Source organism: Microcebus murinus, chromosome X, assembly GCF_040939455.1.
Source record: "Microcebus murinus isolate Inina chromosome X, M.murinus_Inina_mat1.0, whole genome shotgun sequence".
NCBI classification, from domain to species: domain Eukaryota; kingdom Metazoa; phylum Chordata; class Mammalia; order Primates; family Cheirogaleidae; genus Microcebus; species Microcebus murinus.
In genome coordinates, this window is record NC_134136.1 from 79,887,516 (window position 1) to 79,958,539 (window position 71,024).

Consider the following 71,024-nt stretch of genomic DNA (forward strand, 5'->3'; position numbering starts at 1 on the left):
TCTCTGATCTCAGGGGTCTCCTGAGGCCAGCGCCTCCTCCGGGCTCCTACTGACCTGGGCCTTGCGTGTCCACATTCCTGTTCGGGCCACATTCCGCTCCGCTGGGACTTCTGAATGGGCCTTTTGTCCCAGAGGAGGGCTTTCCCCACAGAGACCCCATTATCTGGGAAAATCGAAGGGATGTCCATGACCGGCCCCTGAATGGCCCAGAGCCTGGTGCCTGGGTGAGCACGGAGACCGCTGTGAGCGTCCAGCGTCTGCAGAGGGAGGGACGCAGATTTGGGGCCAGTGGGGTCCAACGGGGAGGGCAGAGGTTGGGGTTATCTTTGAGGTCCGTTCAGTGAGAAATCTGGCAATTCTTGTACGTGATCTAACGCAGCAAATTTCAACAACGCTGAAACACAACTTATTCTCTCTACTGTTTTTTTTGTTTTGTTTTGTTTTTTTGTGGGTTTTTTTTTTTTTGCCCCTAAAGCGGCTCTGGGCTTAATAGCTTGTAGGGCTTCTTGCTTGGAGCTGGATTAAAAAAAAAAACAGGAGAAAGGGAAAAAAAGAGAGGCCTTAGGAACAGGCCGCCCCACCAAAGAAAGCCAGGTCTTCGGAGCTGATGCTGCAGGCTGAGCCCTTTCTGTTTGAGGAAGCCTGTTCTCCCGGCCACGGGCAAAACCCCAAAAGAGAAAACAGCTGGGCAGAGAAGCCAGGAAAGAGGGGGCGTCCCACAAGGCCAAAACACGGGGTGTTTTGAGACCCTCGGTTCTCCAGGACAACTCACGCACCTGGGTGTTGGACCAGGTTCTGCCAGTCTCAGATGCCCGGATGTTTTGTCAGCTCTTGGTGAGAACTGAAATAAAGTCCTAAGCTCCCGCTCCGCCCCAGCAGAATGAGTGGACTCCATTCCTGGCCAAAGGGACGCCCTAAAACCGAGTTGCTGGCCAGGAGGAGGGAGGTCAGACCTATCCCATCACGCCCCTCCCTTCTTGGGGACGTCCTTGGTGACTCACTGGCAGGCTGAGGCCGTGCGAGTCACTCCTGCAGGGCCTCAGTTTACACAGCAAATGCGTGTCCGGTGGTGGCTTGTCTCTGATGAGCAGACTTCCTTATCTTAAAACATCCCAAGCCTTTAGACAAAGCTTCATGTCCTTAACCAATTGCAAGTCAAAGAGTCTTTGAACCCACCTGTAACCTGTAATCTGCCCCCACTTCAAGATGTGCCACCTTGTCAGGCCAAATCGACGTCCACCTTCCCCGTATTGAATTATGATTTCACCTGTAACCCCTGTCTCTCCCTGAACTGTGTGAAACCAAACTGTGACCCAGCCACGGCCAGTCCACCTGCTCAAGGCTTCCCCGGGCATGGCTCCAGGCCTCGGTCCTCAAATTTGTCTCAGAGTAAACCTCTTTAAAAATCATTTTACAGAGTTTGGCTTCTTCTTTGTTGTCATTAGCAAACTGTAAAACTCCCCCGGAGATCTCTAAGGCATTCTGTTCCTCTCTCCCTGTTGAGATTTTTTTTTTTTTCTTTTTGAGACAGAGTCTCACTCTGTCGCCCGGGCTAGAGTGAGTGCCGTGGCGTCAACCTCGCTCACAGCAACCTCAAACTCCTGGCCTCAAGCGATCCTCCTGTCTCAGCCTCCCGAGTAGCTGGGACTACAGGCATGTGCCACTATACCCGGATAATTTCTTCTATATATTTTTAGTTGGCCAATTAATTTCTTTCTGTTTTTGGTACAAATGGGATCTCACTCTTGCTCAGGCTGGTCTCGAACTCCTCCTCACCTTGAGATTTTTCAAGAAAGTCTTGGAGATAAGCAGGGAGTTTTCATGGCACCAACAGCTGAAATAACTCCAGGAGATAAAATAAAAACTGACTGCAATTACCAGGCAGGGGGAAAAAAGCCCAATATGCGTGTATTTCTACACCTGTCTTAGACGCCACAGGGGCCAGCTATGGGGACCTCCAGGGCCCTGTTTGAGGGGAACAAGGACACCTGTGCTGGGCTCTAAACTCAGGCTGAATTCTGGGCTCCCTGGGGCTGTCACAAGCAGGTGGCCTCTCCCCAGCTGGCTCTGGCTCATTTTGACACCACGAACCCCCACGATGGCCAGACAGCTTGTCCCCTGGGCTTGAGCCAGGCTTTGTCCCTGTCCCAGCAGGGCCACCGGGCCCGGGTCACAGAGAGACCTTCCTGCTGCCTCCTGGAGGTCCCTGTCCCAGGCCAGCTCTGGCTGGACCAGGTCTGAGGTCCAGCGCCCGGGGCGTCCCCGTCCCAAACTCCTTCCCCGGCTCACGGCGCCCACGGTGTGCAAAACGTCACCCCTGAGGGCCACGTTGAGGCTCGTGGGACAGGCTGACTCTTGAGTGCTTTGCTGCCTGTGGGTCCCCCAGTCCCGGCCCTCCCCACTCGACCCTGGGAAGGCAGGCAGGAGGCCTCCCCTGCCCCTCTGTGTGGCCACCGCGTGGGGCGGGGCCGGGAGGGCCGCGTTTGCAGAGTGAGCTGCTGACCCCTAGCGGCCACAGGTTCTCCATGGAAGGCTTCTCCCGCACCGGGCTTGGCGGGCTCAGGGGCCCAGGGCTGCAGGGCGGGGAGCTCTGGGCACAGACGGGACCTCCCGGGACGCCCAGAGATGCCTTGAGGGGTCAGAGGGCCTGTCTGCATTTTAGGACAGGCAGGGCCAGAGGAGGGAGATGCACCAGGAGCCTTTGGTGGCCAGGCGGGTGCAGAGACTTTGCAGCCCTGGCCGGCACCCTGGGATGGGGTCATCATTGTGTCACTCCCCCCCCCAAATATACCTTCAATTCCAAACTTCCGACCTCTGGGAATGGGACCTGCTTTGGAAATAGGGTCGTTGCAGATGGAATTGGTTAAGCTGAGGTGGGTCTGCCGTAAGTCCAATGACAAGTGTCTTGCTAAGGGACAAAAGAGGAGACGCAGATGCGGAGGGGAAGCCACGTGGAGGCAGACAGAGGAGGCAGAGACAACGGGAGTGAGGCTGTGGCCACAAGCCCAGGGACGCCCAGAGCCCCCGGGAGCCGGGAGAGGCGGGAAGGAGCCTCCCCTGGAGCCCGTGGAGGGAGCGCGGCCCCGAGACTCCTGTGTCCCACACTCCCGGGCTCTGGGACTGGGAAGGGGGACACATCCCTGAGGTTTTAAGCCCCCAGCTCTGTGGTCATTTGTGACAGGAGCTCGAGGGAGCTATCAGCCCCTCAAGTGAGAAGTCAAAGCCTCATCTTGGCCCTGCCCTGTGCCTGCACATACAAGAAATGACCAGCAGGTGCCAGTAGCGTCCCCCCTCCTGAGAGAAGCAACCAACTTGTGCACTTTGCTTTAAATTCCAGCTATTTTGGTAAATTAGATGGTAGACAAAGAAAGACCACGGACCCCTCTGGACACTCGGCCACTCACCAGGGCTTCAAACAGAGCCTCTTGCTCAAGTTTTCTGAGTAAGCTGAATGAGAGACACCCCAGCCCCAAAACTTTTGGGGTGCACTAGAGTTGTCCCCAATTTCTCCCCATCACCCCCTAAAGGTCTGGAATTCTTCCATATCACCCTTCTTCTTCTTTTTTTTTTTTTGAGACAGAGTCTCACTTTGTTGCCCAGGCTAGAGTGAGTGCCATGGCGTCAGCCTAGCTCACAGCAGCCTCAATCTCCTGGGCTCAAGCGATCCTCCTGCCTCAGCCTCCACCCGAGTGGCTGGGACTACAGGTGTACGCCACCATGCCCGGCTAATTTTTTTTTCTATATGTATTAGTTGGCCAATTAATTTCTTTCTATTTATAGTAGAGACGGGGTCTCGCTCTTGCTCAGGCTGGTCTCGAACTCCTGACCTCGAGCGATCCTCCCGCCTCGGCCTCCCAGAGTGCTAGGATGACAGGCCATATCAACCTTCTTGAGTTCTGCCTTTTTTCCCTCCAAATTTTACTGCCTCTCGAGGAGGCTGAGAGCACCCTCAGTATGAAACCCACCCACGCCCTGTTTTCACAGACACCCCCCATTCCTGGGAGAACATGACTCCAAGTCCGTGTGGCTTTTAAGAGGATGAGAGTCTTTAGGATTCCGCCAGCAGAGAAAAACCCCTTCCTCACCCTCCCCAGGGAAGAGGTTAAGAAGAGAGAAATATATGAATTTTAAAAGCCACGTTTTTTTTTTGCTCCTGCCCCGCCCCTGCCCCCGCCCCCACAAACTGGAGAGACCATTCCAACTTGGGGGGCAGGACGGGGTGCTGAGGTGGTGAAGAGAGTTTGGAGAGAAAGTCAGAATTCCAGAGAGGCTGCCCTGGGTCTGGGTCCTCCATCTTTTCCGTTGCGGGGTGCAGAGAAACCCCGGAGTTCCCTACAGGTCCGGAGATGAAAGGGTTAAGGGAGTCCTGCTCCCCCCGCCCCCCGGAATTCCAAAGACCGAGCCCGGGGCAGCGGACTCCCTGCTGCTGCCTGCCCTGGCTCAAATTTCCTTCTTGCAAAGACGCCAGAGATATGGGATTCAGGCCCCACAGTAGGGACCTCATTTTAAGCGATTCCATCTGCAACGACCCTATTTCCAAAGCAGGTCCCATTGCCAGAGGTCGGAAGTTTGGAATTGAAGGTATATTTGGGGGGGAGTGACACAATGATGACCCCATCCCAGGGGGCCGGCTAGGGAAGCAAAGTCTCTGCACCCGCCCGGCCACCAAAGGCTCCTGGTGCATCTCCCTCCTCTGGCCCTGCTTGTCCTAAAATGCAGACAGGCCCTCTGACCCCTCAAGGCATCTCTGGGCGTCCTGGGAGGTCCCGTCTGTGCCCAGAGCTCCCTGCCCTGCAGCCCTGGGCCCCTGAGCCCGCCAAGCCCGGTGCGGGAGGAGCCTTCCCTGGAGAAGCTGTGGCCGCTAGGGGTCAGCAGCTCACTCTGCAAACGCAGCCCTCCCAGCCCCGCCCCATGCGGTGGCCACACAGAGGGGCAGGGGAGGCCTCCTGCCGGCCTTCCCAGGGTCGAGTGGGGAGGGCCGGGACTGGGGGACCCACAGGCAGCAAAGCGCTTGAGAGCCAGCCTGTCCCATGAGCCTCAGCGTGGCCCTCAAGTTTACGTTTTGTACGCCGTGGGCGCCGTGAGCCGAGGAAGGAGTTTGGGACGGGGACGCCCCGGGTGCCGGACCTCAGACCTGGTCCAGCCAGAGCTGGCCTGGGACAGGGACCTCCAGGAGGCAGCAGGAAGGTCTCTCTGTGACCCGGGCCCGGTGGCCCTGCTGGGACAGGGACAGGGCTTGGCTCAAGCCCAAGGGAGAAGCTGTCTGGCCGTGGTGGGGGTGCGTGGTGTCAATGTGAGCCAGAGCCAGCTATGGAGAGGCCACCTGCTTGTGACCGCCTCAGGGAGCCCAGAACTCAGCCTGAATTTAGAGCCCAGCACAGGTGTCCTTGTTCCCCTCAAACAGGGCCCTGGAGGTCCCCATAGCTGGCCCCTGGGGCGTCTAAGACAGGAGTAGAAATACATGCATATTGGGTTTTTTTTTTTGAGCCAGTCTCACTGTGCCGCCTGGGCTAGAGTGCCGTGGCATCAGCCTCGCTCACAGCAACCTCAAACTCCTGGGCTCAAGTGATCCTCCTGCCTCAGCCTCCCGAGTAGCTGGGACTACAGGCATGAGCCACCATGCCCGGGTAACTTTTTTTTCTATTTTTAGTTGTTCTACTAAATTTCTTTCTATTTTTAGTAGAGACGGGGTCTCGCTCTTGCTCAGGCTGGTCGTGAACTCCTGACCTTAAGCGATCCTCCTGCCTCAGCCTCCCGAATCCCTGGGACTACAGGCATGCGCCACCTTGCCCGGACAATTTTTTCTACTTATCTTTTTAAGTTGGCCAATTAATTTCTTTCTATTTATAGTAGAGACGGGGTCTTGCTCTGGCTCAGGCTGCTTTCAAACTCCTGACCTTGAGCGATCCACCCGCCTCGGCCTCCCAGAGTGCTAGGATGACAGGCGTGAGCCGCTGCGCCCGGCCCGGCCTGTCTCCATGCAGAAGGGGAGAAATCGCGTGCCCATCCTGGCTGGCCACTCCACCGATGGCTGCTGCAAAGTGCTCAGGTCCAAGCAAGGCCAACACACCCGGAATCCTCATGGGCAATCTCGGAACACCACCAAGGCTTTCCGGAGTGTTCTCAGACACCCAATGGTTGCAGCTGCTCGGTGTCTCTGGGTGGCAACTGCGTTGGCCTTGGTAGCTCCAGGCATCGGGGAGCTCAGTCTCATGTGGGGTGCCTGGACCTGGGGCAGCGCCCACCTGCCAGGCTCCACCCCAACACCTGAGACATCACTGTAGCAGCGTAAGGACGTGGTCACCTGCCGCTCTGGTCTGATGGCTGAGGCAGAAATGTCCCACCTGCCTGGGGGCCGCCCGTGCACCTGGGTGTCAGAGAGCAAGGCGGTTCACCATTACCAACTCACAGGTGTGGGGCCAGGTGTGCGCTAAGGATGCACACAAAAGCCCTCACCTGCGGCCCTTAGGGCTTCAATGCACTCCTCCCCTCGTGCCGGAAGTCACTGTGAGTCACCAAATCCACTTGCTGGGTTCTGTGGACACAAAAGCACTTAAAGCTTGGCCCCCAGCCGGGCGCAGAGGCTCACGTCTGTCATCCCAGCACTCTGGGAGGCCGAGGCAGGAGGATCACTCGAGGTCAGGAGTTCAAAACCAGCCTGAGCAAAAGCGAGACCCTGTCTCTACTATAAATAGAAAGAAATTAGCCGTACCACTAAAACTACGCAGAAAAAATAGTTGAGGAGGGAGGACTGCTCGAGATTAGGAGTTCAAGAGCAGCCCGAGCAAGAGCGAGACCCCGTCTCTATGACAAAGAGAAAGACATTAATTGGCCAACTAAAAAAATATATATATAGAAAAAATTAGCCGGGCGTGGTGGTGTATGCCTGTAGTCCCAGCTACTCGGGAGGAGGCTGAGGCAGGAGGATCTGTTGAGCCCAGGAGTCTGAGGTTGCTGTGAGCGAGGCTGATGCCACGGCACTCACTCTAGCCTGGGCAACACAGTGAGACTCTGTCTCAAAAACAAAACAAAACAAAACAAAACAAAACAAAAAGCTTGGCCGTTGTGCATCCCGAACCCCCAGGCTTGTGAGAAAAGAGGTGATGGAGGAGCAAGGAGTGGGGGGTTTCTCTGTATGATGGGGTCAGACCCATGGCTGTCTCCGGGGACCAGAAAACACTTTGCAGGAAGGACCCTGCCAGTTGGGCCGACAGGCTGGCTCGAGAGAGAGAACCGGAGGGTGGAGCCGGGGCGGGGCGTGGAATTTGGGGAGCGAGGATGGCAGGGATTCACCCCAGGATGGGGCAGGACGTGGGGGCGGACCGGTGTGGGAGTCCGTGCAGCCTGAGAGTCAGCGTGGGGGGCCAGGAGCAGCCATCCCTCTTGCAGAAGGTCCCCCTCCCCACAGCCTGTCCAGGTCTGGAAGCCACAGGAGCCGCTGGGCAGGGGCTTCACGTGGCTCCTCACGGCCAGTGGGGTCCAGGATGGGGCCCCCCAAAACACCATGCCTTTAGCATGTGAGGAAACAGCAGAGGCAGGAGACCTTCTCCCCCGAAGCCGTCGTTAAGTCCCAGGAAATACGCCCGGACCCTCCCCGGAAGCTGCCATGAGAGCCTCCCGCCAGAGGGGCCTCCCTGCTGGCACCCAGAGGGAAACCGAGTCCCCGTCTCTGGGGACCCGGGACATGGAGAGTCTGCACACACAGGTGTCCCTCTGTCCCCGGCCATCCCATGAGCTCAGACGCCCCGTGTCCAATCATGCAATCTGCACGGCTGTCCGAGTCTGTGTCAAACTAAGCATAGAAATGCACGGTTTCCCTGGTTTTTTGGGGGGGTTTTTTGGAGGGTGTATTTTTGGGCGGGGGAGGTCTGCAATGCTGAGGGCTTCGCAGGTTCACGGAAAACTTGCGTTAAGTAAAGCCACGTGCTTTTTCTCCTGTTCATCATCTGCCTCTCGTTCTACCATGTTTCCCCGAAAACAAGACAGGGTCCTATATTTATTTTCCCTCAAGAAGACACTCTAGTAGGGCTTATTTTCAGGGGACGTGTCATTTTTTTTTTTTTTTTAAGTACGGTACAACCATCTACATTGATTCAAACAGAGTGAAGTCATCTTCTTCTGGAACATCATCCTCACTCTCCAGACCCCGAATCCCATCCTGAATGTCTCGCGACTCTGTTTCCTTTAGAGCCACTGGCCCCGATCTCTCCTGTGGAGCACTAGAGCTCTCACGGGGCGGATGAGAAGGGCTGCTCATGTTCTTTCCCGCTCCGAGACGACACGCACGGGTTGTGCAGATGCGCTGCGCAGCCACGCCCGTCACTAGGGCTGATTTTCATAGCCATGCCCATCACTAGGGCTGATTTTCATAGCCACGCCCATCACCAGGGCTGATTTTCATGACCACGCCCACCACTAGGGCCGATTTTCATAGCCACACCCATCACTAGGGCTGATTTTCATAGCCACGCCCATCACTAGGGCTGATTTTCATGACCACGCCCATCACCAGGGCTGATTTTCATAGCCACGCCCATCACTAGGGCTGATTTTCGGGGTGGGGCTTCTATTGCGCACATGCTTAGACGTCCTGCCGGGGCTTATGTTATGGGCAGGTCTTATTTTCGGGGAACCACAGTTGCTCCCTGGCGTCTTCTCCCCCGAGGAGCAGCCCTGGGACCCTCCTCACCCCCCGGAGCTCCCCGAGTTGGGGAGAACTGTCCGGTTATAAACGCCGTCCTTGGAGGAGACGTCATAAAACGGAAGGGAATGGCCAGTCGGGCGCACCTTCCCTGGGGGAAACGAAGTTGGTTGTGCAAGGAGCTCAAGTCTGTGACTTCTCTGGTGCTGGAGGGACAGATGCCCCCGTGCCTGTCTGCCTGCCTGCCTGCAGGGGGCTGGGACCATCATCGGCCCAGGAGCGAACGGAAACTCAACCCCCAGGAAGACCAAGGTGCCACTCCCTGGGCCCTAGAGGCCGGGTGACGCCCAAGAACTGTCACCAAGAAAGGACAGGCCGCCCCCGAGGGACGCCCTCCCCGGGAGGTGCCCGGGCCCCGTCAGGAAGTTGAGAAACGTCGACAGACAGCGACGATTTGGAAACGTGTCTCACAGCCTGTGGTTCCATTTCTGGGAAACTGGGGGTGTCAGGGCTCGCTGGGGCGCAGGAAGCCGGGCCGTGCTGAGCCGAGCCCACCTCTGCCTCCCCTCGCTGGGAGACCAGAGTCTCTTCTTTGCACGCAGGCAGGGCCCGTCTGTGCACAGAGCCCGGCGTGACCATGCACACGGCAAAGCGGTGGCGTCCCCAAGCGTCCCTGTGGGGCCCGGCGGCTCTCTGCCGCCGGGCGTGCTGTGCACCGCAGGGTCTGCAGCGGCCTCTCTGGGCTCCACCCGCCACCAGACGCCGCCCGAGTGCCCCACACCTGCCCGTGGCGACAGACTGAAATGCCCCCAGACCTTGCCGGGGGTCCCTCAGGGCTCCCAGGGGCCCCTGCATCGAGAACCCGCGGCCCGGAGCTCTGCGGCCACGCCGGGTACCCTGGGCGTTCTCTGGAGGTCCCCCCGGGCCGAGATGGCCGAGTTCAGACACCGTGTGTGCGTTTGTTGCTCGCTCCTGCGACTGTTTTATTTATTTATTTATTTTTGAGCCACAGTCTCACTGTGTTGCCCGGGCTACAGAGAGTGCCGTGGTGTCAGCCTCACTCACAGCAACCTCCAACTCCTGGGCTGAAGCGATCCTCCTGCCTCAGCCTCCTCCCGAGTAGCTGGGACTACAGGCATGGCCACCACGCCCGGCTAATTTTTTCTACACATATATCAGTTGGCCAATTAATTTCTTTCTGTTTATAGTAGAGACGGGGTCTCGCTCTTGCTCAGGCTGGTCTCGAACGCCTGACCTCGAGCAATCCTCCCGCCTCGGCCTCCCAGAGTGCTGGGATTATAGGCGTGAGCCAGCGCGCCCGGCAACTGTCTTTGATGGACACGTTCTGGCTGGGCACACGCGTGGGGCGGGATGAGACGCTTCGAGGTCTGCACGCAATGTGGCACCAGTGAATGCAACCAAGTGGCACATCCGTCCCCGGCTCACCTGTCCTTTCTGGTGAGACATTTGAAATTTACTCTTATTATTTTGGAAATAGGTGACACATTAGTATTGGTGGGTCGGTGTCAGAAAAACTCTACCGTGGGCTCTTTTGGTAAAAGCTACTGCCCCGTGGAAGCCTATCTCCTTCCTATTTTTATTTTTTATTTATTTGCTTGTTTCTTGAGACAGAGTCTCTCTCTGTTGCCCGGGCTAGAGTGCCATGGCATCATCACAGCTCACTGCAGCCTCCAACTCCTGGGCTCAAGCGATCCTCCTGCCTCGGCCTCCCGAGTAGCTGGGACTACAGGCATGCGCCACCATGCCCGGCTAATTTTTTCTACATATCTTTTTAAGTTGGCCAATTAATTTCTTTCTATTTTTAGTAGACATGGGGTCTCACTCTTGCTCAGGCTGGTCTCGAACTCCCGACCTTGAGCGATCCTCCCGCCTCGGCCTCCCAGAGTGCTGGGATGACAGGCATGCGCCACCGGGCCCAGCATCTTCCTATTTTTATTAACGTTATTATTATCAGGGATGTAGCTGCCGGATGTATAAGGTGCAGCACCAAAGGAGCAGAAGAAATCGTCTTTTTTTTTTGCAAAAAGTTCAACCGACCCAAAAGCGTATTCACATCTGCCCAGCTTTGCCACGACTGACATTTAGGAAATTTCTACGGTGAAAAGCAGGGGCGTTTATTAATAATATCCTTTCTTTAATATCCTATAGTACCCTTCCTGCTTTCCTCTCAGAGAGGGAAGTGCTGTGTCTCTTGTTTCCCTTTCAAATTGGCCCCTCACCAAGAGGTGACTTTTTTTTCTCCAGCGGGAAAAAAGAAAAATCAGGAAGATGCATGTCTTGTTCTTTTTTTTTTCTTTTTGAAACAGAGTCCGACTCTGTCGCCCAGGCTAGAGTGAGTGCCCTGGCGTCAGCCTCGCTCACAGCAACCTCAGACTCCTGGGCTCAAGCGATCCTCCTGCCTCAGCCTCCTCCCGAGTAGCTGGGACTACAGGCATGCGCCACCATGCCCGGCTAATTTTTTCTACACATCTTTTTAAGTTGGTCAATTAATTTCTTTCTATTTATAGTGGACACGGGGTCTCACTCTTGCTCAGGCTGGTTTCGAACTCCTGACCTTGAGTGATCTGCCTGCCTCGGCCTCCCAAATAGCTGGGACTACAGGCATGCACCACCACGCCCCGCTAATTTTTCTACATATCTTTTTAAGTTGGCCAATTAATTTCTTTCTATTTTTATAGTAGAGACGGGGGTCTCACTTTTGCTCAGGCTGGTCTCAAACTCCTGACCTTGAGCAAGCCTTCCGCCTCGGCCTCCCAGAGTGCTGGGATGACAGGCGTGAGCCACCGCGCCCGGCCGTCTCGTTCTTTTCTTAATCGACAGCTTGGATGTTTCAGAGATGCAAAAGTTTGCAGAGCAGGGCCGAGCCGGGCTTGGAAAGGACGCAGGGTTGCCGGCGTCGGCCTGGCTGCACAGACAGCCCCAGCGAAGGCTCCAGGGGCGCCCAGGAAGGGTGGTCGGGACGGGGAACAGCCCACGCCAACCGGGCAGCGTTCAAGACTAGGACAGCCGACAAAGCGGAACAGAAGAGAGCTTCCTCACCTGCCCGGGGTGGGTCCCCAACCTCTGCCGAGCCGAGCCACCGTTTCACCGTTTCATTATACTCGATGACGTAACGATGCAATGGAAACGATGAACGTGATGCCCTGGAGGAACCCCGAAACCTTCCCCCGAACGTGGAAAACTTGTCTTCCACGAAAACGGTCCCTGCTGCCCAGAAGCCTGGGGTCGGCCGTCAGCTAGGGGGCCTCACGAGAGAGCACCCACGGCGAGCAGCCCGCTCGATGCTGAAAGGAGAGAGATTCTCCCTCTGAGAGCAGGAACAGGACAGGTGTCTACTATAAATAGAAAGAAATTAAATGGAAGATTTAAAAAAATGGAACAAAACGGCATGCAGATTCGACAGGAGGGCGTTAAGCTGTGTGTATTTTGCCCGGGCGGGGGCTGGGCAGCGTCTCGGCTATCTCAAGGTGTCCAGAGATCTGCACCTGGCGGCTCCAGGTTTGCCCACGGCCTACGTGGCTGACAGACGGCCGGGCGGGGCAAGGAGGGAGCTTTTAGGTAAAGACCGAACAGAAGGTCGGGGCGCCGTGGTGGCTGGCGCCTCCGATCCCAGCACTTTGGGAGGCTGAAGACGGAGGATGGCTTGAGGCCGGGAGTTTGAGGCCAGGCTGGACAACATAGCAAGACCCTACCCCTACTTAAAAAAAAATAAATAAATAGCGTGGATGCGGAGAGAGAGGAACACTCCTACACTGCTGGTGGGACTGCAAACTGGTTCAACCTCTGTGGAAAGCAATATGGAGATACCTTAAAGCAATACAAGTGGATCTACCATTTGATCCAGCAATCCCACTGCTGGGCATCTACCCAAATGATCCAGTGACACTCTACAAAAAAGACACCTGCACTCGAATGTTTATAGCAGCACAATTCATAATCGCAAGGCTGTGGAAACAGCCCAAGTGCCCATCAATCCAAGAATGGATTAATAAAATGTGGTATATGTATACCATGGAGTACTATTCAGCTCTAAGAAACAATGGTGATATAGCACATCTTGTATTTTCCTGGTGAGAGCTGGAACCCATACTACTAAGTGAAGTATCCCAAGAATGGAAAAACAAGCACCAGATATATTCTCCAGCAAACTGGTATTAACTGAGCAGCACCTAAGTGGACACATAGGTACTACAGTAATAGGGTATTGGGCAGGTGGGAGGGAAGGGGGGCGGGTATATACATACATAGTGAGTGAGATGTGCACCACCTGGGGGATGGTCATGATGGAGACTCAGACTTGTGGGGGGAGGGGGGGAAATGGGCATTTATTGAAACCTTAAAATCTGTACCCCCATAATATGCCGAAATAAAAAATAAGTGAATAAATAAAAGACAGGCAAGCAAGGAAGAGGGACTTTGACGCCCCTGGGGGCCGGTCGGACGTCAAGTCAGGAGAGACGGCAGATTCCCGCCCCAGAGGCCGTGAATTAGAAGCACAAACGTGCCTCTCGTGGAGGCTGCTCTCGAAAGCAACTTCTGTCCAAAGGAGAGGAAGAGGTTCTCCCCACCGGCTGGGCACGGAGGGAGGCGTGAGGTCCGGAGGCAGAAGAAGGGAAGTCGTGGGTATTAAGGAGCCGTAGGAAGTGGCCGGCGGGCGGCAAAGACAGACACGGCCGGACAGGGGACACCGAGCCTCTGGGGACAGCTCTCATGACGTTGTGGAGAACAGTGTGGACGTTTCCCCAAAAAAGGTGGGGCACAAGTTTTACCAGGTGGCCCTGCAGTTCTGCTCCTAGATACGTCTGGAAAATCGAGGTTGGACACAGGTGTGCACAAATGTTTCCGGCAGCCAAGAGGGGGGGGAAACAGGAGCGTCTACCGATGGGTGGATGGATGGATAGATAAACGAAGTGGGGTCCTTCCACACAGCGGAATATTACACAGCCGTGAAAAGGAAGGGAGCTCGGACATCCGCAGCGATGTGGGTGTATCTTGAAGACGGCACGCAGAGCGAAAGGCGCTGGATGCAAGAGGCCACGCATTGTAGGATTCCGTTTGCGCAAAATGTGTGCAGAACAGGTGAGTGAATCCGTAGAGACAGAAGGTGGGTGAGCAATTGCTTAGGGCTGGGGTGGGGGGTGATGGGCGTACTGGGGCCCGGGGATTCTTTCCGAGGTGACGGGGATATTCTGAAATTCATCGTCTTGCCGGCGGCGGCGGCGGCATCGAGGGGGTGCAGCTCCCAGCTGCGCACGGCTGACGCTGGGGGCCAACACCTGCGGAGGGGAGGAAGGTGCGTGCAAATTTGCAGGAAGGTGTCCTCACCTGGGCAGGTGTCCGGAAGCAAGGCCGGGAGTGCAGAGGTTGCACGCAAGAGGTAGAAAAGTCTGCTTTGCTTTTTCACTGCAGAGAGGAGGCACCAAGTCGGCCGGACGCGCCCACACACGCTCGGGCATCTCCGTAAAGCACGATGCCACCCACGCCGAGGAATGAGGCGCTCCAGCACCTGCTAGCACCAGAGCCAGAGCCCCACGGGGGCCGGCTGTCCCAGGCGACGGGGAGGGCCGTCAGTCAGAACACGGCCCCCACACGGGGCCACACGGGGCCTCCCGGGCTACGTAGGGGTGATGTTAGCCGTGGAGAACCGGCAGGCAGAGCTCAAAAAAAAAAAGCACGCGTTTGGCTTTCGTGAGCGGACCGTGCATGTATAAAGGCAGCGTGCGCCCTGCAGGTGTCTCTCTGCCCGGGAAGACTTGCCGGGAGGCAAGCCCAAGTCAGGACCGCCCGTGGGGGTCACTCCAGGCGCCCATGCGAGGGACACGTGTACGGTTTCCTCTGGTTGGTCCACTGAGCTCGGCCTGGCTGCAGGACCTGAGGCCAGCGTGCAGGGCGGGGTTTTCAGAATTTCCCTCTCCACGTTTAGCCGGAGAGAAATGGAAACACGCCAACAGGCACATGGAGGAGGGGCCGCTCCAAGAAAATATTTATAAATAAAGATGCATGTCTGTTTCTCCACTTGTCTATTGATATCTACATATAAAAGTATATGTATGGAAAAACAAGCACCACATCTACTCACCAGCAAACTGGTATTAACTGAGCAGCACCTAAGTGGACACATAGGTGCTACAGTAATAGGGTATTGGGCAGGTGGGCGGGGGGCGGGTATATACATACATGATGAGTGAGATGTGCACCGTCTAGGGGATGGTCATGCTGGAGACTCAGACTTGTGGGGGGAGGGGGGAAATGGGCATTTATTCAAACCTTAAAATCTGTACCCCCGGCCGGGCGCTGTGGCTCACGCCTGTAATCCTAGCTCTTGGGAGGCCGAGGCGGGCGGATTGCTCAAGGTCAGGAGTTCAAAACCAGCCTGAGCAAGAGTGAGACCCCGTCTCTACTATAAATACAAAGAAATTAATTGGCCAACTGATATATATATAAAAAATTAGCCGGGCATGGTGGCGCATGCCTGTAGTCCCAGCTACCCGGGAGGCTGAGGCAGTAGGATCGCTCGAGCCCAGGAGTTTGAGGTTGCTGTGAGCTAGGCTGACGCCACGGCACTCACTCTAGCCTGGGCAACAAAGTGAGACTCTGTCTCAAAAAAAAAAAAATCTGTACCCCCGTAATATGCTGAAGTAAAAAATAAATAAATAAAAAAAAGAAAAAAAAAGTATATGTAGATATGTTTCCAGTTATAGTACTCATAATATATAAATAGCTTTGCATAGTGTGTAATAGCTATATGTTTATGTGTTACGTGTAATATATAAATAGCTATGTACAGTATATGATAGCTATATATTTATATGTCACACATAATATGTATTACACATAATATATATCATGTATTTATTATATATAAATAGCTATGTATTAGTGTATTATATACAATGCATAAATAAGTATATTATAAAGTATTACCCATAATATATGAATAGTTATATATAATATATAAATAGCTACATATTTATATATTACATATATTATACATTTATTATATATACAAATAGTTTTATATTCACATATTATATATAATATGTATTAACAGCTATATAGTCATATATTATATAATATATAATATATAAATAGCTATATATTTATATACACATATAATATATTAATAGCTGTATATAATATATAGCTATATATTTGTATATTACATATAATACATAAATAGCTATGTATGATATATAATAGCTATATATTTATATATTACACATAGTATGTATTACATATAACATGCATTTATTATATATAAATAGCCAAATAGTAGTGTTACATATAACTTATAAATAAGTATATGTTACTATATTCCATGTAACATCTTAATAGCTGTATATAATGTATAAATAGCTATATATGTATATATTACATATAATATACATTTATTATATATACAAATAGTTATATGTTCATGTCATACATCATATATAATATATAAACGGCTATATATTTATGCATCACATATAATACATTAATGGGCATATATAATATATAAATAGCTGTATATTTACATATCACATATATTACACATTTATCACATACACAAATATTTATACATTCACATATCACACATCACATGTAACACATTATATATGACATATATAAACGGCTATGTATGCATGCACTACACATAACACATGAACAGCCACATGCCGTGCACGAACAGGCACGCATTAGCATGCCGCACATGCACGGCCGTGTATGACGTGTATGAACAGCCGCACACGCGTCACGTGCTGTGCAGAGCGCACAGCTAGCCGCAGCTACACACCGGAACACACAGACGGGCACAGACGCCCACAGACAGACTCCCCCGCGCCCACAGACGCGCGCAGCCGCACCTGCAGACGGACACACGCCACGGACAGACAGGGGAGCCGTCCCCAGTGGACGCCGGGCCCTGGGCACTTCCGACAGACAGACAGACAGACAGACAGCGCCGGCCATGCAGAGTCTACGTGTCCGGGTGGGCGCCCTTCCCAGAGGAGAGCCCTGCTGCTTGCTGGGCCCCAGCTATCGTCTGGGCTGCAGCGTCACGTCCCTCCCACGTTGTTCCCAAAGACCCGAGACCCCCACAGGTGGCGTCCCTCCTCACGCACCTGCCCCGCGGGGAGAGAGACCCCGGCCCACACGGGACAGCTCCTTGGGGCTCCTGTGCCCGACAGCACCCCCAGCCTCTGCCCGCGGGGGCCTGCTCCCCAAAACACCCTGCTAGCTGCTTGGGGGGGGCAGAGCAAGTTCCCCGACACCCCGTAGACTTCCCTCCTTCCCCGGGGAGTCGATGTTTCCCGAGAGAACCGCCACGTGTGTGGCTGCCGTGCGTGGCTCTGCCGGGCAGGACCCTGTCCCCTCTCCCGGGGCTTCCTCTAGCTCAAGGCTGTGAGCCTGCACGTCCCGGAATGAGCTTCCCCTCAAGACGGGAAGACGGGTAATCATAAAACCACAAAAGGCGTTGGAAGCCCCCAAACACGCCTCCGGGGAGATGAGACTGGGATCCGGGTCACGCAGCACGCGATAGTGCCTTTCGCTTCTTAGATTCCGGCTTAACTCTCTTCCTCATGTTCTCGTTCTGCAAGTGACTCGTGGAGACCACGGGCCAGACCTCCGCCCTCCTGGTGTTTGTTATAAGTTAACTGCAGCCTCTGCTGTTCCGCGTTGGGCTCAGCCCGGCTGGCGCCCACGGTCCCACGACAGGTACAGGTACAGCGTCATCCGTGTGAAATGCTAGACACGCTCTTCCCAGAAGGGAAACACCACCCCGGCCAATCGGATCGTTGCAACTAGGCGTTGACCCGGCACTGAAAGATGTTGCAATTCTGTTCCGCTTCCCTAAACCTTGTCTGTGTAAATATAAACAACGCCAGGCCGGGCGCGGCGGCTCACACCTGTCATGCCAGCACTCTGGGAGGCCGAGGCGGGAGGATGGTGCTAGAGGTCAGGAGGTGGAGACCAGCCTGAGCAAGAGCGAGACCCCGTCTCTACTATAAATAGAAAAATAAGCCGGGTGCAGTGGTGTGCACACCTGCAGTCCCAGCTACTCGGGAGGCTGAGGTAGGAGGATCACTTCAGCTCAGGAGTTGGAGGCTGCAGTGAGCTACGATAACACCACAGCACTCTAGCCCAGGTGACAGAGCGAGACTCTGTCTCAAAAATGACGAAATAAATAAATACCAAACTTCTGCACTTTGGAGCGCTCACTTCCATTTTTCGGAATCTCTGTTTTCTGAGGGGGCTGAACTCGAACTTTGGGCTTGAGTGAAGTTTTTCGGTTTTTGGTTTTGTTTTTTTTTTTTTTTTAGAACTACATGCTGACACTGCTGATGACTTATCGCTGACAGGTGTCTGCAGGTGGCTTTCTCGCTTTGTCGTCACAGAGCAGCGTCTGACCTTATCAGCCTCTCTCCTGGCGCCCCTCTCTGCCCCAGAAAGAAAAACACAGCTCAGAGGGAACTTCGGGGAAGAGGGAACGAAAACCCCCCGCCCAGCCCACGACCCTGTTGCTAAGGGGAACTTAGAATTTCTGGCAAAAGCCGCAGAGACTCCGGCCACGGGACTAATTCCACCGAGCATTGACTCCCTCTGGGCCCGTGTTCTATTTTTTATTTATTTATTATTATTTTTTTGAGACAGAGTCTCACTCTGTCGCCCGGGCTAGAGTGAGTGCCGTGGCGTCAGCCTAGCTCACAGCAACCTCAGACTCCTGGGCTCAAGCAATCCTCCCGCCTCGGCCTCCTGAGTAGCTGGGACTACAGGCATGCGCCACCATGCCCAGCTAATTTTTTCTATATATTTTTAGTTGTCCAGCTAATTTCTTTCTATTTTATAGTAGAGACTGGGTCTCGCTCTTGCTCAGGCTGGTCTCGAACTCCTAACCTTCAGCGATCTTCCATCCTCGGCCTCCCAGAGTGCCTGGATGACAGGCGTGAGCCACCTCGCCCGGCCTTGGGCTCGTGTTTTAAATCAAGCAAGAGGGGCCACTCTCCCCATGTTGGCCACAGACCAGGATGGACACCACGAAGGCAGCCTACGGGGACCGGGTTTGGTCTCAGAGCTCGATCCTTGCAATACGTCTCTGCGGGGCACACGCCGGGCTTAGGGCTGGCGGGGGGGTGTGTGCAGAGTCCTGGTGCCGTGGTGTCTGTCAATGCAGAGAGACCCCCGAGTTACTGAACACTCCAGTCTCTGCCTCCATCTGTCTCCACGTGGCTTCTCCTCTGCGTCTCAAAAAAAAAAAACAATAACAACAACAACAACAAACATGTGTTTAGATGATCTACATGTGGAATCTAAAAACATCAAACTCATAAGAGCAAAGAGTTGAACGGTGATTTGTTTCTAAGTTTCAACTGACAGGAGGCGAGAACGTCATTTAACCCCCGTGCAACTCAACCCTGTGCAACTCAGAACAAGGACTTGAAGTCATCAATACTCAAAAAGCAAGACGAGACAGGGACCCCAAGCCTTGGAAAACGGGCCATTAACTGCCCCAGCTCACGGCCCGGGCTGGGGGTTCCCGGGAGGCAGGGCACTCGGGAACGGAGCCGGGGGGGCGAGGGTTTGAACACGCGGAGAGGGAACTGAGAGTGCAGGCGGGGGCCAAGAGCAGGGTGGGGGTGGGGGAGCCCCAGTAGTCACCTAATGACCCACTCACTAACCACCAACCAGCCTACCACTTGGTCACTAACTAACCACCCAACGCCAACCAACCTACCACTTGGTCACTAACTAACCACCCAACACCAACCAACCTACCACTTGGTCACTAACTAACTACCCAACACCAACCAACCTACCACTTGGTCACTAACTAACCACCCAACACCAACCAACCTACCATTTGGTCACTAACTAACCACCCAACACCAACCAACCTACCACTTGGTCACTAACTAACCACCCAATGCCAACCAACCTACCACTTGGTCACTAACTAACCACCCAACACCAACCAACCTACCACTTGGTCACTAACTAACCACCCAACACCAACCAACCTACCACTTGGTCACTAACTAACCACCCAACACCAACCAACCTACCACTTGGTCACTAACTAACCACCACCAACAACCAACTTACCACTCAGTCACTAACTAACCACCCAACACCAATCAACCTACCACTAGGTCACTAACTAACCACCCAACACCAACCAACCTACTATTTGATCACTAACTAGCCACCCAACACCAACCAACCTACCACTTGGTCATTAACTAACCACTCAACACCTGCCCCTGAGGCACTAACCACCACACTGCCACTCTCCAGTAGTCACCTAGTGACATTCCCACCCACTCACTAACCACCAACCAACCTACCACTTGCTAACTAACCACCCACCACCAACCAACCTACAACTCAGTCACTCACTGAACACCCGCCACCTGCTACTCCATGGGTGGGTGGGTAGTGACTGGTAGGTGGTGGGTGGATAGTGACTGGGTGGGTGGATAGTAGGTCACTAACTACCACCCAGCACCTTAGCACTCAGTCACTAACTGACCACCACTTAGTACCGTCACTAATCACCCACCACCTAGCACTCACTCACTAACCACTCACCAACCTAGTCCTCAGTAACTAAACACTCACTATCTACTACTCACTATGTAAACACCCACCACCTACCCCAGTCGCTGACTACCCACCCACCAGCTACCAGGCAGGCACTAATCACCTACCAGTTACCACTGTCACTAATTACCCACCAACCAGGACTCACTACCTACCACCTTAGCGCTCAGTAACTAATCATATACTACCTACCACTCAATTACTACCCACACACCAACCATCAATTAGTCACTAACCACCCATGACCTGCCAGTTAGCTGCTAACTAACCACCCATCGCCTACCAGGCAGTCACTAATCCACCACCACCTGCCACTCAGTGGCTACCTACCCACCCACTACCTACCACTCAGTCACTACCCACCCACCACCTACCACTCAGTCACTGACTACCCACCCACCACCTACCACTCAGTCGCTGACTACCCGCCCACCACCTACCACTCAGTCGCTGACTACCCGCCCACCACCTACCACTCAGTCGCTGACTACCCGCCCACCACCTACCACTCAGTCGCTGACTACCCGCCCACCACCTACCACTCGGTCCCTGACTACCCGCCCACCAGCTACCACTCGGTCGCTGACTACCCGCCCAGCAGCTACCACCCGGCCACTGCCCACCCCCCTCCCTACCACCGAGCTGCCCTGAGCAGTCTGCTCCCCAGACTCCCACCCTGGGCTCGCCACTGGGGGTGACCAGGTCACTGACCCGTCCTACCGCTTGCGGGGGGCCATCTGGGTGAGCTGGCTGAGTTTGGAGACACGGCAGGTGAGCAGAGACTCCCCTTCTCGCTGGTGGCCTGCGTGGACGCACTTTGGGGGGACGTTGCTCCCCTCATCCCATCCTCTTCTGTTCCTGCTTCCGATGCTGTTCCCTGCACTCCCTGCACATGCCCTGGCTCCCCCTGGAGTGTCCGACCCCCAGCCCGATTTTCCGGCCCCCTGTCCCTGTGGTCAGCCCGGCCCCCTGAGTCTGTGGGTGCTCAATCACTGGCCAGTGCGTGCAGGGTGGGCGGTGGGACCTTTCTCCCGCACATCAGTGTCTTATCTTTACGTACAAACACGTGCAATTTTGTGTTTTTATTTGCTGATCTGCCCCCTCCGTCCGTCCGTCCGCCCCGGAGACTCTGAGGCCAAGGAGCAGCCCTGCAAAGACCATCGCTTTAGGAATCTGGGGTTCCAATTGCCACAAAAAATGCTCACAGCAGGGCATGGAGATCCTGAGCCGGTTTCTCCGGGAAGCATCCGCCTGGCCGGCTAAGCTTTAGGACAATTCACCACACGGGGGAGGTCTGCAATCCCTGTGTGCACAGCCATTCGCGGGCGGCAGGGCTTGTGGGTCCCTCCTGCTTCCAGAAACAAGCCATGCCCTGCAGGCCCCTGCACCCCTCAAATGCATCTTCTCCTAGACCCCGCTCCCCTGAGTAAGGAGGGTGCAAGGCCCACCCCTCCACCCACATTGCCCTCTTCTGTTTATGTTCTAATAGGAAGCGCTTGACTCAAGAGGGTGTTTCCCATTTTCCGCTTGGATGAATTAACCACCTGGCTTTGACAGTTTCCCCGCTCAGTCACGGCTCATTAACCGTCTTCTGTTCCTAATGATCTCCTAATGATCGATGGTGATCCTGCCTTAAGTTGTTACTGGTTTCAAGCGGACTTGTAGATGCATGCATAGGTCTACTGCATAAAATAAAATGCACACATAGGCCCATGCATAAAATGTTTGTGGACTTGCAAATGCACACATAGGTCTATTGCATAAAATAAAATGTATGCATAGGCCTATTGCATAAAATAAAATGCACGCACAGCTCTATGCATAAAATGCTTGTGGATTTGCAGATGCACGCATAGGTCTATTGCATAAAATAAAATGTATGCATAGGTCTATTGCATAAAATAAAATGCATACATAGCTCTATGCATAAAATGCTTGTGAACTTGCAAATGTCTGCATAGGTCTATTGCATAAAATAAAATGCATGCATAGCTCTATGCATAAAATGCTTGTGGACTTGCAAATGTCTGCATAGGTCTATTGCATAAAATAAAATGCATCCACAGGTCTATGCATAAAATACTTGGGGACTTGCAGATGCATGCATAGGTCTATTGTTCCTTTGTGTGCAAATAGTATCATGGGCTTCACTCTGTCCTCCTCCTGGCTTCCTATGTTCCTCTTTAAAATATATTTAGAAGATATTTCTGCACACTCATATAGACGTAACTCATTTCTTCTTGACGGTTGCATCATGTGTTTTATAGGAACTAGGATTACATTGCCAACCATTCCTTTACAGGTGCAGTTTCAAATTGTTGCCGGTCCTGTCACCATTACAAGCAAGGTAGCAGTGAGACTCCCAGATCACAGACCCTTCTGGACACAGGTGGGCATACCTTGTGACAAATTAAAATTGTGACAGAAGTTGCCAAATCCAACCCTGGAATGTTTGTGCCGATTCACAGCACATCCAACCATGCATGTCCATAAACTCGCCATGCTAGACTTTAGCAGACTTTTCAAATAAGTTTTCCATTCTAAGGAAGTACAGGTATTTTAACATTGTGTGTGTGTGTGTGTGTGTGTGTGTGTGTGTGTATGTCTTCGTTTAGCACTAAAGGAATTGTGGTTTTAGCATTGCTCAGATATGCCGTCTTATATTGGAATGGATTCTTAAATGAATGTGGTTATGTTATCCATCGTTTTAATGCACATTTATTGCTTTATGCTTCTTTGCTAAGGACTTATGCCTTGCTGTTTATGTTGTATTTATTTTAGACTACGGAAATGATGTTAGACAAAAAGCAGATTCAAGTGATTGTCTTATTCGGGTTCAAAATGGGTCGTAAACCAGCAGAGGCAACTCGCAACACCGGCAATGCATTCGGCCCGGCAACTGCTAACATAACGGACGGTGCAGCGGTGCTTCCAGAAGTTTTGCAAACGGAGACAAGAGCCTTGAAGATGAGGAGCACAGTGGCCGACCATCGGAAGTTGACAAGGACCAACTGAGAGCAATCATCGAAGCTGACCCTCTTACAACTGCAGGAGAAGTTGCCAAAGAACTCAAGGCCGACCACCCACCCTCCAGTCGTTCCGCATTTGAAGCCAGTTGGAAAGGCGGAAAAAAAAGCTCAATAAGTGGGTGCCTCGTGAGCTGACTGAAAATAAAAAAAAAAAAAATCATTCTTTCGAAGTGTCTTCTTTCATTGTATGCAACAGCAAACGAACCATTTCTCGATTGGATTGTGATGCGCGACGAAAAGTGGATTTTATGCGACAACCAGCCATGACCAGCTCAGTGGTCGGACCAAGAAGAAGCTCCAAAGCACGCCCCAAAGCCAAGCTTGCACCAAAGAGGGGTCGCGGTCACTGTCTGGTGATCTGCTGCAGGTCTGGTCCACCACAGCTTTCCGAATCCCGGCGAAACCGTCACATCTGAGGCGTATTCTCAGCAAATCGAAGAGATGCTCTGAACACTGCAACGCCTGCAGCTGGCATTGGTCAACAGAAAGGGCCCGGTTCACCTCCACGACAACGCCGACCACAGGTTGCACAATCAACGCTTCAAAAGTCGAACAAATTGGGCTGCGAAGCTTTGCCTCATCCGCCGTTTTCACCTGACCTCTCGCCACCCAATGACCACTTCTTCAAGCATCTCGATGACATTTTTGCAGGGAAGAAGATCCTTCAACAACCAGCAGGATGCAGGAAATGCTTTCCAAGAGTTCTTGGAATCCCAAAGCATAGGTTTTCATGCTACAGGAATAAATGAATTTATTTCACCATCATCACCATCACCATCATCACCATCATCATCACCCTCACCATCATCACCATCACCACCACCGTCATCATCATCACCATCATCAACATCAACATCACCCTCACCATCATCACCATCACCACCATCACCACCACCATCATCACCATCACCACCATCATTATCACTATCATCATCATCTCCATCGCCACCATCATCATCATCATCACCATCATCACCATCAACATCACCCTCACCATCATCACCATCACCACCACCATCATCATTATCACCATCATCACCATCAACATCACCCTCACCATCATCACCATCACCACCACCATCATCATCATCATCACCCTCACCATCATCATCATCCTCACCATCATCACCATTACCACCACCATCATCATCATCACCATCACCACCATCATTATCACTATCATCATCATCTCCACCGCCACCATCATCATCATCATCATCACCATCATCACCACCATCACCATCATTATCACTATCATCATCATCACCATCATCACCACCATCATCACCACCCTCACCATCATCACCACCATCATCACCACCCTCACCATCATCACCATCATCATCACCACCATCACCACCACCATCATTATCATCACCACCACCACCACCATCACCACCATCACCACCACCACAATCACCACCACCATCATCATCACCATGACCACCACCATCGCCACCATCATCAAAGATGAATGAGTGGTTTATCAAGTCAGCCTGCAAGACTGTCTTATTTCTCCTTTCTATGGAAGGAGACCACTGAGGAGATCCAGGCCTTTCTCCTCCCTCTATCCCTGCCCACCATACCCCACAGATGAGGAGGAGGCTGCAAGCAGAGCTGACAGTCTAGAAATGAGGCACTGGCGCACTGAAGACATGAGGAAAGCCTCTTGGTCGCTGCTCTCCTGCTCGGCCACTAACGAGCTCCTCAGAGAGCGTGGTGGGTGCTGCCTTCCCTCCCATCCTGCCACGCAGGCAATGCAGGTGTTCTGCCATGTGCTTGGGGACATTCGGCCTGCCACAGCCAGCTGGCTGGAGCGAGTGTGGGCAGCAGAGTCGAAACCATGGGGAACCTTTTCTTCACTCTGAGTTCCTGGAAAGCCACCGTTACGTCCAGCTACTTCTACGTTAAATTCACAGAATGTGAGATCTTCATCAAAGGTCAAATGCTTTTTTTTTAGCAAAAGCCGACTCCCAAATCAAGAAAGTAGAAAAGAGAATGCATTGTGCATTTTGTTAAAGTTACAGAGAGTCCAAACTCCAGCAGCCTGGCATGTTGGTGGGCATTGTGGTTGACCCTGGCTTCTGTTTCTTCTGCCCGGGCCTCCTCAGGCACTATCCAGGCCGAGCTCCCAGCAGGACCCTGGAAAGTCCCCTGAGGCTGCATGGAAATTCCCTTAATCTTCCCCCTCTGGTCCACACAGTGGTGGAACTCTGAGTAGATCTGGACTGCCCAGGTCAAAAGCAGCTGAAGAAAAGATGGAAACTGAGGCGTCCCAGGAAACATCAAGCAGTCACTTGTCCAGATGCCAAGTAGTATGAAGCTTCTCCTACTCAGCCAGGCACGGTGGCCCTCATGAGGGTGACTAGACACTGTGTGAGCAGTTCCCCAAGACCACCCTTGGATTCAATCATTCAGGAGAAAGACCCACAGAACTCAGCAGAGCCATTATATTCATGGTTGTGGCTTTATTATGGTGAAATGGTACTGATTCAAATCAACGAAGGAAAAGGTACAAGGAGATGAGTCCAGAAGATGCCAGGCATGAGCAGAAGAGTCACGGACAATGCTTAATTCTCCCATCAATAAGGTATGACCACATGCATGAAGCAGTGCCAACCGGGGAGGCTCACCTGAACCTTGGTGTCCCAGTTTGGCCCAGGGTTGGTGTCCACTCACCCACGTGGCTGACTTCAGGAGGATCGAGCTGATACCATGCTACTGTGGCCCCTACCACAAATCATCACATGGGTAGCCTAAGCAACCTGGAGTGGCCTGAGACCCCCAGGTAAACAAAGACATTCTTCTCAGGCAGGATGTTCTAAGGACTCAGAGGTAACCTCCCTGAGTATGTAGAAGGGCCAGACTTTTTTCTAAGAATGTGCAGGGTGTGGACACTCCAGGCCTGCTGCGTTAACTCTGTACCACATAGTTGTGTTGTGGGATTCTTCATTCGCTGAGATGCAAGTGCTGTAAGCATCAGGAACGTCCTGTCTGATGATGGTGGTGATGGTGATGGTGGTGATTGTGATGATGGTGATGGTGATGGTGATGATGGTGATGATGGTGATGGTGGTGATGGTGATGATGATGATGGTGATTGTGATGGTGGTGATGGTGATGATGATAGTGATGATAGTGGTGATGGTAGTGGTGATGATGGTGATGGTGGTGGTGATGATGGTGATGGTGGTGATGATGGTGGTGATGGTGGTGATGATGGTGATGATGATGATGGTGATGATGGTGATGGTGGTGGTGATGGTGATGATGGTGATGATGGTGGTGATGATGATGGTGATGGTGATGGTGGTGATTGTGATGATGGTGATGGTGATGGTGATGATGATGATGGTGGTAATTGTGATGGTGATGATGGTGATGGTGATGATGATGATGGTGATGGTGGTGGTGATGATGGTGATGATGGTGGTGATGGTGGTGATGGTGGTGATGATGGTGATGATGATGATGGTGATGATGGTGGTGATGGTGATGATGGTGGTGATGGTGGTGATGGTGATGATGGTGATGATGGTGGTGATCATGGTGATGATGATGGTGATGATAATGATGGTGGTGATGATGGTGATGATGGTGGTGATCATGGTGGTGGTGATGGTGGTGATGGTGGTGATGATGGTGATGATGGTGGTGATCATGGTGGTGATCATGGTGGTGATGATGGTGATGATGATGGTGGTGATGATGGTGATGATGATGGTGGTGATGATGGTGATGATGATGGTGGTGATGATGGTGGTGATGATGGTGATGGTGATGAAGGTGGTGATTGTGGTAATAATGATGATGATGATGATGTGATAGTGGTGATTATGGTGGTGATAGTGGTGATGATGATGGTGATTGCTGTGATGATAATGATGGTGGTGATGATGGTGGTGATGATGATGGTGGTGATGATGGTGATCATGGGGATGATGATGATGATGGTGGTGATGATGATGGTAATGGTGCTGATTATGGTGATGCTGGTGATGATGGTGTTGATGATAAGTCAGAAAGAAGTTCACAGTGCATCATCCACCGTGGAGTCACTCACTGTTCTCCCTTGATTCAGATCCTGACATCCAACTCCCTGCTGGACGCCCCCACCTGAAGTTTCCTCCAGGAAGCCACTAAACACGGCACAACTAAACACGGCGTCTCCTCTTCCCACTCTGGCCCCTGTGTGGTCTCCTCCTCCTATTTCTCCAACTCTGGGAAGGCACCAACAATTCCGGCATTTTCTCAGCCCTGAAACCCCAGTTAGCATGGGCACCTCCACCTGTCTCTGCCCAGCACATCTGCTCACACTTATCTCCTGGACACTCTGCCTGCATCTCATTGTTCACGGAGGTCTTCTCCTATTCCAGAAATTCTTCTGCTTCTGGATTCCGGAGACTGACAATGGGGGATTGGGGGTTCTCCTGTGGCCAGCTGTGCCATGTAACACCCTATAAACACTGTCATCAAGAATTATGCACCAGGCCAGAGCTGACCCGTCCCAACCCACAGCTGCTGTCAGGATGGCCTTGGTGCCCAACTTCTACTTGTGTGTTTCTTCTCATGAGAAGGTCTCTGGAGCTTCCTGCAATGCTCGGATGCCCGTGAGCTCTGGCCTGTTGCTCTAATCCTCCACTGAGACTCAGCACATCCTCTGTGGTCCAGATCAAACGCAGTCTCTTCCCTAGCCTGCTCCTGCCCATCACCATGTGAGAAGGCCCCTCCCTGGGGGGACCCGAGATGATGCCCCAGCCTGTGTTGCTTTCCTACTCAGCGTGTCCTGCCGCGAGCTGCCAATCTGCTTCCTACCATCCGTGGAAGGGTTTAGAGCCCCGGGGTGCTCAGTGAAGGTCTCATGAATGGCACTGGACAGGAGTGGCCCTAAGCTGAAAGCCAGACACAAGGTATGTGCCACTGAAGACAGGAAGACCCAGCGTGGAGCCTGGGCTGGGCAGGCTCAGTGAGCCCATCTGGCTGAACTCTTGGGAAGGTAAACTTCTCCTGCATCAATGCTGGAGAGAAGCCGCTCGCTACGCTTTGGCTACGTTCACTGGGCTCTCTGCCACACGTCTGCTGCTGAAATGTGATGCCCAGTGCTGGTGGCAGGACCCGGTGGGAGGCGTGTGGCTCAGGGGGCTCAGGGACCGCTCATAAAGAGCTTCCTGCAATGCTCCGGAGGGTGCGTGAGCTCTTGCGCTGCTGTGTCTGCACAAGCGCTGGTTTTTGAAAGAACCTGTCACCTCCCACTTCTCTCTCTCCCTGGTTTCTCTGTGGCCACGCCACCGCTGCACACGCCATCTCTCTCATTCCCCTTGTGCCGCAAGTGGGGGCGGCCGGGGTCCCTACCCGTAAGCAGAGGCTCAGGCCACAGCTTTTGTACAGCCTGCAGAGCGGTGAGCTGAATAAACCTCTTTCCTTCTGTGTTTCCCAGCCTTGGGCTTTTTTTTTTTTTTTTTTAAGCAACACAAGTGGTCTAAGACACAGCTCCGCCGGGAATAGAACGCTCGAGGTGACACACTCTGGGAAGCTGCCTTTTGCCTCTGCTCTTGTGACCGTGCCGGCACCCCCTTCGACCGCCTGTCCACGGAGCCCTGTGCGCTGTGTAGACGCCACCTGTTTGCACCTCGACTCCCCTCTGCTTGGCTCTTCTTGGCACTTTGCAGGCAGCACAAGGGGGTGGGTGTGGTCCACGTGGGAGCTTCTCGAGCAGCACGGTTTGGAGCGGAGGCTGCCAGCCTGCCCGTGAGCTTGCCGGCCACGGGTGTCTCAATCGTTACTGTCAAATGAGGAAGCTCAAGGTCAGGAAGAGGAATTCGGGGGAAAAAGGGAAGGGCCCGGCATGAAACTCTGAAGCAAGCGCGGCCGCCGGGATGAGTGTGCTCGCTCACTTGCACAGGGCGGAGAGCGGCGGTGGTCGGTAGGGGAGGAGGCGGCTGGATGCAGGTGGCCTGCCGGGCCGAGGAGGGAAGGACAGGGAGCCGAGGACAGCGGGCGGACGGATGCCGTGGGGTAAGGCGCTTCCTTGCTTCTGTGGCCCTCCAGCATGCTGAGTCACGAGGGTGCGTCTTTCTGCTTGGTGGGGTCAGCGGGGACCTGAGGGTGGGACTTTGGAACCCCTGAGGGGACTGGCTCCGCACACGGATGTCACTCACGGGGTGGGGGGAGGTGTGTTACGGTCCCCGTCAGCCACGGCAAGGAGCCGGCTCGCACCGGGAGGGGACACCAGGCACCGTGACGTGTCCTCGTGTGTGGCCCAAATGCAGCAAGTGGGGGCCTCCCCTGGACCTCAGGGGGACCCCCCCTCCCGCCACGTCCCCCTCCCCCGGGGAGTCCCGCACATGGGCCAGCTGTGCCCGGCAGGGCACTTCAGAAATGAGACGTTTCAGACCGGGCGCAGTGGCTCACGCCTGTCATCCCAGCACTCTGAGAGGCTGAGGCGGGAGGGTCGCTCGAGGTCAGGAGTTCGAAACCAGCCTGAGCAAGAGCATGACCCCGTCTCTACTATAAATAGAAAGAAATTAATTGGCCAACTAATATGTATAGGGAAAAAAAAATTAGCCGGGCATGGTGGTGCATGCCTGTAGTCCTAGCTACTCGGGAGGCTGAGGCAGGAGGATCGCTTGAGCCTAGGAGTTTGAGGTTGCTGTGAGCTAGGCTGACGCCACGGAACTCTAGCCTGGGCAACAGAGTGAGGAAAGAAAAAGAAAGGAAGGAAGGAAGGAAGGAAGGAAGGAAGGAAGGAAGGAAGGAAGGAAGGAAGGAAGGAAGGAAGGAAGGAAGGAAGGAAGGAAGGAAGGAAGGAAGGAAGGAAGAAAGAAAGAAAGAAAGAAAGAAAGAAAGAAAGAAAGAAAGAAAGAAAGAAAGAAAGAAAGAAAGAAAGAAAGAAAGAAATTGAGACATTTCAGCTCTGGCCCGGATGGGTAAAAGCAAGGCCTGCTTTGGAGCCGGAGGTCGGGGGAATTTCCTGCATATGTCCCGCCCGAGAAGCTCACATGGAAACCGTTCAGCCTTTCCTTTAAATCTGAGGAGCCGCAGGAAGTCAGGCGTGCTCCGAGTCTGGCCAGCTACTGCAGGACGAGGAACTTGGCAGCTCCGACCTTAAGGGGAACCGGAGTCTGCAGAGACAGGGCAAGAAAACGGCAGGCTGTGGAAACTGAAAGAAGAGAAAGAGGGTGGGTTGTGCAAAAGGCCAGAATATGGCATGATTTTGCGTTTGCGTAAAACAGGTAACTCCACAGAGGCAGAAAGCAGATTAGCAGGCCGGGCGCGGTGGCTCACGCCTGTCATTCCGGCACCCTGGGAGGCCGAGGCGGGAGGATCGCTCGAGGTCAGGAGTTCTAGACAAGCCCGAGCAAGAGCGAGACCGTTGTCTCTACTAAAAATATAAAGAAATTAATTGGCCAACTAATATATATAGAAAATATTAGCTGGGCATGGTGGCGCATGCCTGTAGTCCCAGCACTCTGGGAGGCCGAGGCGGGAGGATCACTCAACGTCCGGAGTTTGAGACCAGCCTGAGCAAGAGTGAGACTCTGTCTCTACTAAAAATAGAAAGAAATTAATTGGCCAACTAAAAATATATAGAAAAAAATTAGCCAGGCGTGGTGGTGCATGCCTGTAGTCCCAGCTACTCAGGAAGCTGAGGCAGGAGGATCGCTTGGGCCCAGGAGTTGGAGGCCGCTGTGAGTGAGGCTGATGCCACGGCACTCTAGCCTGGGCAACAGAGTGAGACTGTGTCTCAAAAGAAAAAGAAAAAGAAAAAGAAAAAGAAAAAGAAAAAGAAAAAGGAAGAAAGGAAGGAAGGAAGGAAGGAAGGAAGGAAGGAAGGAAGGAAGGAAGGAAGGAAGGAAGGAAGGAAGGAAGGAAGGAAGGAAAGAAAAGAAAAGAAAAGAAAAGAAAAGAAAAGAAAAGAAAAGAAAAGAAAAGAAAAGAAAAGAAAAGAAAAGAAAAGAAAAGAAAAGAAAGCAGATTAGCGGGATTATTATGCATGCCTCCTTTGGGCTGTGGATGATGGGGTTGGTTTTTAGGGTTTTTCTTTTTCTTGTTTTTTTTGGGGGGTTTTTTTTAAGTGAAGTTTAAAGAAGCGTGTGGTTTTGGGCAGCCACAATGACAAGAAGGATCCCAGGATGGGCACTCGGTTCTGAGGAAGTGAAATGGGGAACCGTTAGAGCAAGTGTTTCGAGTCGAGGGTGGGCATCTGCGGGGACAGCTCCATGCCCGTCCCCGAAGCCGCGGGGAAGGGCGCCCGCCGGGAAGGGAGACGAGCTCGCGACAGGGCACTGCGGGGGGAGAGGGGCCTTTTCCTTCCCCTCGTCTGGGGTTCGCTGAGCCGGGGCCCTGGCGAGAGAGAGGAATGAGCATGGTGCGTGAGTGGGCGCCCCTCATGTACAGGGCAGGAGTTGCCCAGAGAAGAGTGAGTTGGGCTCAGAGCGGAGGCTCAGACTGAAGGCCCAGAGTGGAGGACTGAATGCCCTGCCTTCAGCTGGGGCGGAAAAGAAGGGAGCCCGAACGTCCAGCCATGGGGAGGCGATGGGGGGGGAAAATTGAGGCAGACACCAGCAAGGTTTGAGGTGTGGCGGGTTCGAGTCAGCCCCTTCTCCACGGGTTGCAGCCTGCGGCGAATTAGGGACGCCGGAATCCGGAATCCGGGGGCAGAGCGGGAGGCGATGTTTTGGAAGTGCAGGTTCCCTTGGCAGGTGCCGACGTCTCTTGCAAGAGACAGTGAATGCCGACTCTTGAGTTTGGATCCGTTCTCAAAATAGCCAGCTCAAAATAGTCCGCATGCCAACGGGGCATGTTTTGGGGCTGGTGTGTTCCGGTCTTGTGGTCACATGTCAGGGAGGCGTGTTCCGGTCTCATAGTCACCAGGGCGGCATGTTCTAGCCTCCCATAGTCGTACTTGGGGTGGAATAGTCTAGTCTCATCGTCGTACTTGGGGGTGACGTATTCCGCCCTCGTAGCCTCATTTGGGGTGGTGCCTTCTGGCCCCACAGTCACATTTGGGGCGCGGGGTTCTGGCCTCCTGTAAACCTCACAGCCCGGCCGGAAAGACAGGGAGAGGAGGTGCGGAAACCACAGCCGCCCCAAGGAGTCTCGCAGCCTGGCCCCCGGCCCACCCTGCCTGCCCGCTCCCTGCTGAGTGACAGCTGGGCTCCAAAGTGCCCGGGGCACTCACACACGTCAGGGACAATGTGGCAGGTGCATGCCACAAGGAGGGGAGGGTGAGCCACGCGGTGGTCAGGCCAAGGAAGCACCTTCCCCTGGAGCCTCCGGAGGGAGGGAGCTCGGCCCTGCCCACGCCGCGATCCCAGACGTCTGGTCTCCAGGACCGGGAGTAGAGGACAAATCCCTGTAGTTTTAAGCCCTCCGATCTGTGGTACTTCATCACGGCAGTCCCAGGACACTCACGAGCCAGCTCACAGTGGGAGAAGGAGTCGGACCCGAGAAGAACGCCAGTGCCCCAAACGCTGAACAGCCGAGCGGAGGGGGTAGCAGGACCCAGTGGGATTCTGCACCTGTCAGTCACGGGGGGGGGGGCGGGGCTTCATTGCATCTGCAGCCCGGGCTGCAACCAGGCACACCGAGGGTCTCTCGGTGGACTGCGGGAGCCCCCCCGACCCAGGGCAGAGCAAGGCTGGAAAGACGCAGACGAGGTCTGGGGGGAGCTGGACGCAGCGGGATCCAGCCCTCAGGAGGAGGAAGCTGGGCTCGTCCACGTTGCACACAGGTGGGCTCCAGGTGGGCGGGGAAGACCACACAGGTCTGGGCTGGTGGCTTTGATTTCCCCTTCCACAGCAAGTCAGGCTCCCTGCAGAGACTGACAGCTCAGAGAGGTGCAATGAGTGCAGGTGCATCAGCCCGAGGCGGGGGACGTGCAGTTCACCCAGGTGCGCTGCCTGCCCCAGGTGTGCACACCACAAGTTCACAGTTGGCCGCTGCAACGCTGAGGCGGATGTGGAGGAGATGAGGTCACAAGGGTCAAAGCCCACCAGGGCTGCTTGGGGAGGCCTCCCACCTAGAGACGTTCACACATGCCCTTAAAAAAAAACAAAAAACTGTAAGTCTGCATTTATTTATGTTTAGGGAGGGCAGTTTAATGTTTGCAGAAAAATCCAGCATTCCTATATATGCGCAGTTTGCTCTGTGGTTAGCACGTTGCCTTGATGTGCTACATTGTCGCAAGCACGGTGCAGCAGTGGGCTAGATTGTTGCGAGCATGGTGTGCAGGTGTGCTGCATTGCTGTAAGCATGATGTACTGCATTATTGCAAGCATGGTGCGCCAATGTGCTACGTTGTTGCAAGCATGGTGTGCCAGTGTACAACATTGTTGCAGGCACGTTGCACCAGTGCCTGCTGCATTGCTGCAAGCATGTTACACTGCTCTGCTACATTGTTGCAAGCACATTGCACTGGCATGCTGCTTTGTTGCAAGCATGCGGCACTGCTCTGCTACGTTGCTGCAAGCATGCGGCATCCGTGTGCTGCATTGCTGCAAGAATGTTGCACCGGTGCGATACATTGTTGCGAGCATGTTGCGCCGGTGTGCTACGTTGTTGCGAGCATGCTGTGCCCGTGTACTGCATTGCTGAAAAGCACAGTGCGCAGGTGTGCTACATTGTTGCGAGCATGCAGCACCAGTGTGCAACATTGTTGCAAGCATGCTGCACTGATGTGTTTGTTTCAAGCATGGTGAGCCGATGTGCAACATTGTTGCAAGCACGCTGTGCCCGTGTACTGCATTGCTGAAAAGCACAGTGCGCAGGTGTGCTACATTGTTGCGAGCATGCAGCACCAGTGTGCAACATTGTTGCAAGCATGCTGCACTGATGTGTTTGTTTCAAGCATGGTGAGCCGATGTGCAACATTGTTGCAAGCACGCTGTGCCGGTATACTGCATTGTTGAAAAGCACAGTGTGCAGGTGTGCTTCATTGTTGCAAACATGGTGCGACGGTGTGCAACATTGTTGCAAGCACGCTGTGCCCGAGTACTGCATTGCTGAAAAGCACAGTGCGCAGGTGTGCTACATTGTTGCGAGCATGCAGCACCGGTGTGTTTGTTTCAAGCATGGTGAGCCGATGTGCAACATTGTTGCAAGCATGCTGTGCCGGTATACTGCATTGTTGAAAAGCACAGAGTGCAGGTGTGCTTCATTGTTGCAAACATGGTGCGCTGGTGTGCTTCATTGTCGCAAGCATGGTGCACTGGTGTGCTACATTGTTGTGAGCACGTTGCACTCGCGTGCTGCTTTGTTGCAAGGACTGAGCCTATATTGATACAGTGTTACTAAGTAAAGGGTGAAGTTTACTTGCTGAGGTTTGCACTGGTTTTGTGCATTCCACGGGACTGTACAAATGCACAATGACCTGGACCCAGCCCTACAGTGTCACACAGCAGTTTCGCTGCTTCAAATGTCTTCCGTCCTCTGCCCGTTCATCCCTCCCGCCCCCTAATTCCTTGCAACCTCTCACCTCTTTCATCTCCATCATTTTTTCTCTTTTCCGGAATGTTCCCCATGTTGCAGTCACACAATCTGTAGCCTTTTTTTGCACACTGGCTTCTTTCATGCAGCAATATGAATTTTATACACTGACTGCCACACTAGAAAAAAATATATATATATTTTTCCCCTGGGACCACGGTGTTTTATTAAAGACAAACGATCCTTTCTAATTTGCTATTTTTTTCTTGTTTTCTGTGCGTCAGTTCTATGTACCGCAATCCACGTTTTTAGAATGAAATTGTCACTATTCATGGGGACAATAAGAACATCAGCAAGTAAGATTTCCACAAACCAGCAGCAGGGTTTCGCTTCACACAGACCTGGGGTGAAAAGCAGCCCGAGTTAAATACAACTCACGCGGCAGTCAGTGTGCTAAGGTTCCCCTGCGTTTTTTTAGGTGCTTACCCCTCTTATTTTTCCTCTTCCCTTTTTTCACTTACCCTTTTCCATTGTAACAAAACTCAAGTTAAACAAAAAACAAAAAACCTCAAAAAATAACAAAAAGCCCCGTTATTATTAAAACGGAAACCTTAACCATTATTTCTTATTCTGTTCTCCCCAAATCCACACTAATTATTAAGAGAAAGTGGAAGCAAAGAGAAACTAATCAGACCCATGGCAATTTGCCCAGAGCATATTCGGGTCAGCATTTTGTGTCACCCATGGAATTGAGGCCACCTGAACCAGGAATCAGCAAAGCTTCACGAAAGTTCACCATATTGAGACCCCAAAGACGTCCACATCCTAGTCCCATGTGGTAGACAGAATAACGTCCCCAGAGATGTCCACATCCTAATCCCACGTGGTAGACAGAATAATGTCCCCAGAGATGTCCACGTCCTAATCCCATGTGGTAGACAGAATAATGTCCCCAGAGATGTCCACGTCCTAATCTCATGTGGTAGACAGAATGATGTCCCCAGAGATGTCCACGTCCTAATCCCATGTGGGAGACAGAATAATGTCCCCAGAGATGTCCACGTCCTAACCCCATGTGGTAGACAGAATAACGTGCTCAGAGATGTCCACGTCCTAATCCCATGTGGTAGACAGAATAACGTCCCCAGACATGTCCACGTCCTAATCACATGTGGTAGACAGAATAACGTCCCTAGAGATGTCCACGTCCTAATCCCACGTGGGAGACAGAATAACGTCCCCAGAGATGTCCACGTCCTAATCCCACGTGGTAGACAGAATAATGTCCCCAGAGATGTCCATGTCCTAATCCCATGTGGTAGACAGAATAACGTCCCCAGAGATCTCCACGAGATGCTTCACAGATGGAAGTTTCCATGGACCCTCTGCAGCCATTGTTGGTCCCCCAGATGACAGCCACCCCCTGACCACCCCACTGGGTTTGTTTCTGCACGCCGTGTCCCCAGGGGAACTCTCTGTGGGGTCCCCTGGCTGCAGTGCCACGGCAGAGCTGATCATCTGTCTCAGCCTGTGCCGCTGTGTCCCTGCAGGACCATCCTGCCCCGTGGGCAGCCCCATGGTTCTCCTGGCCACGGCCCTTCTGCTGTCAATGCTGCTGGACCCGGCTCTCCTGCTGACTCCGGAGCCCCGGGGTGAGTGCGGGACGTGATTGGCGCTTCCCTGCGGCCCCCTCAGATGTCCGTCACGTGTGGGTGCGTGTCCCGCCCATGCTTGGGTCCAATTTCATTTCACCCCAACCTTCATGAGGGACCCGGTGAGCCCCGGGTGGCCCGCTGGAAGCCTCAGAGCTCCTGTTGTCCTCTCCCCATTCTCTCCCCATTTGGTGCTGAGAATGCCCATCCGCCCATTGTACAGATGGGGAAACTGAGGCTTGGAGACGGGAATGATTTCACCTAGCTAGTGACGGGGCTGGAGTCTAACCTGGGTCCCCACGGCGTTTTTCCGCTTCCGTCCCAAGCTGTCGCCACTCACTGCTAGAAGCAAAATGAGTTTCGTGGGCGTGGGGAGGAGGAGGAGGAGGGGGTCTCTGTCCACGGCGGGAGGGCCCTTGGGGGGGTGGGGGGCTCGGTGTGGGGGCGCGAGGTCTACACCGCATGCCGCCTGGCCTTTCTCCCTCGGGTCTCACATGGCGGGGACCAGGGCGGGTCTGTCTTGCCCTGGGGGGTTGAGTGGCAGCCCGGCGCGGGCAGGTTGTCCCCCGGGTGACGCGGGTTCTCCGTGGACTTGTCCCGGGTCCCCTGCGGAGACTCCCCGCGTCCGGCCCCGACCCCCACGCGCTGGCCGGCGGCCGGGCACAGGGGCTTCCTGACTGGCGGCCGCTCCCCGCAGGACCCCCGACCCCGGGGCCGGAGCCGGCCCTGCACGCCAGGTTCGACCCCCGGGCCATGCGGCTGGCCTGGGACTGCAGGGAGGACGCCACGGCCAGCAGGTGCGCGCTGACGCCCCGTGGGGGCGACCCCGTTGTGAAGAAGGTGAGCAGGTGCGTGCCCAGCCCCGCCTCCACGCGGCCCCGCCCAGGTGGAATGCCAGGAGGGCAGCCAAGGGGGGGGGCACACGGGTGGCGTTTGGGGACGCGCAGGGCAGGGGTGGGGACTCTGGGGGGAGGGTGGCATTTGGGGACACGCAGGGCAGGGGTGGGAACTCTGGGGGAAGGGTGGCGTTTGGGGACACCCAGGGTGGGGGTGGGGACTCTGGGGGGAGGCAGGGCCAGCTAGCATGGGGGGGACGGGGTCCGTCTCCCTGGGGCGCCAGCGCAGTGTGGCCTAACGGGACAGGGAGCCTTAGTTACAGAAAAAACTCAAATCATTTTCTAAAAAGCAAAGGGTGGGTGGGACTTTTTTTGTATTTACATATAAAGGATTAAGTGTGTATAAGGGGGAAAAAAGAATACCTGTTATCTTTATTGGAATTCCCTCCAATATCCGTGGAGGAGCAGGGGAGTGGGGTGGCCTCTGTCACTGTGTCCCCCGCCCTGTGGACTCAGTGTCAGCACATGGGGGGGAGGGGGAGAGAGAGGCGGAGAGGGAAGAGAGGCCGGGAGGAGGGGGAGAGGGAGGGAGGGGGAGAGGGAGGGGAGGAGGGAGGGGAGGTGGAAGAGGAAGAGGGAGAGGAGGAGGGAGGGGGACAGGAGGAGGGAGGGGAGGAGGGTTGGGAGGAGGGAGGGGACAGGAGGAGAGAGGGGAGGAGGGAGGGGACAGGAGGAGGGAGGGGAGGAGGGTTTGGAGGAGGGAGGGGACAGAAGGAGGGAGGGGAGGAGGGTTGGGAGGAGGGAGGGGAGAAGGAAGAGGAGGGGGGACGGGAGAAGGGAGGGGGGATGGGAGGAGGAAGGGGAGAGGAGGAGGAGAGGAGGGAGAGAGGAGGAGAGAGACGCAGTGATGGGTAGACACACACAGCACAGGCACAGAGCGACGCAGGGACCACCCGGCCCGGCTCTCGGGCTCTCAGGACTCAGGCCCCGGGGCAGGCGAAGGCCCCAGGCGCCCACAGCGGGGAGCAGCCCCTGCACCCTGGGGCGTCCGCAGCCTCATAGCCAGCAGGGCCGGCCGAGCCGTGGGGGAGGCAGGACCCCAGCCGGGCCTCCAGGAAGGGACGAGTGGCCGCGGCCGGGCGGGGAGAGAGGCAGGGGCAGCAGGGCCCCGCAGGCGCCCGAAACCTCCCAGCGTTTCCAGGGCCGACTTTGAGGGGAGGGAACATCCGGCAACAGCCGTCAGGGAAGACATCAGTGTTCCCGTGTGACTGTCGAACTTGGGGACCCCTCGAGGCCGGTGTCACTTAGAGAAACTGCCCCCTTCCGCCTGTGCGGAGTGACACAGCCTTCTGTTTGTTCGTCCCACGTGAGAGGGTCCAAACGGTAGACTTACTCACATCATAGGTGTTGACTGTAGTCCCAGCCTCTCGGGAGGCCGAGGGAGGAGGATGGCTGCAGCCCCAGGAGTTTGAGACCAGCCTGGGCAGCATAGCAAGACCCCGTCTCTACAACACACAAAAATTAGCTGGCGTGATGCGGGTGCACCTATAATCCTAGCACTTTGGGAGGCTGAGGTGGGAGGATTGCTTGAGGACAGGTGTTTGACTCTTGCCTGGACAATATATCGAGACCCCGTCTCTACAAAAAAAATGTTAAAAAATTAGCCGGGCATCGTGGTGCATGGTGGTGCACGCCGGTAGTCCCAGCTACTCGGGAGGCTGAGGCAGGAGGATCGCTTGAGCCCGGGAGTCGGAGGCCGCGGCGAGCTGTGATGACGCCACGGCACTCCAGCCCGGGCGGGAGACACAGGAAGGGTCTGCGTCAAAAGCAAGAGCGGGTTCCCCTGTGTCTCGGTCTCCTTATGAAATAACCCAGGAGGCTGCAACGTTTTCTAGCCCAGGAAGCAGGAATGCTGGTGCAACTTTGAGGACACGTCTCTGCATCGGGGCGTCCTGCTGGAAGTCCAAGTCAACACCAGCCAGCGCTCCTTTCGGGAGAAAGTGCTCTACACCAACCCAGGTAGCGGAGGCAGCGGAGGCTGGGGGCGTGGGGGACCCCTTGGGACGGTCCCTGCGACCTCCAGCCAGCGCCAATCACCGCGGGGTGACAGATATTTAGCCTCTGCCTCCCCCCAGGGGCGGAGGGCACCGCGGCCCGCAACTTCTCCTGCGTCATCTACGACGTGGACTTCATGAACTGCACCTGGGCCAGGGGTCCCGCCGCCCCCGCCGACGTCCAGTACTTTCTCTACATCCGAGACTCCAGGTGAGCGCCCGCCCGTCCGAGTGCGCGGCCACCGGGAAGGCAGGGAAGGGCGCGCGAACAGGGCTCTTCTTCTTCTTCTTCTCCCTCTCGTTCTCCTTCTCCTCCTCCTCCTCCTTCTCCTCCTTCATCTTCTTGGTCTTCGTCTTCTCCTCCTTCTCCTCCTCCTTCTTCTCCTCCTCCTCCTCTTCCTCTTGTTCTTCTTCTTTCTCCTCCTCCTCCTTCTCATTCTCCTCCTCCTCCTCCTCCTTCTCCTCCTCCTCCTCCTTCTCTCCTTCTCCTCCTCCTCCTTCTCTCCTCCTCGTTCTCCTCCCCTCCTTCTCCTCCTCCTCCTCCTTCTTCTCCTCCTCATCCTCCTCCTTCTCCTCCTCCTCCTCCTCCTTCTCCTCCTCCTCCTTCTCCTCCTCCTTCTCCTCCTCCTTCTTCTCCTCCTTCTCCTCCTCCTCCTTCTCCTTCTCCTCCTCCTTCTCCTCCTCCTTCTCCTCCTCCTTCTCCTCCTCCTCTTCCTCCTTCTCTTCCTCCTTCTTCTGCTCTTTCTCTTCCTCCTCCTTCTTCTACTCCTCCTCCTTCTTCTCCTCCTTCTCCTCCTCCTTCTCCTCCTCCTTCTTCTCCTCCTCCTCCTTCTCCTCCTCCTCCTCCTCCTTCTCCTCCTCCTTCTTCTCCTCCTTCTCCTCCTTCTCCTCCTCCTTCTCCTCCTCCTTCTTCTGCTCTTTCTCTTCCTCCTCCTTCTTCTACTCCTCCTCCTTCTCCTCCTCCTTCTTCTCCTTCTCCTCCTCCTCCTTCTCCTTCTCCTCCTTCTCTTTCTCCTCCTTCTCCTCCTCCTTCTCCTCCTTCCCCTCCTCCTTCCCCTCCTCCTTCTCCTCCTCCTTCTCCTCCTCCTTCTCTTCCTCCCCCTCCTCCTCCTTCTCCTTCTCCTCCTTCTCTTTCTCCTCCTTCTCCTTCTCCTTCCCCTCCTCCTTCTCCTCCTCCTTCTCCTCCTCCCTCTCCTTCTCCTCCTCCTCCTCCTTCTTCTCCTCCTTCTCCTCCCCCTCCTTCTCCTTCTCCTCCTTCTCTTTCTCCTCCTTCTCCTCCTCCTTCTCTCCTCTTCCTTCTCCTCCTCCTCCTCCTCCTCCTTCTTTTTCTTCTTTTCCTTCACCTTCTCCTCCTCCTCCTCCTCCACCTTCTCCTCCTCCTCCTCCACCTTCTCCTCCTCCTCTTCCTTCTCATCTTTCTCATCCTTCTTCTCCTCCTTCTCCTCCTCCTCCTCCTTCTCCTCCTCCTCCTCCTCCTCCTCCTTCTCATCCTTCTTCTCCTTCTCCTTCTTCTCCTTCTCCTTCTTCTTCATTGCGTCTCTGAACACTCCGGGCTCTTGCAGGAGAAAACAGGAGCGGGAATGCCCTCGCTACACGCCACACCTGGGCACCCACCTGGGCTGCCACCTGCGAAACCTCTCGGGCCTGACGTTCCGCAACTACTTCCTGCTCAACGGCAGCAGCCGCGCCACCGCGAGGATCCAGTTCCTCGACTCGATTCTGTCCACGAAGGAGATTGGTGAGCACGGCACCTGGGGTCTCCCTGGGGGTTTTCAGTCGAGCAGAATTGGCGTGGAAATCCGTGCAAGTTTCCTACACTGCCCTGTGCAAAAAATCAGCGCAGTTCCACCCTCCGTAATATGCTGAAATATTAAAAAAAAAAAAATTAGAAAAATGGAGATATCTGCACCCCCACGTTCATGGCGGCGCTATTCACAACAGCCAAGACACGGAATGCCCCTGGGTGTCCGTGAACAGGTGACACGCGCACAGAGAACATGCCACACGTGCACAAGGGGAACACTAGGCAGCCATAGAAAAGCATGAAATCCCGTCATTTGCGGGCGCCCGGATGGAACACGAGGACGTCACGGGACGGGAAATAGGCCAGGCTCGGAAAGACACATTTTGCGTGTTTTAGGCCACGCGTTATTATATGGGAGCTTCAAAAAAGTGGATCTCGTGGCAGTAAAATGCAGAATTTGTTACACAGTTTCGAGCGGCTTCAAGGAGCACGTTGGATGTTCCCAACACAAAGTCGTGGCAGACGTTTGAGTCGGCGGCTGGGGCGGTTACCCAGGTCTGATCACCACGCCTCAATACGCATCCAAACGTCACTCGCCGTGTGCCACATAAATAGCTACGGTCATCGTGTGCCAGTTTAAACACATAAAATGTAACCATCTTTAGAAAATAAAAAATAAGAAAGCCAAACGAAGGCAGACATGCACGCAGTGTATGCAGATGGGATGTGAGGTGCCCCAGCGAGACAAGTCTCACACCAACCAGTCGTCCAAGCACACCTAGGACTTCCCTCCTTCCCTCCCTACTTCCTTCCCTCCCTACTTCCTTCCTTCCCTCCCTCCTTCCCTCCTTCCTTCTTTCCCTCCTACCTTCCTTTCCTCCTTCCTTCCCTCCCTCCTTCCTTCCCTCCCTCCTTCCTTCCTTCCTTCCTTCCTTCCTTCCTTCCTTCCTTCCTTTCCTCCCTCCCTCCCTTCCTTTCCTCCCTCCCTCCCTCCTTCCTTCCTTCCTTCCTTCCTTCCTTCCTTCCTTCCTTCCTTCCTTTGCTCCCTCCCTCCCTTCCTTTCCTCCCTCCCTCCCTCCTTCCTTCCTTCCTTCCTTCCTTCCTTCCTTCCTTCCTTCCTTATTCCCTCCTTCTTTCCCTCCTTCCCTCCCTCCCTCCCACCTACCTTCCTTCCTTCCTTCCTTCCTTCCTTCCTTCCTTCCTTCCTTCCTTCCTTTCCCTCCCTCCCTCCTTCCTTCCCTCCCTCCCTCCTTCCCTCCCTTCCTCCTTCCTTCCTTCCCTCCTTCTTTCCCTCCTTCCTTGCTTCCCTCCTTCCCTCCCTCCCACCTTCCTTCCTTCCCTCCCTCCCTCATTCCTTCCCTCCCATCTTCCTTCCTTCCCTCCCTCCCTCCTTCCTTTCCTCCTTCCTTCTTCCCCTTCTTCCTTACCTCCTTCCTTCCCTCCCTCCTTCCCTCCCTCCTTCCTTTCCTCCTTCCTTCTTCCCCTTCTTCCTTACCTCCTTCCTTCCCTCCCTCCTTCCTTTCCTCCTTCCTTCTTCCCCTTCTTCCTTACCTCCCTCCTTCCTTTCCTCCTTCCTTCTTCCCCTTCTTCCTTACCTCCTTCCTTCCCTCCCTCCCTCCCTCCCTCCTTCCTTCCTTCCTTCCTTCCCTCCTTCCTTCCTTCCCTCCTTCCCTCCCTTCTTCCTTCCTTCCTTCCTTCCCTCCCTCCCTCCCTCCCTCCCTCCCTCCTTCCTTCCTTCCTTCCCTTCTTCCTTCCTTCCTTCCTTCCCTCCTTCCTTCCTTCCTTTCCTCCCTCCTTCCTTCCTTCCTTCCTTCCTTCCTTCCTTCCTTCCTTCCTTCCTTCCTTCCTTCCCTCCTTCCCTCCTTCCCTTTCTCCTTCTCTTCTTCCTTCCTCCCTCCCTCCCCCTCCCTCCTGCGTGTGCAGGGTGTGGGGAGCCCAGGTGTGGGCAGGTCGGGGCCCACAGACCCGGGCCCTGCTCAGGGCGTGCCTGTGTCTGTCGCAGAGCGCTACGGCCCCCCAGCCAATGTCAGCATCAGCTGCAACGCCACCAGCTGCCTCATCCGCTGGGACACGCCGCGCACACGGCGGGCACTGTCGCACCGCGAGTTCCAGTACCAGCTGGACGTCCAGAGGAAGGTGAGCCGGCGGCCGCCCACGCTTCGCGCCAGACACAGGTGCTGGTCACACCCGGGCGGCCGGGAGACACGGGATGAGGACAGCGGGAGACACGGGACGGGACAGCGGGAGACACGGGATGAGGATAGCGGGAGACACGGGACGGGACAGCGGGAGACACGGGACGAGGACAGCGGGAGACACGGGGAGAGGACAGCGGGAGACACGGGACGGGACAGCGTGAGACACGGGACGAGGACAGCGGGAGACACGGGATGAGGACAGCCGGGAGACACGGGACGAGGACAGCCGGGAGACACGGGGAGAGGACAGCGTGAGACACGGGACGAGGACAGCCGGGAGACACGGGGAGAGGACAGCGTGAGACACGGGATGAGGACAGTGGGAGACACGGGATGAGGACAGCCGGGAGACACGGGATGAGGACAGTGGGAGACACGGGATGAGGACAGCCGGGAGACACGGGATGAGGACAGTGGGAGACACGGGATGAGGACAGCCGGGAGACACGGGATGAGGACAGCCGGGAGACACGGGGAGAGGACAGCGTGAGACACGGGACGAGGACAGCCGGGAGACACGGGGAGAGGACAGCGTGAGACACGGGATGAGGACAGTGGGAGACACGGGATGAGGACAGCCGGGAGACACGGGATGAGGACAGCCGGGAGACACGGGATGAGGACAGCCGGGAGACACGGGGAGAGGACAGCGTGAGACACGGGACGAGGACAGCGTGAGACACGGGACGAGGACAGCGGGAGACACGGGATGAGGACAGCCGGGAGACACGGGACGAGGACAGCCGGGAGACACGGGGAGAGGACAGCGTGAGACACGGGACGAGGACAGCCGGGAGACACGGGGAGAGGACAGCGTGAGACACGGGATGAGGACAGTGGGAGACACGGGATGAGGACAGCCGGGAGACACGGGATGAGGACAGTGGGAGACACGGGATGAGGACAGCCAGGAGACACGGGATGAGGACAGCCAGGAGACACGGGATGAGGACAGCCGGGAGACACGGGGAGAGGACAGCGTGAGACACGGGACGAGGACAGCCGGGAGACACGGGGAGAGGACAGCGTGAGACACGGGATGAGGACAGTGGGAGACACGGGATGAGGACAGCCGGGAGACACGGGATGAGGACAGCCGGGAGACACGGGATGAGGACAGCCGGGAGACACGGGGAGAGGACAGCGTGAGACACGGGACGAGGACAGCCGGGAGACACGGGGAGAGGACAGCGTGAGACACGGGATGAGGACAGTGGGAGACACGGGATGAGGACAGCCGGGAGACACGGGATGAGGACAGCCGGGAGACACGGGATGAGGACAGCCGGGAGACACGGGGAGAGGACAGACACACTGACACACACACACTCTGCCACACACTCACACACACACACACTCTCACACACTGACACACTCACACATAATCACACACACACTGAAACACATTCACACACTCACCCACACTCACACACACTGTCACACACTGACACACTCATAATCACACACACACTCACCCACACTCACCCACGCACACTCACCCACACACTCACACACTCACACACTCACACACAGTCACACTCACACACACTCACACACACTCTCACAGACACACACAGACACTCTCACACACACTCAGTCACACACACTCACACTCAGACTCACTCACACACACTCAGTCACACACACACTCAGACTCACACACACTCACACTCAGACTCACTCACACACACTCACACACACTGACACACTCCACACCCACACTCACATTCACACACACTCGCACACATACACTGACACAGTCACACACACTCACCCACACTCACACACACTGACACACTCACACATTCACACACTCACCCACACTCACACACACACAAACATGCACACACACTCACACACACATTCTCACATGCACTCACTCACACACACTCACACACTCACACACAGACTCACACACTCAGACTCACCCAGTCACACACACACACACTCACACACTCAGTCACACTCACACACAGACTCACACACACTCACATACTCAGACAGACAAACACACACACTCACACTCACACACACTCACCTACACACAGACTCACACACTCATACTCAGACTCACCCAGTCACACACACACACACACTCACACACTCAGTCACACTCACACATACAGACTCACACACACTCACACACACTCACATACTCAGACAAACACATACACACTCACACTCACACACACTCACACTCATATACACACTCACACACATTCACACACACTCACACTCACAGACACACTCACACACACTCACACACACTCATACACACACTCACACTCACACACTCACACACTCATACACACACACTCACACTCACAGACACACACACACTCACACACACTCACACTCACAGACACACTCACAGACACACTCACACACACTCACACACTCATACACACACTCACACACACTCACACTCACAGACACACTCACACACACTCACACTCACACACACTCACACACTCACACACTCATACACACTCACACACTCACACTCACAGACACACACACTCACACACACTCACACACTCATACACACACTCACACACTCACACTCACAGACACACACACACTCACACACACTCATACACACACTCACACTCACAGACACACTCACACACACTCACACACTCATACACACACTCACACTCATACACACACTCACACACACTCACACTCATACACACACTCACAGACACACTCACACACACTCACACACTCATACACACACTCACACACACTCATACACACACTCACACTCACACACTCACACACTCATACACACACACTCACACTCACAGACACACACACTCACACACACTCACACTCACAGACACACTCACAGACACACTCACACACACTCACACACTCATACACACACTCACACACACTCACACTCACAGACACACTCACACACACTCACACTCACACACACTCACACACTCACACACTCATACACACTCACACACTCACACTCACAGACACACACACTCACACACACTCACACACTCATACACACACTCACACACTCACACTCACAGACACACACACACTCACACACACTCATACACACACTCACACTCACAGACACACTCACACACACTCACACACTCATACACACACTCACACTCACACACACACTCACACACACACAGGGCAGCGCAGTTGGACCCTCTGACAACCCTCAGACAGGGAAACGTGACCGATCTCTCTCTCTCTCTCTCTCCCTCAGAGCGCCCCGCCCGGCGGCAGGAGCCCCCTGGTAAGTTCCGCCCCGACCCCGTCGCCGCCCTCCCATTGAGTGCTCTGGGGATGCCACGACTCGGACATGGCGGGACCCAGAACCCCGGGCGTCCGTGTCCGAGTGGTGGGGTCCCTGTGCACACCCTGGCGGGTCCGCTCTGGGCGTCAACGCTCACGTCCCGACTGTCGCAGGGCCGTGCGTCCCTCTCGTCTGTGTCGCCTCGGCAAATGCTCCAGTGCTGAATGCTTTAGATCGGGCTCTCCTCTCTCACGCCCCTAAGTCGGAACCTAAGGTGCGCTTGTGCGGCATTTTACAAGCCTGCCGGCGCGCCCTGACCCTCGGTGTGCTCTTCCCTCAAAGCCGTTAGCTGGACTTGGGGAATCTCCATACCTTCGTGTCTTCGTCCATCTCTGGGTCTGTGCATACTGTTCTTGCTCCCGAGCAGTCTCTACGGCCATATACCGTGTTTCCCCAAAATAAGACCTGCCCATAACATAAGCCATGGCGGGATGTCTAAGCAGGTGTGCCATAGAAGCCCCAACCCGAAAATCAGCCCTGGTGACGGGCGTGGCTATGAAAATCTGCCCGGGTGATGGGCGTGGCTATGGAAATCAGCCCTAGTGGTGGGCGTGGCTATGAAAATCAGCCCCAGTGGTGGGCGTGGCTATGAAAATCAGCCCTAGTGATGGGCATGCCTATGAAAATCAGCCCTACTGATGGGTGTGGCTATGAAAATCAGCCCTGGTGGTGGGCGTGGCTATGAAAAATCAGCCCTAGTGACGGGCGTGGCTGTGAAAATCAGCCCTAGTGGTGGGCGTGGCTATGAAAATCAGCCCTAGTGGTGGGCGTGGCTATGAAAATCAGCCCTAGTGGTGGGCGTGGCTATGAAAATCAGCCCTGGTGATGGGCGTGGCTATGAAAATCAGCCCTGGTGGTGGGCGTGGCTATGAAAATCAGTCCTAGTGATGGGCATGGCTATGAAAATCAGCCCTAGTGGTGGGCATGGCTATGAAAATCAGCCCTAGTGGTGGGCGTGGCTATGAAAATCAGCCCTAGTGGTGGGCGTGGCTATGAAAATCAGCCCTAGTGGTGGGCGTGGCTATGAAAATCAGCCCTGATGGTGGGCGTGGCTATGAAAATCAGCCCTAGTGATGGGCGTGGCTATGAAAATCAGCCCTGGTGGTGGGCGTGGCTATGAAAATCAGTCCTAGTGATGGGCATGGCTATGAAAATCAGCCCTAGTGGTGGGCATGGCTATGAAAATCAGCCCTAGTGGTGGGCGTGGCTATGAAAATCAGCCCTAGTGGTGGGCGTGGCTATGAAAATCAGCCCTAGTGGTGGGCGTGGCTATGAAAATCAGCCCTGGTGATGGGCGTGGCTGTGAAAATCAGCCCTGGTGGTGGGCGTGGCTATGAAAATCAGTCCTAGTGATGGGCGTGGCTATGAAAATCAGCCCTAGTGGTGGGCATGGCTATGAAAATCAGCCCTAGTGGTGGGCGTGGCTATGAAAATCAGCCCTAGTGATGGGCGTGGCTACGCAGTGCGTCTGCACAACCCGTGCATGTCGACTCGGAGTGGGACAGAACACGAGCAGCCCTTCTCATCCGCCCCGTGAGAGCTCTAGTGCTCAACAGGAGAGATCGGGGCCGGTGGCTCTAAAGGAAACAGAGTCACAAGACATTCAGGATGGGATTCGGGGTATGCAGAGTGAGGATAATGTTCCATAAGAAGACGACTTCACTCTGTTTGAATCAATGTAGATGGTTGTACCATCGTTAAAAACAAAAACAAAAACAAAAGAGCACATCCCCTGAAAATAAGCCCTAGGGTGTCTTCTTGAGGAAAAATAAATATCAGACCCTGTCTTATTTTCGGGGAAACACGGTATATATATATATATATATATATATATATATATATATATATACACACACACACAGGTGTGAGTCCCAGGAGCAGTTATTCTGTGAGTGGGTCAATGCCCCACCTGTTGTTCACGTAAGCGTGCACACAAGGTTCTCGGCATGTAAAGACACATGTTCACTTTATAAGCCACTTGTTCCTCTGTTGTTGTTGCTGTTGTTGTTTCTATTTTGTATTTATATTTGTATTTTTTTTTTCTTTGATGTAGCTTTTTGGGAATAAACCACTTATCTCTAAACCCCTCCAACAGCATGCTGATTAAATGGTTTTCATTCTGTGACAGAAGCACCCCTGCTTTCGAGATAGTTTTCACACCTACCTGGAGAGAGCGTGCTTTCAAAGCTTTCCTTAACCTCACATTTTAAATAGGCAATTTTTATTTTTTTTTAAGCCAATGGCACGTAAAGTCTTCCTGGCAGGTCTCCCATCCAAGCACTAACCGGGCCCGACCCTGCTTAGCTTCTTTTTTTTTTTTTTTTTTGAGACAGAATCTCACTCTGTCGCCCGGGCTAGAGTGAGTGCCGTGGCGTCAGCCTCGCTCATAGCAGCCTCAAACTCCTGGACTCAAGTGATCCTCCTGCCTCAGCCTCCCGAGTAGCTGGGACTACAGGCATGCGCCGGCCACCATGCCCGGCTAATTTTCTCTATATATTTTTAGTTGTCCAATTGATTTCTTTCTATTTTTACTAGAGACAGGGTCTCGCTCTTGCTCAGGCTGGTTTCGATCTCCTGACCTCGAGCGATCCTCCCGCCTCGGCCTCCCAGAGTGCTGGGATGACAGGTGTGAGCCACCGTGCCCGGCCAGTTTTTGGTTATTTGTTTTTGTTTTTGTTTTTGTTTTTTGAGACAGAGTCTCACTCTGTCACCCAGGCTAGAGTGAGTGCCGTGGCATCAGCCTAGCTCACAGCAACCTCCAACTCCTGGGCTCAAGCAATCCTCCTGCCTCAGCCTCCTGAGTAGCTGGGACTACAGGCATGCGCCACCACGCCCGGCTCATTTTCTCTCTACATATTTTTAGTTGGCCAATTAATTTCTTTCTATTTTTAGTAGCGAAGGGGGTCTCGCTCTCGCTCAGGCTGGTCTCCAACTCCTGACCTCGAGGGATCCTCCCGCCTCGGCCTCCCAGAGTGCTGGGATGACAGGCGTGAGCCTCCTCGCCCGGCCTCCCTGCTTAGCTTCTGAGATCTGACGAGACAGGGTGTGGTCAAGGGGGTGGGCTCGCCAAAAAAAATTTTAAAAAATGACAGGCTCTTTCCTGCACGCGGACAGCAACTCTCTCTAACGCTCTCGCTTTCCCCAAAGATCGAGGTGTCTGGCGATTTGGGAAACCGGTACCACTTCCCGAGCTCTGAGCCCAGGTCCAAGCACGTGGTGCAGATCCGGGCTGCCGATGCCCGAGCCTTGCAGTGGGGCTCCTGGAGCGAGCCCGTGGAGTTCGGTGAGTGCGCCGGCCCCCGCCGCGTGGGCAGGGCTGTGCCAGTGCCCGGCAGATATCAGGGACCTGGGTGACACTTGACAGCACCCGGGAGGGGACGCACACACCAGCCGCCTTCTCCTGGGCGCTGAGTTTTGCCGTCCAGAGCATCACGACGCGGATTATCGTCACCCCCGGAGACTGCGCCCCTGAGCCCGGGAAGCCCAGAAGAAGAAGACGGAGGTGGTCTCGTCAATGGGCCCTACCTACGATGTCACTTTGTCACTCGTGGAGAAAGGACACTTTCATTTTATTTTATTTTATTTTATTTTATTTATTTACTTTTGAGACAGAGTCTCACTCTGTCGCCCGGGCTAGAGAGCCATGGCGTCAGCCTCGCTCACAGCAACCTCAAACTCCTGGGCTCGAGCGATCCTCCTGCCTCAGCCTCCCCCCCCCCCCAGTAGCTGGGACTACAGGCATGCGCCACCACGCCCGGCTCGTTTTTTCTGTATAGATTTTTAGTTCTCCGGCTAATTTCTTTCTATTTTTTTTAGTAGAGACGGGGTCTCGCTCGGCTAATTTTTTTCCCCTCTATATGTTTTTAGTTGGCCAATTGATTTATTTCTATTTTTAGCAGAGACGGGGCTGGTTTCGAACTCCTGAGCTTGAGCGATCCTCCCGCCCCGGCCTCCCAGAGTGGTAGGATGACAGGCGTGGGCCACCGCGCCGCGCCCGGGCCTAAGAGAAAGGACACGTTTAAAGGCCTCCCTCTGCCCCCGCCAGGAAATGCTCATTCAACTGTCCCCCGCAGCTCAGGGGAAGTTTATGTGAAAACTGCGACCGTTTCCTGCCAATCGGGACAAAACCGTCCCAGGCAACCAAATCACCAGCGCAGCCAACGGAATCTTTCCCTTTAAACTTTAGTCGTGGGCAAGAGCTTCACGTGTTAGCCCCAAAGCCAATTTCATCCTTAAAAAGTCTATCTCACTTCTAGTGATGAGCAAGCAAAAAGAAAATCGATTAAATATTTTAAAGAAAAATAATTTTTAAATTAAAATATTAAAAAAAAAAAAAAGAAGTCTAGCTCTTCGACCGAAACATTTTTAGACATTTTAGCATTTTTATACAGAAAGGGTTTCTTTTTTCCGTCTTTTCTGATCGAAGATCGATGGCCAGAGACTCTGGTCACTTGCAGGACCGAATGTGCATGAAGTGTTCATTCAGCAGTGCAGCACGAGCTGAAAGGAACAGCCATGCCCAGAAAGTGATTAATTTATAATCTTGGGTTTGGGCCGTGGGTTCTCACTGATCACAAGAAAATCGGCAACAACAAAAAAAAAAGGAACTGTAAGTGCATGGGGCTTCAGCAAAATTAAAAGCCCTGCGTGCATCCAAACACACCATCCAGAAAATGCAAACGCACTCTCAGGATGGGAGGAAGTATTTGCAAATCTGCAAAATGTATCTGAGACGTATCTAACACCCGGCATCCAAGACGTATATGAAGAATGCAATAAGAGAAAGACAAATAACTCCATTTAAAAATGGGTTTCAGGCCGGGCGCGGTGGCTCACGCCTGTCATCCTAGCACTCTGGGAGGCCAAGGCGGGCGGATTGCTCGAGGTTGGGAGTTCGAAACCAGCCTGAGCGAGACCCCCCGTCTCTACTAAAAATAGAAAGAAATTAATTGACCAACTAAAAATATATATACAAAAAATTAGCCGGGCATGGTGGTGCATGCCTGTAGTCCCAGCTACTCGGGAGGCTGAGGCAGGAGGATTGCTTGAGCCCAGGAGTTTGAGGTTGCTGTGAGCGAGGCTGATGCCACGGCACTCACTCTAGCCAGGGCAACAAAAGTAAGACTCTGTCTCAAAAAAAAAAATAAAAATAAAAAAATAAAAAATAAATAAAAATGGGTTTCATACGGCAGAAAAACGAATTGTGAAAGAAAAAGATAAAAATTAAAATAAAAAAGAAATCGATTTACTTTTAAAATAAAAAAAAAAAAAGGAAAGTAAAAAGTGGATTTCAAAAAAATAAATGGGCAGAAAGAAAAGATAGGCATTTGCAGGTGTCCGGTTTTAAACAAAGTTGACCGACATCCATCTGGTTCTTTCAGTCGTATTTACTCTCTGGGAATAAACGCTTTTTACAGTAAACATTTATATCTTTTTTGTAACCCGACACATGCTACCTTGTTCATAAAACTTAAAAAAAAAAAATCTCAAAGTGGTGGGCATTAAATTCGGCAGGATAATCAGGATAGAATCGGGTATGTTTTTTTAAACTGGATTTCCAAATATATTAGCACATCAAATGTGCTCTATTCAAAAAATAAATAAATCTATTGCTAAAAAGCATTTATTCTAGACACTGAGCAAAACTGAAAACTGAGTAAAACACAATCGTGCTTAAAACCGTGTGTTTAGATGATCTACACGTGGAATCTAAGAACGTCAAACTCGTAAGAGCAAAGAGTTGAACGGTGATTTGTTTCTAAGCTTCAACTGACAGGAGGAATAAGTTCCAGGGACTTAGGACGCACCTTGGTGATATAGTCACAATAACATGCCGTCTATTTCCGAATTGCTAAAACAGCCATTTAATTTTTTTAATGAAAAGTTAGTATTATATATAATTTATCTTTTTAATAAAAAACAAGATTATTGACCATAAAACAATCATTTTTTTTTTAAACAATCATTTTAAACGATGTCACCATACACAATAAGTAGACGGGGTGGGGGATATGTGAATTCACTCCATTTAATCATTCCGCCGTGCGTGCTTATATGAAAACATCCCATCTTACACCATAAATACTCTCGGTTATTATCCGACAATTAAAAATAAAATTTTCGGCCGGGCGCGGTGGCTCGCGCCTGTCATCCCAGAACTCTGGGAGGCCGGGGTGGGAGGATCGCTTGAGCTCAGGAGTTCGAGACCAGCCTGAGCAAGAGCAAGACCCTGTCTCTACTAAAAAATAGAAAGAAATTAGCCAGAGAACTAAAAATCTATATAGAAAAAATAAGCCGGGCACGGTTGTGCATGCCTGTAGTCCCAGCTACTCGGGAGGCTGAGGCAGGAGGATCGCTCAAGCCCAGGAGTCTGAGGTTGCTGTGAGCAAGGCTGACGCCACGGCACTCTAGCCCGGGCGACAGAGTGAGACCCTGTCTCAAAAACAAAATAAATGAATAAAATTTTAAAAATTATCCTCGAGAATAAAATTAAAAAAAAAAAAAGAACTGCAGGCTTCAAAGTCTCTATTCAAATTTTTTCTGCCCATTTATTTTTCCTTCCGTGTTTTTCTTTGCAGAACTTTGAGTTGCTGTGGGTGGTCTTTGCCCTTTTTTTTTTTTTTTTTTTTTTTTTGAGACAGAGTCTCACTCTGTCACCCAGGCTAGAGTGAGTGCCATGGCGTCAGCCTAGCTCACAGCAGCCTCAAGCTCCTGGGCTCAAGCGATCCTCCCTCCTCAGCCTCCCGAGTAGCTGGGACTATAGGCGTGTGCCACCATGCCCGGCTAATTTTTTCTATATATTTTTAGTTGGCCAATCAATTTCTTTCTATTTATAGTAGAGACGAGGGGGTCTCGCTCTTGCTCAGGCTGGTCTTCAACTCCTGACCTAGAGCGATCCTCCCGCCTCGGCCTCCCAGAGAGCTAGGATTACAGGCGTGAGCCACCGCGCCCGGCCATTCTCCCGTTTTTCAACCCCAATTTCCAGCGGTGTGGTTTGTCTTTCTGGCATTGAGCTCGGAGCACCGGGTGTGTTTGGGGTGCTCACGCTGCCGGCCCCACGGGTCCCCAAGAGTCTGGGCTCCCCCCTTTGGGAGCAGGAAAGCTCCTCCTCTCTCCCCTGGGACCGGGAGAGGGAAGAGGGGGGGACGTGTTGCGTGTTCCCCCCGTTCCCCACAGACCAGCGCCTGTCCCCTGTCTCTCTCCGCAGGGTCTGAGGATGCCGGCGGCAGCCTCTTGCTCCTGTACCTGCTGGTGGTGCTGGGCACCCTCCTCACTGCCCTGGGACTCGGTTTCCTCTTTAAAAGGTAACGCCCCCAGCACCCTGGCGTCCCCCGGGGCATTGCACCCTCCGTCCGTCTCTCTCGCAAAGACACAGTGAGCCTGGCGGTCGTGCGCTGGGTCTGCGGGCACGGAGAGCCTGTCTGGGGCAGGGGCCGGTGTGGGGACCACGTGTCAGGTCCAGGGTCCCCCCCATTCTCGGTGCAGAAGAATGGTTGCCGGTAACCACGACAACAGAGCAAATGGGCAGACCAAGCAGACGCGCCGAGCAGGCACAGTGCCCAAGTTTACGAGGGCGGAGAACATTCCAGAGAGAGAGCGGGTCCACCCCAGCCAGCGGAGGAGACCCCGAGTTTACAGACAGAGAAGAGGCCGGGCGCGGAGGCTCACGCCTGTCATCCCAGCACTCTGGGAGGCCGAGGCGGGAGGATCCCTCGAGGTCAGGAGTTCGAGACCAGCCTGAGCACGAGCGAGACCCCCGTCTCTACTAAAAATAGAAAGAAATCAATTGACCAACTAAAACTATATAGAAAAAAAAAAATAGCCGGGCATGGTGGTGCATGCCTGTAGTCCCAGCTACTCGGGAGGCTGAGGCAGGAGGATCGCTTGAGCCCAGGAGTCTGAGGTTGCTGTGAGCGAGGCTGACGCCACGGCACTCACTCTAGCCCGGGCGACAGAGTGAGACTCTGCCTCAAAAAATAAAATAAAATAAAAAGCAGAGACGGAAAACATGGGGCACTCTCCAAGTCAGTAGAGATCGGACTGCTGCAGTGAGAAACAGCTTCACCCCAGGGTCCGGGAATGTTTTTTATGCTAATTCCCTAATAACATGTTAATTACGGCGTAGAATATTCATGAATTTTCTTGGAAAGGGGCGGAGAATTCCTGGAACTGGGAGCCCTCCCCGTTTATAAGCGTGTAAGGCAATTTCCGGGGGTTGCCATGGTATTTGTGAAGTGTCACGGGTGTGGTTTTGACAGTGTCAGTGGGGGCGGGTCACTTGAGGACACTGTCACCTTGCTTGTGCTCACGCTCCAGAGACCGACCCTCTTTGGTGGCCTTGGTCATGTCTCCACTCTGTGGCCTTCCTGCCTCTTTCCGGTTGGTCGGTGCTTGGAGACCCCCTGTTGTAAACCAGACGCCTGTCCAGTCCTTGGGACATGCCCCTGGACCTGCCACCTGTCCCCCCTTGGAAGCCCCCTCTGGTCGGCTTCTTCCTCCTACTGTGGACGTAGCATCTCCTAGTGCCGCCTGCCCCTCGGTGACACCCCCAGACTCCGCACCTGCTCCCTTCCTCCTCGCCCCGGTCTGACGTCAGGGAAGGAAGCTGCACAGGGGTCAAATAGGCACGCAGAAAAATGCAAACGGCCGTGAGCAGCTCCGGAAGATCCGGGAAGCTCATGGACAGGCCACGCCGTGGATTCCAAGCATGAGAGCCGGTCACAGGGCTTGAAGGTGGCCGCTGATCCACGCGCCCGGACACGTGCTCAGAGAGGCGCCCGACTGTGCGGACTGCTCAGTTCCTCCGGACACGAGACTCTGCTGAGCTCAGCAGCACCCACCACCCCACCGAGGCTCTGTCTGCTTCCCTCTTTCCGGAATGTTCCCCGCCTCCAGTAGCTCCCAGCCTGCAGGCTCAGACCCCTCGGACCTGTCAGCCCTGCAATCGGCGGCATGCCCACGCCGCTCAGCGGGCTTTCCAAAGTGCGGGCGGTTTTGCAGCTATCCGCTCCTGCAGGGGTGTGGGAACCGTCTCAACATCTACCTGTGGCCCATGCCAACGGCCCCGTCCATCCAGGTTTGCCGTCCTGTGCTCATTTTATTCAGGGGCGTGTCCCCTCCCTGAGTCCCAGAGCCCAGGAGTGTGGGACGTGGGAGTCTCGGGGCCGCGCTCTCTCCACGGGCTCCAGGGGAGGCTCCTTCCCGCCTCTCCTGGCTCCCGGGGACTCTCAGGGGTGTCCCTGGGCTTGTGGCGGCAGCCTCACTCCTGCCTCTGCCTCCTCCGTCTGCCTCCACGTGGCTTCTCCTCCGAGTCTGTGTCTCCTCTGCCGTCTCTCTCGAGGACGCCTGTCGCTGCATTTAGGGCCCTCCCTGATCCAGGGCGGTCTCATCTCAAGATCTGTTTCTTAATTACATTAGCAGAGACCCTGTTTCCAAACGAGGCCCCAGACAGGGAGACTTGGGACGTGGGCAGATCTTTTGCAGGACGCTGCAGAGCCGGGCACAAACACCCATACTGTGGAATCAGAGGGGCTTTCTCTGCAGAAAGGACAACAGCAAACGCCCCGTTCAAAATGCAACAAGCTTTCTTCTACATGGAGACTTCTTGCAAAAAAAAAAAAAAGAAAAGAAAGAACTTTAAAAAATTTTTTTAAAAAATGTGCAACGAGACTGTGACATCGGCAAAAAAAAATTCAAAGCGTCCTGGGTGAACAAGGGTTCTTGAATGACCGGGCAAGGCAGCAACTCAGAAAACAGGAACAAAAAACCGCGGGGAAACCGGAAACCCACGCTCTTCTAGGTTGGGCGGGAGCAGGGCAGACGCTTGACTCACGGGACCTCGGACCGTCCACACCGCGGTCCCCGGACACCCCGAAGCTGCCCGTGTGCACCCCGGGGGGAAGATTCTAGAAGGAGTCCTCCTTGGCATGACTGGCTCTCGCTGCACGTCTGGATTTCTTGGGTCCGTGCGATGTCAGCTCTTGGGTGACTCTGCGTGGGGTCCTTGTGGGACGTGGCGGGCTCACGTGGCGCGTGTGCGCGGAGCTATTCCATCAGGTGGCGGCGGCGGTCTTCACGCTCCGTGTTTGTCTTCCCAGGTTCCTCCGGGTGCAGACGCTGTTCCCCCCGGTCCCCCAGATCAAAGACAAGTTGAGCGACAGCCACCAGGTGGGTGACCCCGGGAGGGCAGGGGACAGCTTCAGGGGAAGGTGGGAGGGGCAGGGAGCGAGCGGGCATCCCCGAAATCTCCTGCACCCCCGCCCCGTGGGAGACAGAGCCATTGACCGCAGGAAGGGGATGGATCCCTGTCCTGTCCACTGCGCTTCCCCCTGGCCCCTCACGCCCAGCCTGCACCCGGCGTGTCTCCTCCATCACCCTCAGCCTGCAGACCAGCCTCTTCCTCCCCTCCGACCCCCGCCGGGTCCAGGCACCAGGACGAGACGCCTCCTCCATCCTTTTCCCGCCTTGCTGAGCTCTGAGCAACCGCAGGGCCTTTGCACGTGCCAGCCTCAGCTAGAGATTCGCACTCACAAGCCTCCCCAAGGCCACCCCGCTCACCGTGCAACCTCAAATACACACACACACACACGCGCACACACACGCACACACACGCACGCGCGCACACGCTCGGACACCCTGTCACACATCTCTATACCCGGGAAGAGCAACCGCCCGAGCACGCAGGCAACACGGAGACCCGACACTCACGGCTGTCCTCTATTCCACAGATCACCTGGGCGGAGTTCACGCCGGGGGCAGGAAAAGGGGACCCCGAAGAGGTCTTGGCCGTGGAAGAAGTCCCACGGCCCTCGGACGGCGTGTGAAGCGGGCAGACGCGGCTCTCCACGCCCAGGACATTCTGGAAGTTTATTTGTCTCTTGGTGTTGGTGTCAGCGCTGTGAGCCGTGACACCGGTTTTCTACGCTTTTTTTATTTCTTAAAAAACTGCGTTATGTGGCTGAGACGCTTGCAGGATAAGGGGCCTCGCCCTCCCCTTCAAATGTGACCACGAAGGTGCCGGCCAGGCTGCCCCGTGAACAATGACCTGTGTTGTAGGATTTCAGGGGTCTGTCCTCCCTGTTGGCACCCACGTGGGATTAGGATGGGGACATCTCTGGGGACATTATTCTGTCTACCACATGGGATCAGGATGTGGACATCTCTGGGGATGTTATTCTGTCTACCACATGGGATTAGGACGTGGGCATCTCTGGGGACATTATTCTGTCTACCACATGGGATTAGGATGTGGACATCTCTGGGGACATTATTCTGTCTACCACGTGGGATTAGGACGTGGACATCTCTGGGGACATTATTCTGTCTCCCACATGGGATTAGGACGTGGACATCTCTGGGGACATTATTCTGTCTACCACATGGGATTAGGACGTGGACATCTCTGGGGACATCATTCTGTCTCCCACATGGGATTAGGACGTGGACATATCTGGGGACATTATTCTGTCTACCACGTGGGATTAGGACATGGACATCTCTGGGGACATTATTCTGTCTCCCACATGGGATTAGGACGTGGACATATCTGGGGACATTATTCTGTCTACCACGTGGGATTAGGACGTGGACATCTCTGGGGACATTATTCTGTCTCCCACGTGGGATTAGGACGTGGACATCTCTGGGGACATTATTCTGTCTCCCACATGGGATTAGGACGTGGACATATCTGGGGACATTATTATGTCTCCCACATGGGATTAGGACGTGGACATATCTGGGGACATTATTCTGTCTACCACGTGGGATTAGGACGTGGACATATCTGGGGACATTATTCTGTCTACCACGTGGGATTAGGACGTGGACATCTCTGGGGACATTATTCTGTCTCCCACATGGGATTAGGACGTGGACATCTCTGGGGACATTATTCTGTCTCCCACATGGGATTAGGACGTGGACATATCTGGGGACATTATTCTGTCTACCACGTGGGATTAGGACGTGGACATATCTGGGGACATTATTCTGTCTACCACGTGGGATTAGGACGTGGACATCTCTGGGGACATGATTCTGTCTACCACATGGGATTAGGACGTGGACATCTCTGGGGACGTTATTCTGTCTACCACATGGGATTAGGACGTGGACATCTCTGGGGACGTTATTCTGTCTACCACATGGGATTAGGATGTGGACATCTCTGGGGACGTTATTGTGTCCACCATGTGGAAAATAGTCCCAAGGCAGCATGGCACCACATGGTGAGGGGCTGATACACTTGCTCACATCTCTCTTCCTCTTCTTACAAAGCCACCAGTTCCCATCCTGTGATCCCATCAGTGCGTAATCCCCGAGTGGATTAATCCATTTGTGAAGGCGCCCGGTCTCCTCACGGCCGCCCCGCGTCTCAGTGCCGCCTCTCGGGGATCGGCTTTCAGTGTGCGTTTTGGGGGGACAGACGTCCCAGCCACAGCGCCAACTAGTCCCCCAATGCCTGACGCAGGTCCTTTGGGATTCAGTTCCCCGTCTCTCTGGGACGGGTCAGTCGGCATCCGGGGTCCAAGGTGAGCACGGTTGCGTTTGGCCCACACCTGTCTGCAACCTCTCTGACCCTTTCCAGAGGGTTCTCTCTCCCCGCCCCCCAGTCTCCACCCCGACGGCAGCTACTGGACTGAATAAACCCAGGGCTGGATGAAGTTCGGATGACTCCGTGCGCCGTCTCCCGGGAGTGACGCTTGGCTCGTTCCCCCGGCCCCGCTCCCCACGCCCGCAGCCACAGCCGGGGCGCGGCTACACTCACACGCCTGTCCCTTTTGCATGGACGCTTCGTGCATGGACCTCGGGAGAAACTGAGTCACCATGAGCTGTGTATGCCCATGTTCCCAGCTCTGTCTCCCCTCTCTCTGCCTGTGTCTCTGTCTCTGTATCTCTCTCTGTCTCTCTCTATCTCTGTCTCTCTCTGCATCTCTGTATCTCTATCTTTCTGTCTCTGCATCTCTCTCTGTCTCTCTCTATCTCTGTCTCTCTCTGCATCTCTGTATCTCTATCTTTCTGTCTCTGCATCTCTCTGTCTCTCTCTGTCTGTGTGTCTCTCCCTGTCTCTATCTCTCTCTGTCTCTGTGTGTCTCTGTCTCTGCCTCTGCATCTCTGTCTTTCTGCTTCTCTCTCTCCTGCACTCTATCTTTCTCTATCTCTATATCTCTGAATCTGTCTCTGCATCTCTTTATATCTCTGTCTGTATCTCTCTGCCTCTGTTTGTCTGTCTCTCCCTGTCTCTGTCTCTGTTTCCCTCTCTGTCTCCCTCTGTCTCTGCATCTCTCTGTGTCTCTCTCTGTCTCTGTCTCTCTGTCTCTCCCTCTCTGTCTCTGCATCTCTCTCTGTCTCTGCATCTCTCTGTCTCTCACTTTTTGTCTCTCTCTGCATCTCTCTCTGTCTCTCTGTCTCTCTCTGTCTCTGTCTGTCTCTGTCTCTGCATCTCTTTCTGTCTCTGTCTCTGTCTCTCTGTCTGTCTCTCTGTCTCTCCCTCTCTCTCTTTCTGTCTCTGTGTCTCTCTGTCTCTCTCTCTGTCTCTGTATCTCTCTCTGTCTCTGTGTCTCTGTGCTCACGGGGTCCCCAGCAGACAGTGGAAGGACTGGAGTCTCGGCGGACTCCCTGCTGCCCGAGGAAGCCCCCTGCAGTGTAGACGAGGGCGGCAGACCGGCCTGTGGGCTTCACTAGCCCCACGCCCAGCACCCCGACACGGCCCCCCGCCAGTGGCCCTGCCGCTGCTCCAGGGCGCACACCGAGTCTTGGGTCCTCCCGGGGGCGCCCACAGGGAACAGGATGTGGACGAGGCCAGCGAGGAGGGAGGGCGGAAACCCTGAGTCACCGTCCCCGAGTCTCAGCCGCCCCTGGTCCTTGTCTGCCTCAGCACGAGTCGGGACCCGGTCCTGTGGGCCGGCCGGCTGCGCAAACCCAGGGTCAGAAATAGAATCCCGGAGCTCTCTGGAAAATCCACTGTGCTGAGGCAGGAGGCACACGCAGTCCTACGCCCCTGTTTTAAGTGCACACTGAGGGGAGCTTGGGCAAAAACATCATCCTGTGGCCGGGCACAGTGACTCACGCCTGTCATCCCAGCACTCTGGGAGGCCGAGGCGGGAGGATCGCTCGAGCTCCGGAGTTCGAGACCAGCCTAAGCAAGAGTGAGACCCCGTCTCTACTAAAAAAATAGAAAGAAATTAATTGCCCAACTAAAACTATATAGAAAAAATTAGCCGGGCATGGTGGCACATGCCTGTAGTCCCAGCTACTCTGGAGGCTGAGGCAGGAGGATTGCTTGAGCCCAGGAGTCTGAGGTTGCTGTGAGCGAGGCTGACGCCACGGCACTCACTCTAGCCTGGGCAACAAAGCAAGACTCTGTGTCAAAAGGACGAAAGAAAGAAAGAGAGAGAGAGAGAGAGAGAGAGAGAGAGAGAGAGAGAGAAAGGAAAGAAGGAAGGAAGGAAGAAAGCCAGAGAGAAAGAAACAGAGAAAGAAAGAGAGAGAGAAAGGAAGGAAGGAAGGAAGGAAGGAAGGAAGGAAGGAAGGAAGGAAGGAAGGAAGGAAGGAAGGAAGGAAGGAAGGGGAAAGAAGGAAGGAAGGTAGGTAGGAAGGAAGGAAAGAAAGAAGAAAGAAAGAAAGAAAGAAAGAAAGAAAGAAAGAAAGAAAGAAAGAAAGAAAGAAAAGAAAGAAAGAAAGAAAGAAAGAGAAAGAGAGGGAGGGAAGGAAGGAAGGAAGGAAGGAAGGAAGGAAGGAAGGAAGGAAGGAGGGAGGGAGGGAGGGAGGGAGGGAGGGAGGGAGGGAGGGAGGGAGGAGGGAGGGAGGAAGGAAGGAGGGAGGGAGGGAGGGAGGGAGGGAGGAGGGAGGGAGGAAGGAAGGAAGGAAGAAAGGAAGGAGGGAGGGAGGGAGGGAGGGAGGGAGGGAGGAAGGAAGGACGGAGGGACAATGCTCTGCCGCCCCCCTGTAACAGGCCCCCCTGCGGACCGGACCGCACTTGCGCGGGGACACGCTGCCTTGCAGACGCGCGACCTCGCCGGGGAGCGGAGCGCGGACTCGCGGACCCGGCGGCGCCCTGCGCGGGGCGCACACCAGCGCGCGCGGGTCGGGGTCGGGGTCCGCGCTCCGGGGCGCCCGCGGGAGGGAGGACGCGGACGGGAGGCTTTGGCGCCCGGGAGCCGAGGAGCCGCGTTGTGGGAGGGGCCAACCCCTACCCTCCCAGAGGACGCGGAGGGACACGGGTGTCCCCGCGGGTCGGGCGCGGCGCGGGCGGTGTGGACACGGACCCAGGCGCGCGCTGAGGGCGTGGCCGCGCCAGCCCCGCCTCGCGGGCATCGTGGGCGTGGCGCTCTGGGCCTCCTGCCCCCGCGGCCGGGGGTGCGGTGGGGTACCTCTGCCCGTCTCTGTCACCTTGCGGGAGGAGAAACCGGCGCTCACAGTTGTCGCCTTGCGGGTGGCCGCGGGGATGGGCGTCTCCCACGCGACGGGGGTCCTGTGCCCTCCGGGCGCCGGGGAAGGGCGTCCTCACGCAGGAAAAGGCAGGCGCGCCCCCCCAGGATGACTCTGTAGACCCCCAAGACGGAGGCTTGACAGCCCGCCACCAAGAACAGGTAGCTCGGTCGGCTTTGGCCGTCCCCGCGGGCAAATAAAGGACCCAGATCCGATCCAGGTGTGCGCTCCACTTTCAGGAGAACCTAAGAACAGGGCGACGGGTTTGCTGCCTGTTAGGACTGGGCCCGGGTCCGCTCAGTCGGACACGGCAAAGCTAGAGGACACTGGCACACAGCCAAGAGGCTCAGTGTAGGGACGGGTATCTTGGCCTCGTGACGCAAGGTGGCTGCTACGGACCGGCAGGCTCACCCCACATCCCTTCTTCTCCTCAAAGCGGGTTTCCTGCACCCATCAGCCCACCCATCAGCTACACTCAGGTCTCTCCCCATCCATGCGTCTGTCTCTGCAGCCGTAACCCCTGGCCAACGATTCTAACCCTGTCTTGCGTTCCTCGGTTGCACCAAATTCTCGAGGACGTGGGAGCCAGACTGCGCCGCCGGCCGGGGTCACAAGCAGCAGGGTCCCCGCGGGCGGAAACACTTCCTGCCGGCCGCGGGGGCGTCGGTGGCCTGGCCGCGCGCAGCGATGGGCTGAGCAAGATTACGAGTTTCCCCCGGCCGGTGCTGGCCTCGGCTGTCGGGGACCCAGCCGCAGATAGCCATCGGGGCGTCACGCGCCTCCCCATGACCGGGGGCCGCCCCCGGGGTCCGCGTTCTGGGCGAGTCAGTGTATACAGGCGGCACCACCGCGCGCAGCCTGGAAGCGAGACGGCCGGCGCGCTCGGAAAGCGCCCCGAGACGGAGCCACAGAACCCACGGACAGGACAGGTGAGTTGATTTTTTCCCCCGTGCCCACCGAGGCGGGACCGGGTGAGAATCCCCCGGGTGCGGGCGAGGCCGGGACGGGCCGGGAGGGGAGCGCCCGGCAGGCTCGGGAAGGCGGCGCGGCAGGTGCAGGTGCGCGGGGACCTGCTGCAACGCGGCCCCGGTGCGCGGGGAAGGGAGGCGGGGCGGCTTCGCGGGAGGCCGGCGCGGCCCAGCTGTGCGCACGCGAGGGGACGGCAGGACGCCCGTGGGCCTGTCTGCGCCCGAGACTGCGGGTGTCGCGCGCCTAGTAAATATTCTCCCTCTCTCTCTCTCCCTCTCTCTCTCTCCCTCTCTCCCTCTCTCTCCCTCTTTCTCTCTGTCTCTCTCTTTCCCTCTCTCTCTCTCTCCCTCTCTCCCTCTCTCTTCCTCTCTCTCTTTCTCTCTCTCTCTATATATCTGTTTCTCTCTTCCTCGCTCTCTCCCTCTTTCTCTCTCTCTCTATCTCTCTCTATTTATCTCTATTTCTCTTTCTCTCCCTCCCCCTCTCCCGCTTTCTCTCTCTTTCTCTCTTCCTCTCTCTCCCTCTCTCTTTCTCTCTCTCCCTCTCTTTCTCTCTCTCTATTTATCTCTATTTCTCTCTCTCTCTTCCTGTCTCTCTCTCCATTTATCTCTATTTCTCTCTTTCTCTCTCTTCCTCTCTCTCCCTCTCTCTTTCTCTCTATCTCTCTTTCTCTATTTCTCTCTCTCTCTCCCTCTCTTTCTTCCTCTCTCTCCCTCTCTCTTCCTCTCTTTCTCTCTATATATATCTCTTTCTCTCTCTCCTTCTCTCTTTCTCTCTCTCCCTCCCTCTCTCTCTATTTATCTCTAGTTCTCTTTCTCTCTCTCTCTTCCTCTCTCTCCCTCTCATTCTCTTTCTCTCTCTATATATATATATGTCTTCTTTATTTCTCTCTTTCTCCCTCTCTCTCTTCCTCTCTCTATATATATCTCTTTCTCTCTTCCTATTTATCTCTATTTCTCTTTCTCTCTCTCTCTTCCTGTCTCTCTCTCCATTTATCTCTATTTCTCTCTCTCTTCCTCTCTCTCTCCCTCTCTCTCTCTCTCTCTCTCTCTCTCTCTCTCTCCCTCTCTCTCTCTATCTCTCTTTCTCTATTTCTCTCTCTTCCTCTCTCTCTTTCTCTCTCTCTATATATCTCTTTCTCTCTTCCTCTCTCTCCCTCTCTCTTCCTCTCTCTTTCTCTCTCTATTTATCTCTCTATATTTATCTCTAGTTCTCTTTCTCTCTCTCTCTCTCTTCCTCTCTCTCTTTCTCTCTTTCCCTCTCTTTCTCTTTCTCTCTCTCTATATATCTTTCTTTATTTCTCTCTTTCTCCCTCTCTCTCTTCCTCTCTTCTCTCTGTCTCTCTCTCCCTCTCTCTTTCTCTCTCTCTCTATATATATATCTGTCTTTCTCTATTTCTCTCTTTCTCCCTCTCTCTCTTCCTCTCTCTCCCTCTCTCTTTCTCTCTGTTTCTCTCCCTCTCTCTTTCTATCTCTATTTATCTCTCTTTTGCTATTTCTCTCTCTCTTTCCTTCTCTCTCTTCCTCTCTCTCCCTCTCTCTTTCTCTCTCTTTCTCTCTCTCTCTCTCTCTCTCTCTCTCTCTCTCTCTCTCTCTCTCTCTTGGTTTGTTTTCTTTTTTTAAAGTCTTACTGGGGGTTGGTGTTTCCTTGGGGCTCAGGAAAGTGCTTCCAAAATCTCACACCTGGGCCGGGCGCGGTGGCTCACGCCTGTCGTCCCAGCACTCTGGGAGGCCGAGGCGGGAGTATCGCTCAAGGTCAGGAGTTCAGGACCAGCCTGAGCAAGAGCGAGACCCCGTCTCTACTATAAATAGAAAGAAATTAATTGGCCAACTAAAATGTATATATAGAAGAAATTAGCCGGGCATGCTGGCGCATGCCTGTAGTCCCAGCTGCTCGGGAGGCTGAGGCAGGAGGATTGCTTGAGTCCAGGAGTCTGAGGTTGCTGTGAGCTAGGCTGACGCCACGGCACTCACTCTAGCCTGGGCAGCAGAGTGAGACTCTGTCTCAATAAATAAATAAATAAAATGTTTTGGCCAGGCGCGGTGGCTCACGCCTGTCATCCCGGCACTCTGGGAGGCAGAGGCAGGAGGATCGCTCAAGGTCAGGAGTTTGAAACCAGCCTGAGCAAGAGCGAGACCCTGTCTCTACTATAAATAGAAAGAAATTAATTGGCCAACTGATATATATAGAAAAAATGAGCCGGGCATAGTGGCGCATGCCTGTCGTCTCAGCTACTCTGGTGGAGGCTGAGACAGGAGGATCGCTTGAGCCCGGGAGTTGGAGGTTATTGGGCTGATTATCGGGGTGGGGCTTCTAGCGTGCACATGCTTAGACATCCTGCCGGGGCTTGTTTTATGGGTGGGTCTTATTTTCGGGGAAACACGGTGTATTGAGGAGGGAGCGCTGAAAGTCAAAGGTTTTTTTGGACACAGTGTGCTATGCACGACTCAGGCGGTGGGTGAATGCAGCGTGCAAAAGCAGACGTGGCGTTTTCACCCCTAAATTGGGCACAGGAAGCTCAAAGACTTTGGGGCTTGTTGGAGGCTGATTCAGCGTGGTCCCCTTGGGGGCTGGGCTGGGGACGGAGGGGCCCCCGCCCCGGCTGGAATCCGGCCGCTGAGCCTGGTCTCTGTGTTTTGGACCTTAAGGTGTCACCTCGGGGACCGAGACATGGTGGCCTTGCTGGACTCCGTCTGGTTCTTGGTGCTTCTCACGCCGGCCTGCCGTGGAGGAGGAGAAGACGCCCACGGTGGTAGGTAGTGGCAGCTGCTCCTGGTGGGGCTGAGGTCTGGGGGCGGCCTCCCCTGAGGCCGAAAGGGCCTCGTGAGTGGGGAAGGAAGTTTCTACGAGGAGGCACTACAGCCCTGGTAGGGGAAGGGGTGGCCTCGCGCCCCGGGCTACCCCAGGTGGAGGCATTTGTCCTACAACAGAGGCAGGTGGACCCCCCCACCTGTTCAAAACCAAGATAGGAGGCCAGGCGCGGTGGCTCACACCTGTCATCCCAGCACTCGGGGAGGCTGAGGTGGGAGGATCGCTTGAGCTCAGGAGTTCGAGGCCAGCCTGGGCAAGAGTGAGACCCCCCGTCTCTACTGAAAATAGAAAGAAATTAGCCAGAGAATTAGAAATATAGAGAAACAATGAGCCGGGCATGGTGGCGCATGCCTGTAGTCCCAGCTACTCGGGAGGCTGAGGCAGGAGGATCACTTGAGCCCAGGAGTTGGAGGTTGCTGTGAGCTGGGCTGACGCCACGGCACTCTAGCCCGGGTGACAGAGCGAGACTCTGTCTCAAAATGAGAGAGAGAAGAAAGAAAGAGAGAGAAAGAAAGAAAGAAAGAAAGAGAGAGAGGGAGGGAGGGAGGGAAGAAAGGAAATAAAGAGAGAGGGTGAAGGAAGGAAGGAAGGAAGGAGGGAGGGAGGGAGGGAAGGAAGGAGAGAAGGAACAAAGGAGGGAAGGAAGGAAAGTAAGAAAGAGGGGAGAAGGAAGAAAGGAAAGAAGGAAGGAAAGAAGGAAGGAAGGAAGGAAGGAAGGAAGGAAGGAAGGAAGGAAGGAAGGAAGGAAGGAAGGAAGGAAAGAGAGGGGAAGGAAGAAAGGAAAGGAGGAAGGAAGGAAGGAAGGAAGGAAGGAAGGAAGGAAGGAAGGAAGGAAGGAAGGAAGGAAGGAAGGAGGGAGGGAGGGAGGGAGGAAGGAAGGAAGGAGAGAAGGAACAAAGGAGGGAAGGAAGGAAAGTAAGAAAGAGAGGGGGGAAGGAAGGAAGGAAGGAAGGAAGGAAGGAAGGAAGGAAGGAAGGAAGGAGGGAGAGAGGAAGGAAGGGAAGGAAGGAGAGAAGGAACAAAGGAGGGAAGGAAGGAAAGTAAGAAAGAGAGGGGAGGAAGGAAGAAAGGAAAGGAGGAAGGAAGGAAGGAAGGAAGGAAGGAAGGAAGGAAGGAAGGAAGGAAGGAAGGAAGGAAGGAAGGAAGGAAGGAAAGAAGGAAGAAAATGCTTGGAAAAAACAGGAAGGGGTGGCCTGTATGGGCCACGCACAAAATCCCCTTCTCCCTCCCAGCCCCTGTTCACGCCTTAGGTGCGGGACCAGGGCCCCTGCAAATTAAACTGACGAAAGAAAGGCACAGCCCCTCAGTCACATCCCTGTCTCTCCCACATCCCCAGTGCCCGGACCCGGAAGGGGACTGGTTAACTCAAAACATAATGAGCCGTCTCCCATTCCCACCAGGAATGTGCAGAGAGCTTCCATTTCCCCACATCCTCTCCGGCAACTGTGCTTTTTCTTTTTTTTTTCCCCCTTTAAAAATTCATAATAGGCCGGGCGCTGTGGCTCACGCCTGTAATCCTAGCTCTTGGGAGGCCGAGTCGGGCAGATTGCTCAAGGTCAGGAGTTCAAAACCAGCCTGAGCAAGAGCGAGACCCCGTCTCTACTATAAACAGAAAGAAATTAATTGGCCAACTGATATATATATAAAAAATTAGCCGGGCATAGTGGCACATGCCTGTAGTCCCAGCTACTCGGGAGGCTGAGGCAGAAGGATCACTCGAGCCCAGGAGTTTGAGGTTGCTGTGAGCTAGGCTGACGCCACGGCACTCACTCTAGCCTGGGCAACAAAGCGAGACTGTCTCAAAAAAAATAAATAAATAAAATAAAATAAAATAAAATAAAATAAAAATTCATAATAGACGTGTAGTGGTATCCCTTTGTGATTTTGATTTCCGTTTCCTTAACGACCAATAATGCTGAACATCTTGTCGTGCGTGTGTGTGTGTGTGTGTGCAAATAGCACTGCATTGTTCAGCTTAAAACAGCTAATTTCATGATATGCGGATCTCACCTCAATTAAAAAAAAAACACAACGTGATCCACCCCCGGTGTTTGCAAACTGTCTCCCCTTGGAAAGTAACTGCCCTGTCCACAGCTGGGGTGGGGGGTGTCCCGGCCCTCACGAAGCGTTCCCCTTTTTTAAATGACAGCTCCTCCGCCGGATAATGGGTCTCCTATCGTGAACCTGAAGCTCGACCCAAGGAAAAGAATGTTAAGCTGGAATTACAGGAGGAACGTGTCTGATCACAACTGCAGCATCCAGACGCCGCTGGACCCCGGCATCAGCACCGAGCCGCGGGTGAGTGCCCAGGGCCGCGGCCGTCTGGACTTGCTTCCCGCCAATCCCAGGTTTCCCTGTGGGATCCCCACGCCTGTGGTTGTCGTAGGGCAGGGAAAACGTTCTCCTCTAACTCTTAGGTGCTGTACCCGGGGGCCTGCAAATTAAACTGTCGAGAGAGAGGTTATCGAGGGAAAGGGCATGTGCGTTCTGTCAGTGTTCCTGTTTCTGCGTGTCCACACCCCCTTCCCACTGGGAAATTTATGCCCTGCTTGTGGGCAGGTAAAGGGCTCTCAATGCCGTCAGCTCCAATCGTCCTCGTGCTAAAGTGACACGTACTTTGGGGTGGCACAAGCCGGAACCTTTTACTCTGCTGTAGAGAGGAGGTAGAATTTACACGCTGAACCACGCGTGTGTGAATGAATGCGACGTCTGGTCTGTCCAGCACGTGCTTTCGTTTCTCGTTTCGACTTCTCCCCTTCCGGGAGGGCGGGGAGGGAAGGGTGTGAACTCGCTGGTCAGACGTAGCTGCACCTGTTTCACTTTAAAACAGTCCTCGAGGGTAAACTCCATGTGTCTGAGCAGCCTTCGTTCATTCCCCGAATAGTTCGCCACGGCTCAGCTCTTCCCTGATTTCCAGGATGCCAGGGGAGGAAAAACTTCTCTCCTCCACTGTTGGGTTCCGTCCAGGGGGTCTGCAAATTAAACTGACAAAGCACGAATTAACAAAGGGAAAGAATCGTTCGCGTGCCTGTGGGAGCTTACAGAAGAGACAGCTCGATGCACGGTTGAAGTTGGGGGTTTATCTGCCTAACTTAGTAAGGAATAGAGGCAGGGAGAAAAGGTCTTCAGGGGAAACAGGAATGGGTTTCTAGAAGAATGAGGGAAGATGGGAAAGTTTGTGATGATGCTCGCTCATGCAGGTGCAAATTGTCTTTCTTTTTCGTGGCCATGAAACTGCTTCAGAGAGCAGATTCCTGGCAGGTTTACTCTCGGTGTTCTTCCTGGGAGTCAAAGTCACCCCCGCCAAGAGGGAATTTATGGCAGCCTAATTTTCTGGAAGCTTCTCTCTCTCTTTTTTTTTTTTTTTTTTGTCAGGTAAGAGAAGCTGTGAGAAAACTTCTTTCTGCATCTGTCGAATCTCAGATGTTTTCGGCTTAAAATGAACGGTGATGTGAGCCCTGGGGCTGTGAGTTACTGGGAAATTTCAAGGGCAGAGTTAAAACGAGGGCTGTGCTCCCGCTGCCTACAAGTGCCTTTTTCTCCTCCTTTTGTGCTTTTGCTTTTGAAGGGCTTCCGTGAGCTTCAGTTTCACCAAAACTGCTCCAGCAGGAAAAAAAAATTTTTTTTACCTATAAGCAAAAGTGAGGGAACGAAATGTTTTTTGTGGCCCCAGAGGGGACAGAGCGGGAAGGGAGACCCCACGAGGAAGGGTAGTCTGGGGCGTCCGTGTGCTGGAAAGGGAACGAAAGAGAAGGAGGGAAGGAAGGAGGGAAGAAAAAGAAAGGAAGGAAGGAAAGAGAGAAAGAAAGAAAAGAAAGAAGAAGGAAGGAAGGAAGGAAGGAAGGAAGGAAGGAAGGAAGGAAGGAAGGAAGGAAGGAAGGAAGGAAGGAGCTATGGAGGGAAGGAAGGATCGCAGGAAAGAAAAAGAAAGAAGGAAAGAGAAAAAGAAAGGAAGGAGGGAAGGAAGGAAAGAAAGAGAAAGAGAGAAAGAAAGGAAGGAAAAAAGAGAAAGGAAAGAAGGAAGGAAGGAGAGAAAGAAAGAAAGAAAGAAAGAAAGAAAGAAAGAAAGAAAGAAAGAAAGAAAGAAAGAAAGAAAGAAAGAAAGAAAGAGAGGAAAGGAAGGAAAGAGGGAAGGAAGAAGGGAGGGAGGGAAAGAGGGAAGGAGGGAAAGTAGGGAAGAAAAGGAAGGAAGAAAGAAAAAGAAATGAAGGAAGGAAGGAAGGAAGGAAAGAGATAAAGAAAGAGAGCAGGGAAGGAAGAAAGGAAGGAGAAAAGGAAAAGAAAGAAGGAGGGAGAGAATACAAAAAAATTATGAAAAATTTGAGCATGTTTATCTGCTTCAAACCTTAAATCCCCTTCTTAGAGAGCAACGTCCAAATTTCTAAGGAGGCCAAAAATCCCCTAAGGGGGCACCCATTGCCGTGTCCTCCCTCCCGCCGGCCTCTGGTGACCTGTGTCTGCTGCGCCCCCCTGCGTGGGGCGTGGCCAGCGCCCCCTGCTGACGAGATCCGGCTGTGGGCGGACAGAGGAGCAAATCCAATGAGACCAGGAAGTCTCTCCCACCCTAGTCTAATTTAGCATGAGCAACACGACGACAAAAACAATAGCAACGTGACGCTACTTTTATTCTGCTGGTCTGCCAGGTACATATTAGGATCTTTTTTATGTTCTTTTGAAAATCCCTCCTAAAACTGATGCTTCACCATTTTTGTTGGAAATATGATAAGCCTAGAAATCCATGAGAAAACAACTGGAATCCTAGCATTGGAATCTTTTCCTGGAAAACATCTCTCTCTCTCTCTCTCTCTCTCTCTCTCTCTCTCTCTCTCTCTCTCTCTGCCTTTCTTCAAATTTATTCTGCCTCTTCCTAAGGTTTCCTCTTATGCACAAGTAACTTCCAGGGATTGTGGAGCTTCCTGTCGCTTTAGGGCTCCCATTTATCTCCCAAGCTTATCATTGCTGTTTATTGTTAGTGCAAAAAAACAAAAAAACAAAACAAAACACACACACACACACACACACAACCTGTTAATTTTGTTATGCATGTACTCAGGGTTCTGCCTGATCTTTCTGTAAACTTGATGTGGTTTTGGGGGAAGAGCGTTTGGCTTTGCAAATATTGTCAAATCATTTGGGAATGACGATAATTTGGGATGCTTTCCTGTTTTCGTTTTCTCATCTTTTCTTTCCGCTTCGCTTTGCTCCGGGGATTCCCAGAGAACTTTGAAAACACCGGCAAGTAGTCGGGGTGACCCCGGACATTCTTGGCTTGTTCTGCAGCTTAGTGGATTGGGGG

The 71,024-nt window shown here is 53.9% G+C and overlaps 1 protein-coding gene across 2 annotated transcripts; it reads left to right on the top strand.

Moving 5' to 3' along the window:
- The first annotated feature begins 29,099 nt into the window (after window positions 1-29,099).
- On the top strand, window positions 29,100-59,183 carry CSF2RA (colony stimulating factor 2 receptor subunit alpha). 2 transcript variants are annotated; one of them, XM_012763654.3, is made up of 12 exons: window positions 29,100-29,289; window positions 36,252-36,353; window positions 37,051-37,193; window positions 39,085-39,208; window positions 39,325-39,454; window positions 40,806-40,981; window positions 42,990-43,123; window positions 46,427-46,456; window positions 49,664-49,799; window positions 53,724-53,820; window positions 56,614-56,683; window positions 57,244-59,183. In XM_012763654.3, exons 1-12 carry the CDS (start codon window positions 29,280-29,282, stop codon window positions 57,337-57,339), a joined length of 1,248 nt encoding a protein of 415 aa, XP_012619108.2. In that variant the 5' UTR covers window positions 29,100-29,279; the 3' UTR covers window positions 57,340-59,183. The 2 variants fall into 2 exon arrangements, with proteins under 2 accessions (XP_012619108.2, XP_012619106.2); XM_012763652.3 differs by having other exon boundaries at window positions 29,136-29,289; window positions 37,051-37,201.
- Window positions 59,184-71,024: the final 11,841 nt, after the last annotated feature.

Excerpts from the sequence above, each read along its gene's own strand:
- CSF2RA (XM_012763654.3), top strand. Across the intron at positions 40,982-42,989 it reads TCTGTCCACGAAGGAGATTG|AGCGCTACGGCCCCCCAGCC; the intron begins GTGAGCACGGCA and ends TGTCTGTCGCAG. Across the intron at positions 56,684-57,243 it reads AGTTGAGCGACAGCCACCAG|ATCACCTGGGCGGAGTTCAC; the intron begins GTGGGTGACCCC and ends TCTATTCCACAG.